This window comes from Euphorbia lathyris, chromosome 5 (assembly GCF_963576675.1).
Source record: "Euphorbia lathyris chromosome 5, ddEupLath1.1, whole genome shotgun sequence".
NCBI classification, from domain to species: Eukaryota; Viridiplantae; Streptophyta; class Magnoliopsida; order Malpighiales; family Euphorbiaceae; genus Euphorbia; species Euphorbia lathyris.
The window spans coordinates 66,707,248-66,779,336 of record NC_088914.1 but is presented as its reverse complement, the minus strand read 5'-3'; the positions used below and the strand labels follow the sequence as shown (position 1 = coordinate 66,779,336).

Sequence of the window (72,089 nt, the reverse complement as noted above, 5' to 3'; positions counted from 1 at the left end):
CAACTCTTCTCTCTCTCATGATGTGCACTGCTCATCTTTACCCCACCTCTAAAGGTTCTTGAAGAATGAGCTTCAGTATTAATTTTTTTCAAATCAACATCGGGCCTCTACTCCTCATTCCGGTCCCATTCAACGAGTTTGAGATTGTCCTTGGTTGCCTTGGAATAATTTACATAAAGGTTGCAAAATTCGTTCCACCAAAAACTCCTTAAGAAGTAGGTGAATTTCTTCATGTTTTTTCAAAAGAAGGGCTTGGTTTGCCTGAAGTGGAATTTTCTCTCATTGATAGTCTTCTCCACATCCTCCACATTGTTCTTTTTCTTATTCAGACTAGTGCCAACTTGTCTTGCCTTCTTTAGGGCATCAATCCCACTCTTCTTTGCTAAACCTTTGTGTTTACGAGCTTCAGCCAACTCAGCTTTAGTATTCTCTAGATCTTTTTGAAGAATGGCAAGGTGCTTAGTGGAGCGTAGATAATTTGATCCTCATCAGCCAAATTTTTCTTTTGATTGTGAGAGAGTCTCATTGAGAAGCTGATGGAAAGTCTCCGTCGTGGAAGCAAAATCCTATACACTAACTGAATCAGAAAAAGGACTACAAAAAACAATAAAGAGGAGTGGGAAAGAAGCATACGTTTAGATAAGTGATTCTTTGAACTATTAGTTTATTAAACTGAGCATGCTCCCTAGAAAGTAGCATGAGACGGCCCAAGTCATAAACTATCTTCGAGTTCCAAAGAGTGACGTTTAGAGCATACTGACGCTCCAAAAGCTAAATAAGAACAAGTAAGTTAGAGGCAAGACAACAATAAGAATAAAGTCAAAAAATAACACAAGGAAAATCCATACCTTCGCAGTGTCACTGCTTGAAAAAGACAACTATCAACACTAAGCCCTAGTGAGACAAATGATCCTTCGCTGGAGAATTAACTTTTTCAGTAACGCTAGTCTTCGACCTCTTAGGAGACCACGAGGTTCCTTCACATGAGGATCATTCTTAGATGGAACCTCAACTCTAGGAATCCTATGGGAAAGGGTCGGAGAACCTTCAGAAGTGGCAGTTGACTTCTCTACTTCAAGTAAAGTCGAGCGTGTTTCGGTATTCAGCCCTCCAAAGCTAGAAGGAGGAGAAGCTGATGTTCCACCCACATTGGAAGCTGCAAGAATCTCAATGTTGGACACTCCAGCAACCGCAACAACTTGCCTCTATCTCTTTGTCATACGCATATGATCACTCATATTAGAAGCCATGCATATGCCAAAAAAATCAAGTTAAATAAGGGAACACCTTCAATCACTTCATCATATTAATCCTCTTCGTACAAGAAGACTGCTCCTATTTCATCTTTCATGGCACAACGACTCTCTTTGTTGATCAAGTCCAATATATCCACCTAGTGCTAGAAGCTCGAAAAAGCCAAAATTTCCTTCAACGATTCCTCTTCTTATGGGGTCAAAGCTTCTTGTTTCTTCCAGGTTTCTTTGTCCATCTGATCAAGATTCCCATTGGTCTTAAAGGGAACTCTGGATACATGATGTCTAGGGAACCTTTCTGCGCCCCCAACTAGAACTATGTTTGCTTAAAGCCCTTTATTCTCTTTACTTTCCTAGACAAGAAAGAAGACCTCCGACTCCCAATGGTTTAATAGCAGACATCATCCCCTTTCCTCTTTGTGGGTTTGCAAAACTGGCGGAAAATTGGTCCATTTAGCAGCAAGAGCAAGTATGTACAAAGCTTGTCAAGGGCTTGCAATTCCACCCAAGTGTTGGAAGAAAGTTGATAGGGACACACAAGAAATTCGTCCAATATGTAAAAAATAGGACCTCGAAGAGGGACCCGCACACCATAGAGAAACAACTGAACATAAACCCCAATAATATCATTCACTGCTGTTAATGATATTGTTGGGGTTTATGTGTTGGGCAAGATCAAGTAAGTGCATCTCCATCTTGCTAAGTTCTTGGTATTCTCGAGCCAATTCCACCACCTAAAGCGCTGCTAAAGATGAGCCTTGCTACCAAGCCTTAGAATTTTGTTTCTTGTCAATAATCACCTTCTTGCGCTTTTCTGAGTTCTTATAGTTTTGTTATTTGGACCCATGATCTCAGAATCACTAGTTATGGTTTGATCAACAATGACTAGCGTCTTTGGGTGGCGAGAATCTTTCCTTCTTAAAACTCCCATACAACAAAGGGAGAAATCAAGGAAGAAGTGAACTTGCAGAACACTTGAAGCCTAAAAAGAAATGGAGAATCTCAAGGAAGTGCGAAACATCCAGGAAGAATAGAATGCACCAGCTTAATCCTCATATTCTATAGTTCGCTAGTCGGATGATGAAACATTGCCCTCAATGGAGATCCCTAGTAACAACGCTTCTTGAAACTTAGAGAGTTTTTCGTCCCATCAACTCCTAGCTAGGGCGCCCATAGACACATGTCACATTTTCTGTGGAAATGACACATGCAAAAGGGGACTACCACCTAATAGTGGTGACATCATTCTAGGGGAACGTGACAAGACATCCCACCTACTAAAAGGGAGGATCATATGCAATATGAGGAATAATATATTATAGTGGTAAGAGCGCTTAACTTTAGTTTTGGCAGAATATCGAACCGTTCTTAAAAGTTTTAAAAGGTCGATCAGATCTCCAATGACTGAAGCCGTAAAACACTTCTGGAAGAGAAGGGAGGAGACATATGACATCATGTAAATGTCAAATGTACACGTGTCATCATTTGGAGCAAGCAATGATGTGTAGAGCAAGGAGAACCTTCATATCAGACTATGCTAAGATGAGTAACCATTAGGCACGTGGACCAGTAACAAGCATTCAAAATTCACCTCAGAATATGATCCTTAATTCAAGTCTAGAATTTAGGGACTACAGTTTGGGCACATTACAAATGGTCTAAATTACATCCACCATCTAGGAGTCGACATTTTGCCTTAAGAGAAGATAGGGCACATGCCTTGAACCGACTATCAGAATTTCTCATGGCACCCTATAAATAGAACACCATATCACAGTCAAGGTACATAACCATATTATTTGTAATTCATACTTAATTGTTTAGTTCTCATCTTTTTTTACTCTGCCAATTTAAATATTGTTAGTGGAATCGCTCCTCCTTAATTCTTTTACTATCTTACCTAGTAAAAAGGATTCCAGTCACCATTGGAGCACTACCGCGGATTCAATAGTATGAATTATTAATTGTTTATCAAAATTCCAAAGTCCATATTTTAACACTTTGCGTCTGTCTTCTTTGTTTGAAATTCAACCAAGAAATTTGGCTCCTTCTACTATCTTAAAACCCTGTCGAGTCTTCCAAATAATCGAAAAAACCCGCATAGCTTTGAGATTCATTGGTTTTATGGACCAAAGTGTATCTCCCTCCTTTGTTATTCCTTATAGTTTCATGCACTACCTTCATATCAAGAGCTTCCCTTTTCTAGTCTATTAAGATAAAAAAAATTATGTAAGTCTTCCAACTCTTGATCTATAAGAGAGAGAAAAAAAACACTAATCCATTCCCCGGAGAATTATAAGAGACACCCCTACACAACAACCAGAATTTTCACAATTCATATCTTATTTTTAAAATTTTTATAATGATAATTTACGTGGTTGTTCGATTTGAAAATCATCAATCACTTTAATTCCCCTACAATTTTGACTTAATATTATATAACGTAAAACAAGTGAAATCTAACATGTGATTTCCTTTCCAAACATGATTTTCTTTTACATGAATTCAGCTGAATTTTCAATTCTTTCCAAATTGAGAACTTCTAGCAGTTCTACAACAATTTATCAAAGAATGTCAAATTATAGTATTAATATACATTTTTTTTGAAACAAGTACTAAAATATTATTGATAAAGTTAAGAACTAATTATCAGTTTCAATATTTCTCTTACTAATATCAATTTGTGAATTTTCTTGGTAGCAAATTATGTGTAAGAAGTGGGTCTTATTTTCGAATATTATAGATTTTAGTTGATGCTTAAAGTTTGCATGTGTGCATGAGAAAAGAAAAAATTTCACTCATTTTCTTGATAGTGGAAATATGAAATTACGTATACATAATTGATTAATATATTTTTTGTAGTGCATTTTGTACTTTGAAAAATGTCCAAAATCTTTGACTTGTAATTTATAGGCACCTGCAAAAACCTCCCTTTCAACAATCATGATAATCATTTTATCTGGGAGACATTACATGATTATACAACCTGCCTTTAGATTCTTAATATATAATCAAGGGCTAATGCTTCCCCAGCTCCATTAACTTGTCCAAATTGATCATTTTATCCCTTCAACTCATCGAATGTTCTATTTACCCCATTAACTCCATAAAAGTGGTATTTCTCACTACTCATGGAATGTCCTATTTAACCTCTTAACTCCATAAAAGTGGTATTTCTCACTCCTTACAATCTGTTATTGATACCATTTTTTAAAGATTAAACCTATATTGGTGTTATTTTGTACATGGAACCTAAATTAATACTTCTTCAAAAATCATAGGCCTATTTTGGTACCTTATTCCTACATATAATGTCTTTAACTTGTTTATATTAATATTTTGTTATTTGTATTTTTTATTCATTCATTCTCTTTTCAACTTTTTTGGCTAGTTAAATTTTGATTATCTAATTAGTATAATACAATATTATTATAATGAACACATGAAGGATCGATATAATTATCAAATTAAAAAAATAAAAAGTTGATATTAAAAAATATATTTTCAAACTCATTTAAATAAGTCCTATTAATTTTGCACTATAAAGGGGTAAGAAATACCACTTTTATGGAGTTAAGGGGATAAATAGAATCATAAGAGGTGATAAATACCATTTTTTATGAAGTTAAGGGGGTAAATAGGACATTCGATGAGTTGATAATGGGTAAAATGACCAATTTGGACAAGTTAAGGGGGTGAGAGATATCATTTTTATGGAGTTAAGAGGGTAAATAGAACATTCGATGAGTTGATGATGGGTAAAATGACCAATTTGGACAAGTTAAGGGGTTAAATAGAATATTTGATGAGTTGGAGGGATAAAATGACTAATTTGGATAAGTTAAGAAGGCTGGAGTAGCATTAGGCCTATAATCAATAGTTCTATTAGCATTATATATAGGCTTTCAATATATCTCTAATTTTAACCACAGGGTTGTGGTTGAGTGGTAAAGGCTCCTCCTCCCTTAACCAAAGGTTCATGGTTCGATCCTCGTCTTTGGGAATGGAAAGAATTTCCGTGGCCAGCAGTTGAGTGTGACCACTCAACGTCTCCATGGGTATAATTTACCCCTTCTACTTTGTGAAGATGCTCCTCCATTGAACTACAATCAATTGGTAATATATTGGCTTAATAGGTACCCAGCCCCCTAAACTTGTAACTTTTTTTCACCAGGCCCCTTCAACTTAAGTACAACCTCTCAATCCCCTCAACTCTCCAAAAACATCACATACAGCCCCTTACACCCTTATGTTCTGTCAAAATATTGACCCGTATAGAAAACGTGCTTGACTGTTGACCACTCCAATGTCACGTGTCACTTTTTTATTAAAATTTTCCATTCTGGCATAAGATTCTGATCGAAATCCATCTCTGGTAGTTGCTCGCCGAGCAGGGGTCTCGATGGAAAAATTTAATTAAAAAAATGACACATGGTATTGGTGTGGTCAACAGTCAAACGCGTTTTCTACACGGGTCAATATTTTGACCGAACATAGAGGTCTAAGGGGTTGTATGTGATGTTTTTGGAGAGTTGAGGGGGTTAAGAGGTTGTCCCCTAAGTTGGGGGGGCCAGGTAAAAAAATGTTACAAATTTAGGGGGTTGGGTACCTATTAAGCCTAATATATTCAATAACAATTTTATTTATAAAAAATTCATGATAAGGTGTATGTTTTAGTAAATATTGAAGTTTAAATGTTAAATCTCACCAAATTAAAGTTTATGAATTTAAAGTTAAGATTTAGCCAAAAAAAATATTATGCTTTTCTTAAATAATAATAATAATAAAGTATATCAATTATGAAAAGGGAGTATATAGATTATTTCAAATAAAATCATAGTGGTGGAGTGGACTTATAGATAAAAAGGTTACTTTAATGGGATATGATGTAGGAGCCCATTTTTAATTATATCATATATTTAAATTTGTCCCCCACATTATATTTATTTATAAATTCATGTTCTACTTTTTATATCAAAATCAATAGAAAAGTCCAATTTTATTAGAAAAGTTTTTCAAACCTTTATAGATATTTCTTTTTTCATTGCTCTCCACCCAATTTTCAAACTTGATGGACATTAAAGCTATTGTCATGTCTATCCTTTCACTTTTCCAATCTTACTATTACAAATGTCTGCCTTTTCTTCTGCATAATTTGCACTAATGCTGCTTTAATCACTTAACAATTAACAAAATATACTTTACTTGTTTAGTTTTAAAAATGAGAAAAAAAGCAATGAGATTATATTGCATTGCTATACTAATATGAAACTGCCAAGTGATTTTATCAAAAAAAAAAAAAAAAAAAAAAAAAAAAAAAAAAAACAATTTGACATCATACTATAGGTATAAAGTTACCAAAACACTCTTGCATTGCTTTAGAACATAATGGGTTCTACTTTGTGAATTCTAATTATGGAGATTGATAGATTGATTTTATAGCTAACATTGTGGAAAATTCTCAATGCTAAAGATCTACTTGTCTCATGGAAGAGGTTTGGATTGCAGTCTCAATGATGTAGATAGCCAGTGAATGTCCGTCAAGGCGAGGAATGTCACTTCATTAAACTTGCAAAAATGGAGCTTAATCAGGTTCCGATGGAGGACTATCTAATACTCAAATCAGTTTAGGTCTATAGACAAGTGTAAAAATAAAATAGTAGAGTTTATATATGTTGAGTTTTATAGTATGTTTATGAAGGGAGTTTTTACCTTTTATATAAGAGTGGAGATTCCTAATCATATTAGGAGAAAACTGACTATGGATCTTGATAAAGAAAGTACTTCAAGAAAGTTGAGATTCCTTACTAAGCGACGCTATCTAGACGTGCTAGAAGACTCCTGAATGAGATGGAATGCGATATCCTAATTTAGGAAGGGAGAAGCTTCTAGAAACCTAAATTAAACGTTCGGATGAAGGGAGATGAGGATTTGACATAGTGTGGGACTTAATCTCTAAATAGTCATATATGTTATTTGAAGCGCCGAATCTAGTTTTTTAAGGCTATAATAGATGTTTGAGTTTCCTAAGAGGATATGTTTGCTCTAATAAGGTCTTTTCACCAAACGTCTACATTGCATGTGTTCCAAAACCCATCATTTTGCGAAATCTATCATCATCTCTTTTTTCCAGAATATGAAATGTCGCCATTAATATCTCATAAATATCAAAGGGAACTGTCACGCCCGTGTCTAAATTTTTAGAATTTATACATTGGGATCAATATATATTATAATTATTGAGTGTGTGATTTTTATTTGGTGCTATGGAAAAAATTTGGAGTTAATTTGATGGTTTTATGTGTAAATTAAAAGTTATGATAATTTTTAAAAGATTATAAAAAAGATGGAGGATAAAAAATGATGTTTGCCAAATTTGAGATATATATCTCAAAGCTCAGGCGGTTATATACGGAGATATATATCATCATTTCTTTCCTTTTCTTTTTCTTTTTCTTTTATATTTATCATCACCATTTCTCCACCGTTTCTTTGATTTATGAAGTTTCGACCGTCTGAATCACTCGAAATTTAAAACATAGCATCCTTATGCATAGATCTAAGTCCTAACCGAAGAGTTTGTGAGTTTCGGAAGTGTTTGAAGGGGAAACGTCTTAGACAGAATTTAGAGGAGAATCGATCGGGTGTATTTTCTTCAATTAGTAGCCAAGGTAAGTAACTATCAACTATATTTTGAGTTTTATGTATATACATATATATATATAATCAAAGAAGTTTCAGAAATTGATATTTTAGGGTTATGCAGGAATTTTATAAAATTAGGGTTTTTCATGATTTTGCTTTTTATTGTGAAATTACGGTTCAAATGAAGCTATTGATTATGTTTCTATGTGAATTTCAGATTTTACTTGATTATGTTGATTTAAGGCTTAATTTGGTTGATTTACATATATACATATATGTTTTTGGTTTCAATATATATCTATATTGAACAAAATGAATTTGATGATTTCTTATGAATTGTTTTTGGATTGAGAAATCTGTTGCGGTTATTGTTGTTATTATTTTGGATTGAAGTCCAAATATGATTTTTATGATACAAAAGGGCTAATTGAAGCTAAATGATTTATGGTTATGAAATAGTTTGGAATTTGATTGTGAAAGGAAATTTGAGCACGTTATGATTTTATGATTTTATATCCATCGAGAGTTATCTGGATCGGTGGTTTTATATTTGAAGACCATGTTCAGTGAGGGACATGGCCTGTGTACACAGTCTGAAGACCTATCGGGTATGGCAGTGAAGTGTCAGGTAAGACCATATGGGATAGGCAAGGTTAAGAGACGTTTCGACTATATATGTGGTTATGGATTGATACTTAATGGGAGAAACTCGAGGATGGATACAATGTTTTAAGTTCATTTGGATTATGTTTTCGGATTGATTTTGATATAAGGTTTTATGTTTGATTGATTACGGGTTGGTTTGATAAAACATTTATTTGATTATGAAATGGTTTGATGAAACGTTTATTTGTTTTGATTCGTTTTGATAAGATACATTATATATATAAAGTTATACGAACTTAAGTTTTGAGTATATTTTATAAGGTTTTGATTAAATCCCTTTCTAAATGTATATATGTAGCTATGTGAAGTAAAGTTGGTTTTTATAGCTAATAGTTTCTTATTGAGATTTTTGTCTCACGTTTTTAAATGTTTTAATGTTTTTAGGTGAGAAAGTACAGGATATAGAGAAGGTTACCGACCGATTAGGCGAGGTTTGGAAGTTGGTTGCTTATTGTTAGATTTATGGTTAAAACTTTAGTATTTCAATTGTAATATAATGAAGTTGGTAAATATATGTTGAGGTCTTCGAATGACTAATGTAGTAGGAATATGAATTATTTTCGAATATATATTGAAGATTATGATCTTTCTATTTCACGCCCGATGCCGATTGAGGTCGTCTAGGGTCGGGTGTGACAGGAACGTCACCTAGAGAAGATAAACTTTCTTCAAAAAATGGCCACATGATCTTCTCTACATTGAAAAGGTAAATACCGTCATCAGAATTTGTATATAAAGTGAGGATCGAGGATGAATATTTTCCACCATTGCCAATTCTCATCAAGCTCTTCACCATAAACATGTTCCATATAGGGCTGTAATCGAGCCGAGCTTTGGCATGCTCAAGCTCGGCTCGTTATAAAATTAACGAGCTCGAGCCTGAGCCGAGCTTTGGTTTGCTCAAGCTCGGCTCAGCTCATTAGAAAATACATGAGCCCGAGCTTGTTTCGAGGCCAAAATCCTTTTTGAACTTAGTTCATTAAGAAAATTATCTAACCATGAATTGTTTGTGAGTAAGTCATTAATTATATTTATGAAGTTTGCTTGTAAATAGCTCTTTAATTGTGTATATAAACAAGCTCACAAGCAAATTTGTGAATAAATAAACAAGATACTTACAAATAGTTTGTCTATTACTTATTTATTATGGTTGTGAACGAACTCATCTAATAGCAAATGAAATAATATTAAGTTGACCTAAACCATACGCAGCCCACTGAACTTGTCACTTTTAGTCAGTTTGCCCCCTGAACTTATGGGACGACCCATTTGCCCCTTCAACTATTTAAAAGTGGTATTAGCAACCACCTGTTTTCTACAAAACTAAAATTTGTCCATAAATGTTCTAATCGAGCCTACTCGCGAGCTTTCGAACCGAGCTTTGGCGTTCTCAAACTCGACTCGTTTACGAACCGAACCAGTAAATCGTACTCATAAGCGGCTGGTTTACAAAATGAATCGAGCTGAGCTTTTATCGAGTCGATCACCGAGCTGTTCATGAGCGGCTCGGTTCATTTACAGCTCTAATTCCATATAAGTTTATTTTTCTATATAACTTCAGATTATATTTCCACCATGGCTTCCTTCTGTCGACGGTCTAAAATTGACCCATTGGATGAGGTTTCCAATATCAGTTCATCTGTTAGTTCCGAATAATTTGAAGAATTAATATAGTGAGTTAGAGAACTCTGACAGATGATGGAGTTCATATTTACACCCCTAAAGACTTTGGGTATAATGCTTCAGAATCATTGCAAGGACCTCAACCCAACCCCACAATTTTATATCATCCCAAAGTTGTCTATAGGTTGGGAGAGAAGACCCTAATATCAAAGATGCTATTTCGATGACACAATCCGTAGACTTGAAACATGATGCGACTCTCCATGTATCAAGGCCGACTCTCCATGTATGGCATATTCGTTGACCAAGTGAACGCTGATGGGTATGTAATAGACCTGTTCATGGGTTGGGTCGGGCCGAGTTCGGGCCGGGCCTAACCGGGTTTTACATCTAACTACTTTGTCCAAGCCCAGCCCAGCCCGCACTATATTTACATCGGGTTCGGGTCGGGCTGGGCTAGACTAGAAAAACTAAATCCCAAGCCCAGCCCAATCCGACCCATCCACCTAAAATATTTATTTTGAAAAATAAATTAAAATTAAAATTAAATTATCATTATAAATAAATAAAAATGTAACAAAAATATATATGTATAAAGTGTAACTTATGGAAAAAACAATAAATAGTTCTGATTTTTTTTAAACAATTTGGACAAAAAAATACAGAGTTGTAATCTGTTTTTTCAAAAGATAAATATAGGGTGTTGTTAAATCCAACCCCAATTTCCCACCCCTAGTCCTATGAAATGACCAAACTACCCTTATTAGTTTTGGTCTTTGGAAAAAAAAAATTCTCTGTACGAAACACGGGCGTGTGGCTATCACATGCCTCACCATGTGGTGAGGCGTGACAGCCACATGCCTCACCACGTGGTGGGGCATGTGAACATCACGCCTCACCACGTGGTGAGGCATGTGGCTATCACGCCTCACCACGTGGTGAGGCGTGATGTTCACATGCCCCACCACGTAGTATTTTTTTTTTCAATTTTAGATTTTAATTATTATTATTCTAAAAAATTATAATTATTCTAAAAAATCCTAAATATTATAATTATTAACATTATAATTAAATAATGTGAGGCGTGATGTTCACATTCCCACGTGTGATTTTTTTTTCCAATTTTAAATTTTAATTATTATTATTTTAAACAATTATAAATATTATAATTATTCTAAAAAATTTTAAATATTATAATTATTAACATTATACTTAAATAATATACATTAAGTATCAAACATGTGTTAAAAACAATAAGTTCTAAAGAATTCTAAATATTAACAAATTACAACAAGCCAATTCGTCCGGTTTCATTCCTCAATGAATCCATGTGTGATAGATTTAAGAAAGACTGTTCACATGCTCACGTGTGAATTTATTTTTCCAATTTTATATTTTAATTATTATTATTCCATGAAACCGGACGAATTGACTTGTTGTAATTTTTTAATATTTAGAATTGTTTAGAACTTATTGTTTTTAGGGTTAAGATGCAAAAATACCCTTAACGTTTTGGGTCAGGAGCAATTTTACCCCTAACGTCTAAAATGGTACAATTTTATCCCTAATGTTGGAAGCCAAGAGCAATTTTACCCCTAATATTGATAAATTAGGTCAATTTGAGAAATAATTCATCAAACTATTTTCTCGGTCATGAATCTTGTCATCTACACTTCACACATGCGTTATTTTATCAGTAACAGATCACAAACATATGTCGGGATGTGAAAAAATAAAAGAAAAAAATATTAAAAATATACTGTTTTTTGTACGAATTAAAGTAAAAAATTTAAAAAATTCACCGAATTTATAAATATTAATCTCCAAATAATATTTACAATTTGTTAGAATAATTATGGTATTTATAATTGTTTAGAATAATAATAATTAAAATGTAAAATTAGAAAAAAAAGTATTCCTAATGTTGGAAGCCAAGAGCAATTTTACCCCTAACGTTGATAAATTGGGTCAATTTGAGAAATAATTCATCAAACTATTTTCTCGGTCATGAATCTTGTCATCTACACTTCACACATGCGTTATTTTATCAGTAACAAATCACAAACATATGTTGGGATGTGAAAGAAATAAGAAAAAAATATTAAAAATATACTGTCTTTTGTACGAATTAGAGTAAAAAATTTAAAAAATTCACCGAATTTATAAATATTAATCTCAAAATAATATTTACAATTTGTTAGAATAATTATAGTATTTATAATTGTTTAGAATAATAATAATTAAAATGTAAAATTAGAAGAAAAAAAATTCTCACGTAGGCATGTGAAGAATATGCATCCACCACAGGTGGGGCGTATGTTCATATGCCTCCACCTATGGTGGGGCATATTGTTCATATGCCTCCACTTATGGTGGGGCGTGATGTTCATACGCCCCACCTGTGGTGGAGGCATATTCTTCACATGCTCGACATCGAAAATTTGATTTTTAAAAAATCATTCGATTTTACTTATAACAATCGTAAATAAAACATATTTTTGAACAAAATTATGTATCATTAGTCATTTGCCATGTTTTTTTCTTTACCAAATTAGTCCGGATTAGATTTTGAAGAGTTTTGTGTTTTTTGTGTTTTTGAAAGGATTTGAAAATTTGAGAAGATGAGTGAATTTGTTGAAAGGGTAATTTCGTTTTTTCATGGGGCTAGGGGTGGGAAATGGTGGCTAGGTTTAGTAATCCACTAAATATACTATACTTATAAAGAAGAATCCTTTAATTACAGAGAAAGAGAGGCACGAGAAAATAAAAATAATAATTAAAATTAACATTGTAAATATAAAATAAAATGCTAGATGTAATTAATTACATAGAATCGTTTAATAGTTCGGGCCGGGCCGGGCTAGACTCGAATTTTAGGACAAATCCCAAGCCCAACCCATTTTATGTTCGGGCTTTTGCGGGTTCGGGCTGGGTCGGGCTAAATACTAAATATGTATGTCCAGGCCCAATCCATTAAAAGCGGGCTTTGGCGCGCTGAGCGGGCCAATGGGCTCATGAACAGGTCTAGTGTGTAACGATCCAGTTCTAACAGTGTAGCATCAAGGTAAAAGGCATGAGCATTGAACAACCTGAAAAGATAAAAATAGAATATGAATCAACTTAATTACATATATGAAATGGAAAGGAAGTGAAAGTAAGACTTACTTTGTCAAAAACAAAGTAAGCATAGCCTAACCCAATAAAGAGTGTTGTAGTATATATGGACATGTTTTCAAGTCATGGAATCCAGGAAATTGAACTTGTACCAAAACAGACAATATTTACATAATATTGAGGTAGGCTGCTGGTATTAGAGTTGACTCTCCAAATGAGTTGTGATGATATAAATACGTACATGGTGAAATATGATGGGCATGTGATGACACGATCTCGAGGAGATGACATTAATGGATGAACTTTTATGGGAGTAAGTAGATACTTAATGATGATACTAGTTGAAATGTTTCAGAATAATTCGAATGACTGTTGATTTTGATCTGATAATGGAAAAACACCTTAGGTGTATTCGGGAAAAAAAAATTATTGTATCCATTATCTTGGTCATAATATTCAGAATGAGCTAATACTTTTGTTACCGAGTGAGGTTAAGAGAAAAATTCCTCATATTGTTAAAGATGCAAAATATTTTCTGTTATTCTTGATTGTACTCTAGATGTTAGTAATGTAGAACAAATGATTCTCATTATGATATGTGTTAATGTTTCTACGAGTAGTGGAAGAGTTTTTTTATTGGATTTTTGAAAGTTATTGAAATAACATGGATGCATATTGCCTTAAACTTAAAGATACTATTGGGTTACGAAAATGGTTATAATATGAAGGGACAATACAATGGTGTAGGTAGTCAAATTGGGTATATGATTCTAATATGAAGGGACAATACAATGGTTCTAATACTATTGGGGCTTTCCCTTCGTCACAAAGTGGAACGAAACTCCCACCCTTATATCAAGCTGAAAGCTCATATGCTGCTGGTATTGAAGCTCAACACAAAGAAAAACTTGCTCTACAGCAAGCTAGGGGTGTTTCAGACTTGGAACATATGATCCGAAATCAAGATGAGGTAATAAGAAAACAAATGAAAAATCTTCAAACTCTGTAAGCTGATTATGATTTGTTGACAAAAAAAAAACCGCAGACAATTACTTGAGGGCTATGAACAAGTTTGAAGCTAATGTTTATACTTTGAAAGAGAAAGTTTCCAGCTTAGAAATTTCTTTGACCGAATCCAAAACCGGAACTTCTCAAGAAAAAAAAAAGATCAACTTGTTGAACAAAGGATTGGTTCTTCTAACCCAAGAATCTAATGCTTCTTTGTGTGACAAAATAGAATCTTTAGAGGCAAAGAAGTCTACATCTGAAGTTGTCTTCGCCCAAATAGCCGAAGATTTAAAAGAGAAAATGAATACGACTTGGTCCGAAGTGACCGACGGAGCTAAGGCATTGGGAATTAGCCGATCTTTGAATTTAGAGTTGTCTTTCAATGCACCCTTAGGCAAGTTTATCCAGACGTGGATTTTGATTTTTGGGTGAAACTGTTGCCACCCAAAGAAATATAAGATGTACCTGAAGTACCCTTGTTTGGAGAACTCCCTAATACTTTTTAGATTTTTTTATAATCTTTTATCTATATTGCTAGCGAGTATACAAGCATTTTATCTTAATAGATAAAATTTTACTTGCTTATTCAACTTTGTGCGAATGTTAGATAAATTCAGTATATTTTTTTAGAATGTACTTAACGATTATGATTAGATACCTTGTAGCATGCATATGATTAACATTTAGTATAATAATAAAAAGAATTCTAAGTAAGATGTTGAATAAAGACAACAAGTTCTCATTGCATTTGACTGCCGAATGGAAGGATTTACAGCGAAGGAAATCTGACTATCGAAAGGTAGGTTTACAACAATTTACTAATAGAACTTCCTTAATGACATTGCATTTCAAGTTCGTGGAACAACACTGCCTGGTAATATCCAAAGTCGATATGTATGTGTTACAACACATACATCAACTTCCCAATTGCGACCAAGCTTTCCTTTGTCTTCCATAGATTGAGAAGTTTCAACATTTCTTAGAACCACAAATCTCTTTGGAAGAATTGACGGGACCGAACTCCGAGTTGCTATATAATCTGCCAGATATTGATCGCTTTGACTTATAGGATTATATTGATTATACCGCTTACGATAGCTACTGCCGAAAGAAGTTTCCTTGAGCTCAAGTTAATAAAAAAATTATCTTCGATCAACTATGTCACAAGAAAAATTGAATGGTTTGACCATATTGTTTATTGAGAAGAAAATTTTAACTGGACTGGATTATAACGATGTAATTAGTGGTTTTGTACATACAAAATAATTTCTTAGCTTTAGATTATTATTATATGATTTTGATTGTTTTTTTTTTTTTTTTTTTGAAAAAATATGATTTTGATTGTTATATCAAGACTACTATATAATTTGAATTGTAGTTAATAATATACTTATTTTACCATTTGGTATTTAATTTTTTTAAAATAATTATTAAATTTTGATATGAAAAAACAGTATAAAAATTGTTTAGGGACTCAAAATTTATTAGGTTTTGTGTTCCTATTTATGGAAGATTTGATACGAAAGTCTTTCTCATTTTCAATTATATCTATAATAGGAATACGAAATTGTGGCTCAATGAGTATAATTTTAGGGTTAATTATAAGTACATGTCTTGTTGGTTATATGGATTTGCAAATGAGTATTTGTGATATTTTTTTTAGGCAGAAAGTATCCTAAGGCCCCTGATCTTTTATTATTTGATCTTTTATTATTTGGTGCATTAAGCCATCGATCTTTCATTTAGACACATTGAATCCCTGATCTTTCATTGTTTAGTGCATTAAGCTCTCGATCTTTCATTTAGACACATTAAGCCCTTGATCTTTTACATATGGATGTATTAGGCCCTTCCGTAAATCAATTCATATATGGGTGTATTAAGGGCTTGTTTGGTTCAACGGTTAGCTAATAGATGTTGCTGTTGCTGTTAACTATTTGCGGTTGTAGTAAGCTGTTTGTTGTTGTTGTTGGCTGTTTGTTATTAGTTGTTTAATTATTAGCGTTCACTCCAAACCGCATGTAATATAGCGTTCAGTTAGTTTTATATGACCGCAGCGTTTAGTATTTTCTCTGGACAGTGCAGCATTTTGGAGCTTTTCATGAAAAACTCTTTTTTAAAGCTGTTTGTAGTTACTTGTTATTGACAAAATTATCTTTCTTATTTCCATGAAATGTGTTTCTTTTTTAACATTATTTTTAATTCTAGAACAAAATTATCGAAAAACAAGGTTTTGTTGCGTTCAATAATTTTTTTATTTTTTATATAAATTATTTTTATTACTTTGTATAATACATTTTTTATTTTACAATTAATTTAAAACATGTCCATATTAGAAATAAATACTAACAGCAACAATTCAATATAATTTTACCAAACACTAATAATTAAACAACTAATAAGAAACAACCAATAGCAACAACAAACAGCTTACTACAACCGCAAACAGCTAACAACTAACAGCAACAGAAACATCTATTAGCTAACAGACATGCCCTTAATACACACATATATGAATTGATTTACGGAAGGGTCTAATACGCCCATATATGAAAGATCAAGGGCTCAATGTGTCTAAATGAAAGATCGATGGCTTAATGTACCAAACAATGAAAGATCAGAGGCTCAATGTGTATAAATAAAAAATCGAGGGCTTAATGCACCAAACAAAAAAAGAGCAAGGGCCTCATGATGTTTTTTGCCTTTTTTTTACAAACGTAATCTTATGGTTTGTAAAATTTTGTATTTTTTTACTTTGCCAAATTTAATCGAAAACGGCCTCAAAATGAAAACTTTGAACAATTAAAGTTGTTTACTTTCATATTTACTATGTAACCATATTTTTAATTTTTAAAAATCATCATTTTTGAAGTTTTCTCTCCCTAGACATTAATTTTCTCTCTCATACAAAAACAACGCCTAAATGACCTCAAACCTAAAAAATTGAAGAATTAAAGTTGTTTAAAATATAATTTAACTCTTGAAATTATTCATTTTGAGATCGTTATTGGCTAAATTCTGACACCCATGGCCACTGAACTTTACCTATTTTCACATTATGGCCACTGAACTTCATTTATTCCTAGTATGGCCACTGAACTTTACACTTTTTAACACCGGTGGCTAATCAATTTTAACTAACTTCTCAAAATGACTGTTAACGATCGTTAATGACCTTAAAATGAAAATATTCAAGAATTAAAGTTGTTCAGAACGACATTTACCATGAAACCACATTTTTTTATTTTCTAAAATCACATTTTTTGGAGCTTTCTCTCTAAAAATTCACTTTCTCTCTCCTAATCAAACAACACCTAAATGACCTCAAAACGAAAATTTTCAAGAATTAAAATTCCTTAAAATATTATTAACGCTTTGGATTTTTTATTTTTAGCCGTGAACGGTCGTTTTGAGGCATTGAGTGGCCACCGGTGTTAAAAAGTGTAAAGTTCAGTGGCAATACCGGGAAGAAATGAAGTTCAATGGCCATAATGTGAAAATGGATAAAGTTCAGTGGCCATGGGTGTAATTTACCCTATAAATAGACAATTGAATCATAGATGAGTGACCCCACTCCTGGAAGCAGTGGAATAAATAGTAAATATTATTAGGTGCCATTTTGTGGTAGACGTATAGAATCCACATGTACATGTATTTATAACATTTGACTTATAATTTTCAAACAATAAATGAAGCAAAACTAAATACTACACTATACAATAAATCCACCAAGATTCTGGAAATTATTAGGTGCCTTTATTATTATTATTAATTATTTACACCAAATTCTCCGTCCATGTTTCCACATTGATTTTTAATATATTTTCTCTTCTATTTCAATAAAAAAAATAAACAAGTCATACACATAAAATAGCAAAATTGATATCACTAATTGATAGATATATTATTTCATGAATCATATAAATCTTTTATTATTATTATTATTATTATTTCACTAAATGTGTCTACATTTTACAGTAGATATTATAGTTTCTATATATCCATTCAGCAAACTAGAAAAGTGGTTTCTACTCTTAGATATGTTAAATGAAATGCCAAAAGTTGAGAATTATTATTGATGAAATACCAAATATATATAATATAATATAATAAAAAGAATTGTTTGGTAATGGGAATGGATTTTAATTCATTGTGTTGGTTGTGATGGACAATGAAAGGAGAGACAGACAAAGTTATGGGACCATATCATCATGCATTATAATTCAAAAGCCATGTTCCACAATATTAGACAAAAAAAAAATACAAATATATGAATAAGAAAGCTATTTAATTTTTCATGTAATATTGTGATCCAATTTCTCTTCGTAGTTGTCCATCATTTTGTATTGTGAAATGATTATAGCCTTAGAAAAAACTAAATGAATTTGAAATTAAATTCTATGCCTTTTGTAATCTGGAAACATTGAATAGTGGTACAACTTCTCTTATTATCATGCATGTATGATAATCCCGGTTTAATATGGGTTGGAAGAGGTTTTCAGGATCTAGTGATTGTTGGAAAATTTTATCAAACTTATGCATAAAGTTCTAATTTTCCAACATAAAGAAAATTTGACCCCGGCATGCCTAATAGATTGAAGGGAAAATTCTACCGGACGGCAATTAGACCAGCATTGTTATATGGTACGGAGTGTTGGGCAGTGAAACACTGCCACATCCATAAGATGTCGGTGGCGGAGATGCGTACGTTGAGATGGATGTGTGGTCATACGAGAAAGGATCGGGTGAGTAATGAAATAATTAGGACAAAAGTAGGGGTCACATCTATTGAGAATAAAATAAGAGAAAACCGACTAAGGTGGTTTGGCCATGTGAGACGTAAAGCGCTTGATGTGCCGGTTAGGAGAACCCAAGAGTGGCAAAGGGATGTAGTGGTGAGGGGTAGGGGAAGACCTAAGCAAACTTGGAGGAGGGTGATCCAGAGTGATATGAGTTTACTGGGAATTGAGAAAAATATGGTAGTGGATAGGACGGAGTGGAGGGATCGAATTTGTGTCGCTGACACGACTTGATTTCACGGTTTTATATGATGGTTCATGTTAGCCGACCCCAAATCATTTCGGGACTAAGGCTTTTTTGTTATTGTTGTTGTTGTAAAGACAATGTCGGGTCTAATAGGGCCATGAGAACACTTGATTATCCATTTACCACGGAAAAACTCCATTGCACCCCTTTATGTATGGAGTTTTAAATTTTTAAAGTAAAGATACTCTAAAAATTTAGACATTGTAGCACTTTGGAACGTAAAGACGTTGGTTTCTCATAAGATGTCAATGGAGTTCTAAAAGTATCTGTCGATATCATTTATGGTTGAGACTATGATGGTATTTGATTGTCTTCGAACCCCCAATTTCGCGTCTTTAATAAATAAAAAAATTTCACTTCTGACTATGAATGAATTCCCTCGATTGACCCTATTAATTATTACTCTGATCATGAAGGCCAACAAAATATGACTGAAATCCTATGAGGTTATCTCATGCTAATGTATCATAGTGTAATATCACGGGGTTAGAGTTTTGCATAGAGGCAATACCGATGTGGCACACCAACCCTGTCACATTTCCCGAGGTTAAGCATTTGCGTCTCTCATGCTTACTAGTTTTCTCACTTCCATGGCCTCGTCCTGGGAGAGAGAGAGAGGCTCCCAGACTAGTTTAGTTCCTAGATAGCACACTCCTCCATCATAGTCAAATCCAAGATCAGCAATAAGCTCGCCAAAACAAATTAGGTGAGCATGTCTAACTCAATAGGTGACATTTACTAGACATACTCTTCCTTATAGTCGTCCCACATCCCACATTAAAGCTCACTAGTAAACATCTCATTCTACCTTGGTCTTGAAATCAATATTCAATTTTATTTCATTGATACAACTTAGGGAAAAAAGATGAACAAGAAGCTCTACTTTATACAGAGCAAGAGCAGGGAAAAGGAAAGAAAGATAGAAGGGGAAAAGAGTAATTACACTTAACTAATCTACTTTACAGCTAGTAGTCGTTGTAACTTCCAGTTAGAAATGTTTCTGTAGGCAAGGATGTACGATAGTTATTGTAGTCTTACACATATACTTTTCAACCACCCCCGTTCAAGATGGAGCTTGAGGCAAACAAAGAAGACCCATCTTGGAAAGAGATGATGACCTTTGAGCAGAAGGTAAAGGTTTGATGAAGATTTCTGAAATTTGATGATGAGTTGGAACATGACTTAAAGTGATAAGACCTTTGTCAACATAATACTGAGCAAAACGGAAGTCTAACTCAATATTTTTAGTATTTTCATGGAAGATAGGAATCTTGGCTATAACTATTGCAGCTTCCTTATCACATGAGAGAGTGATTGGAGGTGTGAAAGGAGCACAATCTTGTAATAATTAATCCATTGAATTTCACAACAAGTAGAAGCAATACTTTTATACTCAACTTCGACAAAAGATCTGCTGATAGTGGGTTTTTTTTATCTCCAAGATATCAAGCAATTGCTAAGGAAAATATAACAACATGATAATGATTTTCTTATAGCTTTACATCCTTCGTAGTCTCTGTCACAGAATCCCTTCAAGGAGAAGATATAATTGTCAGATGTAGGACAGTGTAAGACATAGTTGATGGGTCTTTTAAGATATTTGAGGACATCAGTTGTTGCATTGATATGATGTTGTAGAGCTTTCTGCATGTACTGACTGAATTGTTATGGGCAATAGGTGATGTCAGGCCTAGAAAAACTTAAATAAAGTACTAATATTTTGCTATAATCTTCAGGTTTTTCATAGAGTTTTCCTAGTGCTGTAAGAAGAACACCGGAAGGTAAAGGGCTAAAAACTAAATTTGCATTATGTAGTCCAACATCAATCAGCATGTCAAAAATGTATTTACATTGTGATAACAATAAGCCTGTATTATATCTTGCTATTTCGATTACAAGGAAATATGTCTCAAGGTCAATGTCTTTGATAGTAATAAGCTCATATAACTAATCTTTCACAATCTTACTTGTATCATATTAGTGCTTCCAATTAGAATGTCGTCAACATATATGAGAACTGTTAAAATCTCCCCTTTTGTATGCTTAAAAAACTAACAATGATCATGCTCAAACCTATGACAACCAAAGTCAACAAGTTGGGACAAAAACTCTTTATGCCATTGTCCCCCAATTATTCACATCAATCTGGTGAATATGCCAATTCATCATGGTACGAACTGCAAAACATAATCTGATCGTTACCACTCTAGCAATTGGACTAAAGGATCCATGAAAATCCAATCACTGTATTTGATTATAGCCCTTAGCAACAAGCTTGGCTTTGAACCTATCTACTTTTTCATTGGGTTTATACTTGATTCTAAACAAAAATATATTTGTTACCAGAAATTAATAATAATGTTAAAAAATATTCTTATTAATGTTTTTATAACTTATTATACCATAATATAGAATGATAAAAACTATTCTCACTATAAATATTTATAATGATTTAAAAATCTCTTATTACGTCATCAGCTTTCCATCACAAGAAATAAATAATAATTGCAAAAACAACACAAATTAGAAATTTCCATCACAAATTGACCTATCATATATTTTCAAATTAGGAACAATTTCATGTTTGCCTTACTAAATATATAGTGCATATGTCCAAAAAGTAATAACATGTTCTTTTTCATCAAGACTAGAAGCAAAAAGTACTTACATGTTCATTTGAAAGAACTATTTGTCCAAAAAATACTAACTATATTAATTTCTAGTCTAATGTTGGCTTGAACCTTCACTTTAATATTCCCTGCAAGAAATAATAAAAACATTAATTAATAACATAGAAACCAACCTTTGAGTTATGTCCTGTCAATTCTAGCATTCTACAGTTAGACTCAATAATCTAGAAAGGTTTATGTACACCGTTTAGATAAAAGACTCAATAATAAGTCTTCTTGTGTCAATTTTTGCTCTACGCTTTTGACTCCATTAATTGACATTCAAATAGAAATTAATCTCAAAGCTTTGACTTATGTCCTATCAATTCTAGCGTTCTACAGTTAGACAAATCAAACAAACTTTCACATGGTGAGAAGAAAATATGAAACAAACTATACCAAACAACATTAACTGTAACTTGTGGGTAAAATTACTTCTGAAAATCAAATCAAGTTGAATTATACTATATTCATGTAAATATGATAATTACAACGTCTACTCTGTTCGAAAGCGACCACATGTCCAAGGATTCCTGTTTAAAGTAAGAAATTTGGATGCTTTAAGTTATCAAACGTTGAAAACACCAAGTATTCATGTTTAAAGTAAGAAATTTCTATCATGTCCAAAAATGTCAACAACTGAAGCAGTTTTGGAATATATTAAAAACATTCAACTCTTTGTCATTGTTTATTATATTAAGTTGTTATTTTCTCCTTTACTGTTATACCAACCAAACCAAACTTAATTGTTTCCCATATCCACTAGTTCCCACCAGTAACTTCTCTTTCTGTATATATTCTACAAGTCAACTTAATTATTCATATCTCAACTTTTTCGTGTCAAAAACATTCACAAAATACACCTAGTTATGTACTCTTATCTAATTATATAGGCTCAGTTGGCATGCTAATTTTGTAGGAACAACAACACTAATAGTGAACCAGAAGACACAAGGCAATGTATATTCGAGCACATTTGATGACATCAATATATGCAACATTTGCATTAAAAATCATATGTAATCTAGTAAAGGATTGAGGACTCAAAAGAAAACAGAACAACATGTGCTTAAAGATGAGCGATATGTTAAAGATCACACACCTCGTGATGGTCAATATTTATACATGGAGATGCAACCGGTGATGATTGGACACAACCATTCCCCATGTCTAACCTACTTTCAATTGCCTCCAATCTTCTCTTGAGGTTACGATTTTCTTCTTCATTCTCTTGGATTTTAGCATCCTTTGCTTGGATTTTAGCCTCAAGCTCTTTTTCATAAGTAGATTTTGGTCCACTCAATTGCTTTCACTTTATTCCACCTCCATAACCAAAGACACGGTTGTGGGACTGCGGTCCAAAGCATTTGCCAATCACCTCCATCGTAGAAAGTGATGGGTCAAATTGTGTGGTCTTCACAATTTCATCCTACAAAGGAGCCCATTGGATTACATGTGGTATCAAAAACAACATAAAATAAGATAACTTAGATGGCTAATTAGAAATGCTTACATATTTGTTTGTCGCTTCTTGGTCTTGCAATATTCCATTTTTCTACCGAGTCACGAAGAAAAGTCTTGGCAAATTAGGTGGATTTCCATCTTTGCCTCCCTAGTTTAACGTAAATGAAGGTGTAAATTTGTTTGCGTGATTAATGAAACAAATGAAAAAAGCATTGTAAACTTGTTTCTTACCATATCATAAATAATTGCTCGATGTGGCTTACTTCCACTACGATGAGGCATCACAGTCTTGGCTCTATTTTTCATATTTCGTTTGCTCATTCTCTATAAACATTTCAAAATATCAGCTTCCTTATGAGTTTTTTAGTTGTAATATAGAAGCAAAATACTATATCTGACATTCTTCAATAGAGAACTTCTTATTCACAAGCCATGTCCAATCTCCAACATTAATAAACGGTGGACAATTTTTCAAGGCTTCTCCTTTCGTTTTGCAAGGTCTCATATAAGTAATGTACAAAGTTGACCTCCATGCTGTCCACAAATATCCCATATGCTCCAAGATTTCTTCGCGATAAATGTCCATGTTCTTGTTTTCAAAACAATCCTACAACAAATAATACAACACATAAGCTCTACAACAAATAAAATAAAAATCACTACTTCAGAATGCCACTTTTGACTAAAGCTGTACAAATAATGAACAACATTAATTTCCATTTATAGAGGTTATTACATATGCAATCACCCTCACTCACAAGGTTCTTTAGCCACAAGACAAGTGCAAATATCAGATCAAGACCTTACAACATTTGAAGTATCCTATAGAGACACATGTTTCCAGTCTTCACTTCAGGACAAGCCCAAATCACAAAAAGATACTTTTGATCAATTTAAAGAGAAGCCAAAGCCAAAACCAATTAAATTAAATCATTTATCTTTCAACTACAGAGATTGGATTAAAATCCCATTGCAGAAGCCATTTTTACAAACCATCCTATACAGTTAAGGGATTCTCTTATGTAATTAATCAAAATAGATTTACCTTGACCAAGACCCATAGATGGTTCTTGACTTCTTTCGTCGCATCCTTCCAAGTTTGAAATTGTAGTGGACAAATATTGACATCACGAACAAGTCTCCCCAAGTGCATTGACCAAGATTTATGATTATCACCCACATCACGATTATTGTAGAATTCAATCTTAAGATTTTCTCCAGTCTTTAGAGATGCAACTTTCTTATTCATATTCTTCCCCCTGACTTTTCTCATCTCTTGAGGTTTAGAATCTAACAATATAAGATGTTTAAATTCAATGTTTATAATGGATTTATATCATGGAGAACACAAAATTATATATTTTAACATGAGGAAAATACATAGCACATAATTAACTTACATTTGACATACTTGTCTGATATAATATACACTGAGTTGCCAAATTTACCATCTTCAGCAATAGGAGTATATTTTACTACAAGATATTGAACAACAGCTTCTGATGGTATGAGAAACACCTTAAATACATAAAAAGAATATAAGAGTTAGCACTAAATTGCATTGAGAAAATAAATATTACCATCACTATTTCCACTTGGAATAAGGTAAATTACTTGTCTTTTCAGTCTGAGATAAGCAAATAGATTGAAAATCATTCTCTACTCCAAAGTTCTTTGAAGTGGTGATAAACATCTGAATAGTGCTAGCTTGTTCACTCCCTCCAACAACATCACCAGACATTGTTACCTTCCTGTTTACCTTAAGATCGCCTATAATCTTAACATTTGTAACTTTCGGATTTGATGAAATTAAGATAATTGGATCTGTAAAAAGACATTTTTAACCAGTGAAATTGTAATGAATAACAACATAGCCATTAAAATAGATTTTCAATGTTACCTAATGATGGATTGCACTCCCGCATATTTGTAACTATTGCATTCGATGAGATTGCAACAGTTGAAGCTGCAAAGAGATTTTAAAAATGAAATTATAATGAATGACTACAAAACCAATGAAACAGTTTTATAACCATACCTAATGATGGATTGTTCTCTGGAAGTTTAAAGGATAAAAGCGGGGCTTTTGGATCTTCTTTGAAGTTAACATGTATGTCTGGACCTGCATAATCCTTAATCATGAAGATGATATCAGTATCATCATCTAATGGAAATCCCACATCGTCAGTGATTTTGAACCGAACAGAATATATATCGCAATTTTTTTGCATAACCTCAAAACATCCAAGTAACAACTCTCTTCATTGAGATCCTTATCTATGGATTCTTTTTCGCCATAGTGCATAACAAGAACATGACAGCTGCTACCTTATATATATATATATATATATATATATATATATATATATATATATATATAATAACATCAGAAAAATCAGTAAAAATTAAAACAAATATATTTGAACAACTGAAGACATAACATACCATAACTGGAAACCAGTTCTGTTACCCACTTTTGGAAGAACTCCTTACTTAATTCAACAACTTGGTTGGAATTGGTAAGCTATAATCAACAACTTTTTTCAAGTTAATTATTAAATTTTCCAATAATTAAGTTAATTATTAAATCAAGTTTTTTCAAATCCAAAGAAAACCCATGTTCATAACATGCTCAAATCAACTTGCTTATGGTTAAAAAATATAGACAAGATGCAGTAACATGCTTATGGTTAAAAAATTTAAGCAAAGGAATAGTTAAGAAACGATTATGATTAAGAGGCTCAAAGATATAATTCACTTGTAACAGTACTGAGTATAAAAATGAGAAAAGTTTATGATACATCATCGTCTCAAGTACTGGGTGTAGTGGGAGTGGCTGGGTTGGGGGCCTAAAGAAGTGGGACCAATCAATAAGGTGCATAATCATATTGGATTATAAAACCAGTTCTATTTACAGAACTGGTAACCCAGTTTTGTAAATAAAATATCAGTTCAAACAAGTACACGATTCTTGTAGAGTCTACACCCGAAATTACTAGTCAAGAAGGTATATCAGATTCCAAGAAAATGCACCCTTTAAAGATAAGAGTCTAAGACAATTATGTACCTATTTAAATGTCGATACATTTTTAGTTTAAACCACAACACAGCCACAATTAAAAATGAAATTTGTTTATATTCATTCCATTGGGGTGACATGATTCTCCATCATAACAAATACGGACAAATATTAAACAAAACACTCCCAACTTTTCAATAGTCTAAACTCATATACATAACTAGAAGCAAAACCTAACACCACTTAATCAATATGATCCATCATCCACTCTAATACAAGGAAAGTATTCTACAAAATCCGTTCTGATTGTAGCTAAATATTTATCAACATTGCAATGAATGTTTGTAGCACAGTATTATAGTTATAAAGGATGCAGTTTGATGCTAAAATGGAAAGGAAATTGATAAGAATACATCGAACATGACAATAATTCCAATGAAAAAAGATATTAGCACCAAAACATCGAACATTCTTTTGTGCAAGATTAATACTTGTTAGGATTGCAAATACACACAAGGTGACTCAATTTCCAGCCAAAAGATCCTATCTATAAAACCAATTTTTGTAACTGAGGTTTACTTATGTATTCATTATGAAGAATATAAAAGAATTTAGGACTGGTAACCCAATTTTGTAAATAGAATACCAGTTTTGTAAATAGAATTGGTTTACCAGTTCTGTTACAGAATTAGGTTACCAGTTGTAACATAACTGGTAAACCAGTTAACTAGGTTACCAGTTCTATTACATAACTGGAAACCAGTTCTGTAAACTAAAGAACTGGTATCCCAGTGCTATAAAGAACTAAACAAAACTGGTTTAACAGTTCTGTTTTTTGTAAACAGAATTGATTACCGGTTGTGTAAATAGAAGAACTATAAATAGGTAATTCTATTCTTTTACAGCCAAGATTGATAGATTATATATGCTAACTTCTAATAATTTTCAGAAAACACATAAAAATTTAGCCCCATATACTTCAATACAATTTGTCAATTTATGACTTATACTTCAATTTTCACAATTGAACTAGAAGGACTCACATGCTTAATATATAATATATGATCCCAAATTAAAGTACATGACCAATTTGATAAATCTGAACAAGTGAAGTGACCAAATATTACTTTTTTTCCCTCTAAACAGAACTGGTAACCCATGCCATTTCTGTAAATGGAACTGGTTAACCAGTTCTATTATAGAACTAGTAAACCCAGTATTGGAGAACTACCTTTTGTTGTTTTTCATAAATCAACATACAATACCTTACTAACATACAAAATTGCTACTATATCAGTAGACATAGAAAGAAAATGATAAACAGAATAAGAAAGACGAAAACTATACTTACTTGTATGATTTGCAACCAATGTTTTAGGAGTTTCTTTTACACTTTTACGTGTTTTCAGTTCACTTCCTCGCGTCTTAGCTAACATCCCAGGTGGTATAAAATTTCCAACCTTTGAGGCCCTTAACTTGCTATTTTGTCCTTTATCATTTCAACTATACATGGCAAAAAGATGATCATTAGTTCAACATATTAAAGATTTTAGAGAAAGTATCATTCATATCCCAACAACTCAAATAGGATAGAAAGGAAAAAAGAAAGATGACATCAATATGGAAAAACATGTAAAATAAATTGGAACTTTAAAAGTTGGTGGCTATTCTAAAAATAAATTTGAACTGCAACAGAAATCTCAAAATTACAAAAAGAAATAAAAACTTCACTTAAGCAATCTAAAACATTAAAATTAAAAAGCACAATAATTTTACTTGAAAATTACAAACATTTTAATGTTTCCATTTCCTATTAATAAATGAAAACCAATAGTAAAGATAGAGAACCCATTGGACTGAGCAACCCAGCCAAATTCTGGTGAATGAGCTGGTCATTGCTTGGTTTCCCCATCCTCAGAGTAAAGCTTACCAAGTATAAACCAAATTCAAACAAGGCTAATAAGAACTACACATGCTTCCTCTATTTCCTATAACAAATGCTAATTCATCATAAATAGAATCCTGGGTAGTAGTGAACTCTCAAATCTGTTTAATATCACAGCTTTAGTTCTGGGACTAAAAGACCCCACGAATTTTCATGAATTAAAAGCCCAATCATGAGAATCAATGGATGGATACATAAAGTTATATATACATATATAACTCTCAAAATTAATAAAGCAAAGCAGGACAAATAGTCGGTTACCTAACTGGTAACCCACCCAATTCCACAAACAAAACTAGTTCCAGCTGTAAACAGCATTTTTTGGGTTATCAGTTCTGTTTACAGAACTGGTTCCTTTCATTGGATTTCTCACATTAATTCATATCAAATTCAGGATTTCTCATATTAATTCATATCAAATCCAGCACTACCTTTTATGTTCACATACATGTAGGCCCATGTTAAACCCAAAATATACCTAAAATATCATTAATATTTACATCAGTTTTACTATGAAATCGTGCTATTTGTATCTATTTAGAGTACTTTTACATCCGAATATGTTTCTTTCATGCAAGGTACCTAAATATTTGGTAAAATCCAAATAGGAGCGAAAACGGATCAAAAACGAAGGAAAAACCCTAAGTTACGAGCTAAAAAGACGAGGAAATTCAGCGCACCGATATGAGGAATACGGAAGCGGTGGACTCGGGAAGAAGATCCTGTGTCGTGATCGAGATTCCCTAATCTCGGTCGTAACACGCTAAAATCTGGAACCTTTCCCTTGCGTTTCGAAGACTAAAAATTGCCCCCCTCATCTCGGCTGAGTTTCCATGATCTCGGTAGCATCAGAGATTTTTCCAGCATCAATTTCACATGTTTTAATTTAGAGAAACACGTCTGTTCGGGTGGATAGAAACGTCTCTTCACAACGGACACGACCCTTAAACACGACTCTTCAACATCTATAAATAAAGAGTTGATTTCAGAGTTCAAAGTTAGAAAAAATTGAGTTAGATTATTAAGATTAGAGTGCAGAATTTATGCAGAAGTTCTGAATCAGAAACGATTCAGAGTTAGATTTCATTCCTGTAAAAGCAATATGATGTACACAAATTGTTCTTAGATTTCTTACAAACACAGTAGCAATTAAGTTTAGATTAAGATCTGTTCGAATACTAGTTTACATTTCGGTAGAAGAAACATCATCTCTATTCCGAAGATTCAGCGAGAAGATCAAGCAACGGATGTAACCCCGGAGCCTGAAAAACTCTAACGAGGTTTGAGGAAATGATTGACGACCCGGAACTCGAATGTCGTTTCGAATGCTTTCATATTTCATGTTCTCTGTAAACTTGTATCAATTTACAAATCATTTAATAAAAGTTCATACATTTCAATATATTCTTATGTAGTTACTTTGGCAATTAATCCGAAGTAAGATTCTGGTGTTTTCATTAAAACGAATTTAATTCACATCTTTATAAGGAAACTTCGTTGAACACTTGAGCAAGTTCTTATTTATGGATGATATGATCGTTGGGTCGGCTTATCAGAAATAAGTATAAATTTGGTTAAGGTAGAAATCTACTCAACATCATGGGGATTTCTACGGTTCAAAGCCTTTTAATTGAAAGAATTTATATTTTATTACACACTTATAATTTTTACAAAGTTTAAAGTTGATATCTTTACTTAATGCAAACGAGTTCAACACTTCTCTTATTTTAAATGCTAAATGTTTCTGTCTTGTAATTTAATCTCAAGATAGAATTGATTTCTAAATTTCTGACATATAATCCTAATCTGATTCTTATTAACTTAATTCAATCCCAGTCCAATTCAATTAATGATTATCTATTAAATAAACCTATAGACGTATTTAAACTATATCAAAATAAGTTTTTATGAAAAAAACGTTCCCTGTGGGATCGATATCTTTTTATTACTATAAGCGAAACCGTGCACTTGCGGAAATCGCTCAACAGCCCATCAACTTAAGTATGGGTTTGAGGAGAAAATAAAAAAGAATAAAAAAACAAAAAGATTAGTACAGCACATTGAAACAAGTAATGCATATCTAATTGGTCTATATCCAGACATGTGGGTATTGCTATGTTGAGTGGCAAAGCACATAGAAACAAGTAATGCATATGTAATTGGTATATACCTTTCGATTCATTACATTTTGATTACTTTATTTATCATAATCGACAAAACATAAGTCAAAGATCACACAATAATTAAAAGAATTGATGAGAATCTTAGACTTTAATTACTCATGCAAGTTCCAGATAATGTAAATAATAATCAATCGAGGACGTTATAGAAGAAAGTGAAGCAAATTAGGGATTAGGAGGAATTAATAAAACCTGGAGAGAGATATATTCTCCACCAGTGTCTTGCCTTGACAAGTTAAGGTATCTGGTAGATTGTCTTCCGGTCCTGCAAAATAGAACTGGGTATCAGTAACCCCTGCTTAAGTATAAATCTCTGCTCAAGTATAAATCCCATGAAGAAAGTATCAATAATCGACTCAACAATCACTACTCAAGCATAAATCCCTCATTATCATTGGGACTATAGTAAAAGTTCCAATCTGAACCAGGAATTGTGCATTCAGAACAACATTGTTGAGCAATTTTTGCAAGTGCACGGTTTCGCTTGTAGTAATAAAACAGATATCGATCCCACAGGGAATGTTTTGATAATAAAAACTTATAATTCTGATTAAATTCGTTTTCTCGAGGTTAATAGAAAAATCGTTAAATGGTTTAAATAGTATGGACTCTGTTTCAAATTTTGGTTATAGTTAAGATTACAATTTATAGAAATTATGTCTAGATTAAATTTAATTCCAAAACTTATTTATACTAAGCGAAAACATAACTTATAACTTTGATTTGTTTAGAAAAATGTAACAAATTATCAATTAATTCAATTTACAGGAATTGAACTGTAATCAATCTTTCCTTCCGGCCTAAGACTGAAAACCTTAATCAAATTCAGAATCTAAATTCGATTATTTGGGGTAACGCAATGACCAAATATAAATCCGAATTTGCTCAAGTGTTCAACAAAGTTTGCATGGTAAATACCAAATTTGTGTATAAATGTTTTGCATGAAAACACCAATTAGATTATTTAAAGAATATCGCTAGATCCAACTTTAAATAAACAACAGTAAAAATGGAATTGTATTGAAAAGATATTTATCAGTTTGAATTGAAACGTCACAAGTTAACAGAGAAGAAGAAGCTTGGATAGCATTTTAACTAATTGAGTTCCGGGTTGTCAATCCTTTCCTCAACTTCGTAGGCTTATCAGACCCTGGGATGCCTCCTACACTGGTTCCTCTCACTGAATCCTCGAAATAGCACTTGTTAGGTCACTACATAGCATAAACTCGTCTTTGAAGAAAACTCTAACGTAAACTATAAAATATGTATCTTGTATCTAACTATTTATACAACTTGTATAACAAGTATGTTTCTAACAAAATTATAAAACTAGAATATCCAATAATAAATTCTGAAAATCTCCTCTATTTATAATTGTTCAAGAGGTGAGTTGAAGGGACGTATCAGTTAGTGAAGAGTCGCCTCTATCCGGATGAAAGGATGCGTCACTTGGAATTTAAAACATATAAAATATGATGAATTAAGTTGCTGTTTTTGTAGAGATTCTTGAGATCTCTATCGCGGCTTAGGGAGCAAGGAGGAGTGGACGATTCACGCATTTCTAGTGCTACCAGACGAGTGTCGCGATCGCGATTTACAGAATCTCGACCGCGACAGAGAGTTGATATTGCTTCCTTTGTTTTGTTTGCTGAATCTCTGGCGCGGCCTCTGAATCTCGTACGCGTCTTTCATTGAAAACTTGATTTCTCACTCATTTTTACTCCATTTTAACTCCTATTTGGATTTTTCCAAATAATTAACACCTTGCATACAAGTAGCAAATACCAACGTAAAATCTTTCCAAAATAATATAATTAACATATTTTTCCTATGATATTGACATATTTATGCATGTTATTTTAGGTATATTTTTAGCTTATCAAACATCTAAAGTTTAATTAAGATTTTACCTTTGGGTTATCTATTCAATTTCAATCAGTCCAAGAGCAATGAGAAAGAAAGAGCATAAGCATTTGAAACAATGAACACCTGTAAATATAAGAAACAATGAACACCTATAAAACTAGCATTCTAATACACTCCTAGTACGTGAACAACCAAGATATAAAATGGATGGTTATAGGTCGAAGAAAAGAACTTATAGTGAAGATCGCAGAATGTATAGAGAAGTAGTTGCAATTAGAGAGGAGTCGAGATGTCAAAGGAGATGGCGGAGACGAGTAGCAACTTAGATCGATATGAATTTCATCTGATGTGAGATTTGATTTTTGCTTTGTGAAATGGATTGTCTGCGCATTTGATTTGGGGCAAGTAGGGTTTTGTCTAAGCTTTTTATTTGGGGCAAATTTTTTTGGAGGGATTATTTGGAGAGTGGTGGTAACTCAATATTTGGGGGGAGGGAAATATTTTTTTTTTTTTGTATTTGTTTTTAGAGCAAATAGTGAGAATCAGATGTCTTATTAATATCATAGTTAAATACAATAATAAGAATAATGAAAAATGAAATATAATAAATTGGTGAAAAATTGATATTAATAAGAATAAAATAAAATAAAATTTAATAAATGAATTAGTTTATCATTAATAATAAAACATATAATTTATTCTCATTAAACTTATTAAAATTATGATTTTAATGAGAATATTTTTTTTATTCTCATTAACTTTTTCTCACGGATACCTACTTTTCTTGTAGTGATGGTCATTAAATCCCATAAGAAATTTAATTAACCTATCATCTTCATTACTATCAGCACATCTTTAAAAGGTATTGCAAACATATTGCCTTACAGCAGTACAATGAGAAGTGTGAATGAGCCTTAATAGTGAAAGCTCATCCCTAAAGCGTTTAAACTTATGAAAATAGATCACAAGAGAATGATTACCTTGACTAAAGAGGCTTATCTCTCTATTGATCTTATATAACATCGGTCCATTATTGTTGTCAAATCTCCTTTTTAATTCCTTCCATCAATCTCTAGAAGAAGAGATATATAAGAAGAGAATATGCAATCATTTTTCTTCCATTTATTATATCCAAGCGATCCAGTAAGAGGCATCTCATCATCTTCTTGAATGTAGCTAAGTTTTCCTTTAGCTATGAGTATACGGACCATAGCATTGCTCCATGTGAGGTAGTTGTTACTTGTTAGTGCAATGTTGATAAGCACTAAATCTGGTTTTCAGAAGAAGTTTGATTAGATTGACTATGAAAATGATTATGAAAATCCTCATTTTTCAGGTGAAGATCTTCATCGAATTTTTTTCTCCTGATGGCATCTTTATCTAATGCTCTAATACCATGAAATCAATAATCAAATTTATCTCATTGATACAACTTAGGGGGAAATATGAATAAGAAGCTTTATTTTATATAGAGCAACAATAAGGAAATAGAAAGAAAATAGAGAAGGTCATAAGAGTAATTACACTTAACTAATTTACTTTGTAGCTAATAGCCATTGTAACTGCCAGTGAGAAATGTTTCTGTAGGAAAGGATATATGATAGTGATTCTAGTCTTGCACATATACTTCAACGGGTGCCACAGTAAAACGGTCTACGACACCCTCCTCACTCAATTCATGCAATGTCTTTGTGGATGAGTGGAGCTTCTTTCCCGTCATTTTTTTTCCTGGATTAATGGACGATTCCTTACTTATTCGTGCTCGTCTCAATCCCTTGTAGAGCACCTACTCGCAAACTCCATCCTCGGAAACGCCAGCGTGGTTAAAAAGCATGTGGCAATTTTTCACTATGACTTCCTACATACTCGTCCCTATTTCTTCGAGAGGACCCACGTGGGCAATCCCTCTTCGAACACGCCATCAAAGTAAAGGAGATTGGTAAGCAACACAACTAGCATATTGCCGGCTCTAATACCATTTGTCACAGAGTCAAAGTTTCCGCGAAGAGGCAACACCCTTACGGCACCCCAATACTTTCACATTGCCCAAGGTTACTTAAGCATTTTCAGTCTCCGATGCTTATTGGATTTCGTCCTCTCATGGACTCATCAGATGAGTGAAAACAACTCCCAAACCAGTTTAGTACCTACACAGCATGCCCATATGTCATAATTAAATCCAAGATTAGCTACATGTTTCCTAAACTGAAATGGGTCGGTATACCTATCTCAAATAGACGACATCTACTAGAACTTACTCTTTCTTATAACTGTCCCGCATCCCATATTAAAGCTCACCAACAAGCATTTTGTTCCGCCTCGGTGCCACAAAAAAGGTACGTGTTAATAGGTTTGCTTTAAGAACTCTAATTTGAATTTTGGATTGGTCATTGAGTCACCTACAAAATTTCAACTAAGTAACCACAGACTTTTTGAACACTACTTAGAGCTCATACGCTTATCAAATCTATTTTTCACAAAAAATAAAAGGGACAATATTGGAGAAGACAACCATGTAGATTGCAATAAAAGAAAAAGGAGAAAAAACAAAGTTTGAATTTGAAGATATATATATGTAATGGTTGTAACAAAAAGGAGAGGTTGATTTGCCATAACAAAGTCTCAATCACTCTTTTCTCATATATATATATACATTTTCTTTCTAAAAGTTGTGTGTCATTTTTCATACTTTCTTATTCCACCTACTCTCACTAGTATCTTCATTTTACATTTTATGCTCATTTTAAAATAATAATAATAATAATATAGTTTTGGTATGTTTTGATTTTGAAAGCAAGGATTCGTTTGTTTTACCTGTTGTTTGTTATTGATGTTTGCTATTTATTGTTACGGTTTGTTGTTTATTGTTTGAAAAAACTGCTATTCCAAAAAATAGGGATTCCCTGTTTTTATAAAAAAACTATTTTTCAGCTACAAAGGCAAAGATGATGTGTCTAACCAAACACTTCATAACAATTTGAATGTTTGATTAGCCTAATTCAAATTGTGAGGACTAAGAATTAGGAATCATTTTTATCCATTTTTAATTAGTCTAATTTAGATCAAGAGAGTAACTTGAAAATTTAAGAAACTTAGCTTCTAATTATTTAATTTAGGAAGGAAAATACATCAAATCATTAAAAAAAATTATCTTCTGCTCTATCTGCTTCATTTGTTAATTTTTATAGTTTGATTCATTATATTAGATAGATTAGATTAGAAAATTTAGTAGTCAAAGGTGATTTTTTTTTATTTCTATAAACAATATAAATAGATTAGGTAAATAGTAAGCAATAATGGATGTTCTATATGGGATCAATATCTTATTATTATACGGGAAATCGTACATTTGCGGAAAATTTCTTAACATGCATGATATATTTCTAGATGTCACATACATATAATGTGTATATGAATTAATTAATTGATACAAAACTAATATGTTAATTTTATTCAATTCTAATTTAATAAAACATTTTAATTCACATATAATATTTTTTTTATAGAAATTGGGACGAGACAGAACTTGGGCGGGTGAACACCCATGGCCCAAGAACTGACAAACCCACAATATATAAATAAAAGAAAAGTGAGTGTTTGAACAAGAGAAGAGTAAGGAGAACAAACAAAAGAAGGGGGGAGGAGAAAAGATAGGAAAAGTCAAGAAAAACGCAATTGTGAAATATTATAAATGTCATCATTGATAAACATGTGGCAAAAAGCAAGAGCTGAAGGCCACCAATTGATCATGGAGGAAGAGACTCCAAACTTTCACAGTGCATCAGCAACTCTATTTCCTTCCCTAAAGATGTGTGAAAAGATAATGTTCATCCTAGAGCAAATGCTGAGACAAAGCAACATATAATGTTAGTTGATATAAGTTAAAGGAATTAATAAATTAGTTAGATATATAAATTTTTAATAATAATGATGATTATAATTATTATAATTTTCATTCTAATCATATGAAAAGAAATATTTAAACAAAATAATTAATTGGATATCCAGATTTTAATTATAATGATAATTTTAATTTATCAAAATTATATACTTATTTGAAATAGAATTCATATAGTAAGGAGAAGGGACAGACCGATACAATGGTTAGGGGTCTTGGTACCCTAGCTAATTAAAAAGTACATTTTAATATGGTGGGTGAATGATTTTGTTCTACTATGTTAAAATCCTCATCTAGCCCTCAAATCCGAGAAGTTCCATATATTGGTATAGAAAAAAGAATAACTAATTCCACCAAATTAATTAATCTTAATGTGATTATGATTATAATAGGGACAGTTACATGATAATCACAAATAGATTCAATATTTACGAGTCTTTTATGCTGGTAAGAAAAATTCTAACAATGTCAAATAAACAATTTTTATATAAATAGACACATCCCGGTAGAAAATTGATAAAATAATTCTTTGACAAAACAATAATTAAAACATAAATTTCTAATATTTTAAATTAAAAATATCATATACGATAATTAATTGTAACAAAAATCTAAATATGATTTTCTTTGTAATTTTCTCATTATAATATGACTTGGAAAGCCCATATAAGTAACAGTTAAAACATTATGAATTTTGTCCGATGCTAACTAATTTGAGAGGGTTTTGTTTATTTTTACGTGATAAAAAAAATTAAAAGACCTAGTACCTTTTAAAATTCCAGACAAATTTCTAAATCAGTTTTTTCTTTTTTTTTTAATAAAATTTTTGTGGATCATTTCATTTGGAGATTTGATTGATTATTCAATAAAGATTATTCAATAAAAAAAAGTTTCATTAAGAAGATAAATATTAAAAACTATAATTTTCATTTATTACTGTCTTAGGCTATCTCCAAGGGCTCTCTAAATATAAAGAAAGTCCTTGAAATATAAAGAAATCCAGCTCCAACGGAGCTGGATTTGCTTGCGGCAAAGATGCCGCAAGCGAGTTCGCTCTTCATATTTGAAGAGCCAACTTGCTTGCTGCATCTTTGTCGCAAGCATAGTTGGATTATTTTAATATTTTTTTTTTTAAATCCTTTTATATATCATTCATATTATCAATGTTATTATTTTTTTTTTAAATCCTTTTATTGAATATCAATACAAGTTATAACATTTATTTCCTATATGACATTTATTTCCTAAATAATGTATTTATGTTATATAACATTTATTTCCTATATTTTTTTATAATGTATTAATTTCATTTTTTTATTTTTTTTACATTTATATTTATTATTTAGATATTATTTTTTAGACATATTCATGTTATTTAATTTCTAATTGTAGTGTTATTTAATGTATTTCTTTGTTCGTGTTAACTCTTATATTTTTTCAAATTTTATAAAATTATATTTTAAATTAATAATAATAATAATTAATTGAATTATTAATTATTGATTTTAATAATTATCATTTAATTATTTAGTTTAAAATAAAAATAGTAAATTATAAAACATGATAATAATTAATAAATAGATATATTTTGATTAATAATATAAAGAATATAAATGTTATGTGAAAAATGAATATAATAATAATAAAAGTTTTAAAGAGTGGGTAAAATAGAGTATATGGTTGGAGAACTTTTACTGTAGCAACTCTATATTTAAAGATAGAGTAGAGAAAAATGAAGATAGAGTAGGCTAAATAGAGAACACCGTTGGAGATGGCCTTATGAGTTGCTTATTTTTTAAAACTATATATATTGAAAAGTATTGATTTTTATGTCCTAAGAATTACATAATTGATTCCCACATTTACTTCCATACTACTATTGTTGTCCTCCCTATGCTACAATATTTATCTAAGTAAGAGAGATGGCTATGGCTATGGGTAGGGGATAGGCCAATAATTTAACAATAATCGAGTGTACAATATTCCATGTTTGAATGACAATTTCTTGCCTTTAGAAATTAATTTGATATAGGACACAATTTTCATAAATTCTAACAATGAAGAATAGGTCATGTTATTTTCATTAATTTCTTTAATGTTTTCAAGTTTGTTGTGTATGTGTTAGGTAAGATTAAGATTTTTCAAGAAAATCTGTCCCCTCCCACTAACATCTCTAATTAAAGCTATATTTGTTATAAAGAATATTAAACTTAAATAATAATTGGATTCCAACAAATACAGATTTTCCACTAGGGAAACTAGGAAAGTTTCTCCAATAATGTGCCTTTTTATTTATTTATTTTTTAATTTTGGATTGATTTCCAATTGTAAGAAAACTAAGAATTATGTTGATTGAATTATAAATACTTTTAAGTAAGAATGCATCAAAAAAAATTGCTATCATTCTTTGGGACTATTTATCATGAATTACAACATGTCTAATTTTGAAATTTTGATTATTGTAACATGTGACTAGAATAGTAACTGAAATAATTAAATAAAAACTAATTATAGGTAAACAAAATAAATATATAAATGCGCAATACAACAAGCTAGAAGCTCTTGAACTTGGTCTTAAAAGCTAATTAGCCTTTTGAATTTATAGAGTATCTCATCAGCCTCTAAACTTGGTTAAACTGATCTATCAACCATCTGGAATTTCTTTTTTTCGAGCTCTAGAATATAACTCTTCTATGATATTTGTGACTTCCTCGGTGTTTGTCACCGTCGGTCAAGCCCCCATGGCTGAAGGGGAGCCTTTTCTTTTTTAGATAAGGTAGCTTTTTTCCTAAAATCACAATCTCTCTTCATCGCATAACAATTATTTTTCTGTAAATATTGATAGTGCAATAAACTCAATGGATATTGCACCCTCTATCACTGCAGTTAGCCCTCATAATAAGACATGAACATGACTTGCGTAGAAATATTTTGTCACTATTCTTGGTCATAGCACCTTGCAAGATGACTATTCTTCAATGGTTAAAAATGCTGGAGGCTATAATTTTCTCAAGATTACTCATGAAACTTACAATCAACGATTGAACAATGTGAAAATATACTTATTGAAGGTCAAGCTAAGTAGGGGTGAACAATCATGGTTTATTGGCTATAGGCTCTCTTTATTGGACCTCAACTCTAAATTGTTTTCTCGCATCTTATTAATAGAGACATTTGTGGGTTGAGTCAGTGTAAGTTTAGTTAGCTCCTTTTTGTTTTCTTCTTTTATTTATTTGCCCATTCTTTGGTTGTTCGCTTCTAAAACTTATTGATATCCAGTAAATTTGACTCTGCCACATGCCACATAAGAAACATGAACCTACACATGGAGAAAGAAAATATGTGTATTAGGAACATTGATTCGGAAAGTCTTACTAAACCCAATCAAGGATCTAGTCGTTACCATGATCATGCCCGATCCTGATAATCATGAGCCTAGTGGGGTTGAGGAGTATCAAGCCTTGATATCTAGACACACATCAACCTCTCAACATTAGACATGTGGCCTACCTTGCTCCTCAATTCATAATCGACTTCTACAGTTCGACAATAGTATATATAAAGTGAGTTCAGCTTAGGTATGCTACTTCATTTATTCTATCAAGCTTAAATTATAACTTTTGTTTACGGATTATGATTATCCTCTAGACCTTTCATAAACTAATTTAGGCATCAGAGCGGGTTAGCCGAACAACGGCCCCCGTTTTGACCTTGTTTTTGTGCAATCGTAGCTTAACAAGTGGACTTTCAGGATTCAATCATATCAAATTGGTACAACGGGCATGGAACAAACAGCAACAATGTTTCCCTTAAGTAGTTCCATCCACTTCCTTCCTTTAGTACACTCCCTGCCTCTGGAGTTTAGATCACGATAAGAATAAACAGAATGTCAGTTTTAGGCTGATCACGGTCTAGCTCTAGAGATGGCGGAGGACACTAAGGCCCTATACACCCAATAAGAGAAGGCTCTTAGGTGTCATCTCCCAAAAATTTGTCGAAAATGTGGGATCTATCCACGATGTCATCAATGTCATGCGACTAGAACACATCGTCCAAATGGTCAAAGTTAAAGAAAAGTTGAAGATAACATAAAAGACTCTCAGATACTAGGAATATCAACTGTTCGATCAGGAATCATACTACCCGAAGCTGTCATTATCAACTTGGTTTATTCCCGAGGGATCGTGTAAGGGATTCAAGAGCCCATTCAAAAAGAAAAGAAGACTTCCCACTGAGATGTTTTATATCTTGAACTCTCCCTTTAAGGAAAGCAAATAATGGCGATGAACAGTCCCCTCAAAGGCCAATCTAGGTGCGAGAAGAGAATCAACCCTCCCAAATAGAAGGACATCGGACACAAGTCAGAAAAGAACTTGACACAGATTTTTTGAGATCAGATCTGTCAGCCAGGAAAGGATGGTTAAGCCCTAGACCTGGGATCGATGGGAGCCCAAGGAAAGGAACCTTATGATAAAGGGTGAGGGTTCTGAAGAAACGTTTGAGACAATCCAACAAGAATTCGATAAGCTCAAGAGCACAATCATGGAAGCATAGATCGAATCGAAACATCCTGATATAACAGAGGTAGAATTACCACTGTGTAGGAAAATTATGACTGAGCCCATTCCTCAAGGGTTCAAATACCCGCTACTAAAAAAATATGATGGGACAACAGACCCCACTAATCACCACAAGAACATTATATGGACCATGAATACTACCACAACAACTGACATTATGATGTGTCATCTATTCCCCATTGCCATAAAGGGTGTTGGTCATCTGATTTTGTTTAAAGTGACATATTGGCTCCTTGAATTTGCTTCTGATGATATATAGGCGCTGAACTTGCATAAAAGTGATATACATTTCAGTTTGTCCAAATCCTCCCTTATTTTGTCACGTAGACTTAGGAGGCTCATGATATCACTTTAAATAAGTTCAAGGGACTAACGAGATAGTTTATAAGTTAAGAGAAAAAATCAGTTTGTTGGACTAAATTAAGAGGGCTCTTGATATATCAAGTCATATATAAATGTTAAAAAATAAAAAAAAATAGCTTTTTCTAAAAATAAAAAGAGATAAAGTGTAAAAATATCTCTAACGTTGGCACGCGAGAGCAATTTTACCCCTAATATCTAAAATGGCACCTTTAACTTTGACAAGATCAATTTCAGACATTATTATAAATAGAAATATTTAATTTTAATTTTTTCACGTTTATTTATATGTTTATGATTTGTCACTAATGAAATATAGATGACAAGATTCATGACTGAAAAGACGGTTTAATGAATTATTTTTTAATTTGGTCAAACTTATAAACGTTAAAAGTAAACTTGGACTTTACTACCAACATTAAAATAAAATTGTACTGGTTTCAAGGATATAGTATACTAGTATTAGTTTTTCATTTACAAATTGGGAAATTGGGAATTAGGAGGCCGTCAAATCGCTAAGCACAAGCATATGGAAAGATTGGGTGTATTCCTAGACGTCTGCTAAATCAACCAGTTTTTTATTTTTATTTATTTTTGATAGAATCAAACTATGAAATGCATTTCAAATCAGTAAATTACTAATCATAAATCCATGACATATAGTAATAAACTATATTATCTTTAGTTTTATTATATTCATTTAATTTCAGTTCAGGACAAAAAATAAAAAAGAGAAGTTGAAGTTCTTTTTGTCTAATTAGTAATATAGCCTAAATAGCTATAATGTTTCGAAGACATGGACCGTAGAAAGTAATTTATAATTTTATGGGTGAAAACTGAAAATAATCCAACTTGGAAGAATAGTAGAAATGTAAAATCACTGTCCATCAATTTTGATTAGAGAATAATAAGTGATATCACATCAACAAAATTAAATAAATAATAATGTAATGTTGGGAGCCGTAACTACAAAAACACATCAATCAACTATACCAAAGTAAAAGAAAGAAAATGCCACCTGAGCTGAAAATCTCTTTACGTACAACTGGCCCATATATGCCACGTCATTCATCCCTAAATTAAAAAAAGAATAATTTCTAATCTAAGTAGCTTGTTTTGGTTTTGTGTTGTCAAATCAATATTGCCCGCACAATATTTCCTTAATGCTAACATAGAATATAAACATAACACCAAATACATCCCTCTCTTCTTACATAAACAAAATTATTAATAAAATAAAGGATAAACTTCAACTATTGAAATGAGATTTTTTTAAAGATGATGTAAGAAATTTTAAAATGCTAGTATCTTTTAACGTTTGAGTAGTTCTAGTAATGTTTTATTTAAAAAAAACTGTGTTAAAAATCGAACTGGATTAACAATTTGGACCAAAAATCAATGAATTTAATTGATTAATTAAACCGAATAATGTTATAATATATATAATTCCTGTTAATTTATGTATATTTAAATTTTAAATATTAAAAAAAATAGTGTATATTGTAAAGATAAATTAATTTTTTTTGACGAAAGAATCAACTTTTATTCATAACTTAGCAAATCATCTCGAACGAGGGTGCTTTCAATGAATACAGAATAAGAATAATGAATGAAAGAATAAGTATAGGAACGAGTGTTTCATGCCATAAGATGGGCCACTTCGTTCACTAACCTTGGAATAAAAAAACACTCTAAAACTAGTGTGATCTCGTAGTAGGGATCTCACATCGGCAATTGTGTTACCGAATTCCGTAATGTCCCTACCCGTTGAATGAATGCTATCAATAACTACCTTAGCGTCAGTTTCAAAGGTGACGTTCTGGTAGCCAAGATTTTGAATCCATTCCATGCTTCTTTTAAGTGCTATGGCCTTAACCATCCTGACTGTGACTAATCCGTTCATGTGAGCACTAAATCCAGCAATAAATGATCCTACATTGTCTCGTAGTACTGCTCCCATGCCAAACGCCAGATCTTCCTTGAATAATGCCGCGTCTACATTGCATTTAATCCATCCAGTTTCCGGGCGAGTCTATTTAATTGGTCGTGGTAGAGCTTGAGGAATGGTGCTGGTATCACACAAGTGCCGCCTGGTTCTGGGCCTTGTCTGATGACCTGTTTCGTTTCCTGCAAGATTATGAATCATAGCTGCATCTGGTTGAGTCAGTATCCGCGTCAAGCTAAGTCGGCTGTGCTGTTCAGTGCTGGTGTGCAGCAACGATCGCCTTCGTATCTGATCGGCATTTCCATCAGGTGGTTCTGTGCTGAGGGGTCAGACATCATTGTTGTTCATCGGCAGAAGGTTAGGGGCAGTAATGCTGCTCCTTTGCGTCGAGTGGAGAGGCTCCTCCCCGCCACCTTGTGAGCTGCTGGAAGTATTATTCGCCGGTTCTGTTTGTTGTCTCCCCCAATTAATTTTTTTAATAATATTTATCTAAATATATAAAAAAAAATGCTAAATCATATTTAAATTTTTAATGTTTAAGTATTAATAAAATATATAAATTTATATTATTGTCAATAGTCATAATATAGCTTATTGGTAACGCATGTGTAGTTGTTACTTAGTGATCCAAGTTTGATTCCTATCACCTACATATTGAGCAAAATAATTGAAAGATGGAAATTCAAACTTTTTTTTATGTACTTCTAGATTGTAATTGTTTAATTACTTATTTCGAGATATACTAATTTTCTATTATTAAAACAATTATCTTTTTTCTTAAAAAAAAATAATATTATGCTACTCAGTTTTAAAACCTTACATAAAAGCGAGTCAACTTTATTCTTTGCTGACATTAATGACCCCATATAAAAATAAATACTCTTAAAATAATCAATCTAAAAATGAAAAAGTCCTAAAATTAGAGTTATTTATAGTCACATTTGTTATGGGACCACGTTTTCATTTTTCTAAATCACCACTTTTTGGTTTTCTCTTTCTAAATATTCATTTTCTCTCTACTAACTAAAAACGCTAAAGAATTTAAGATACAAAGTTGTTTGAAATATTATTGTCAGGACCTCTGAAACGAATAGTTATATGTTATTATAGTAGTCAATGTCGAGTTACTTTAATGTTAGTAAATGGTAAAATTGAATGAGTATTAATGCACATTTGTTTGCTAGAAATATTGTAGAGGAAAATATTTTCCTGATTTTTCGATATTTGTTTGCGCAAAAAACCTAAGTCAAGGGAATGAATTTTTTTTGTAAAGAAAATGAAGAAAATGTTTTACCATCTTAAAAATGTAAAACATTTTCTTAAACTTTTGGAATTTTATTTCATTCTTTCTTCCTTTTTAAAATAATAGTCACACACCACTTCTTTATCAAAAAATATTTTATTTTCAACACAATTCTCTTAATTTTTTCTAAAATACAATATTTTCAGTCAAACAAACGGGCATTAGGCCCTTGTTTGTTTGTCGAAAAATATTTAGTAAAGAGAAATTTCTTTATTGAATAAAAACAATTAAGTATTTGGTTACAACGTGAAAATAGGAAAAATAATGTGTTGTTTTTTAAAATGTAAGAAAAATAGGATAGAATTCAAAAGGTTTAGAAAAATGTTCTATTGAAAATAAAAAAATTTGCCTTACTTTCTCCGTTTTTCCATTAAACTAACCTAGATTTTTTATTTAATTTATTTTTTAAAGAAACAAACATAAAAAATCATAAAAATATTTTTCGATACAATATTTTTCAGGCAAGTGATATATACAATCCAAAGGGTTGTTTATAAGCATTAATTCTCCATATGTTTTCAATAAAATAAAAAAAATTCTTAATTCTAAAACATTTATTTATATTGAAAATATAATTATTTTACTAGTTTTTATGAGTATTTAATAGTTTAATTTTTAAGTATCAATAAATTTTATTATAAGATTATCTTGAAAAACTAAATTAATACTAATAATAGTAATTTGTGAGTTTTTATTTACAACCCTTAGCATCTCCAAGAGACTCTTAGTGAACTCTCTAAAAATAATATAAATAATTGACTCTTAGTGATTTAAGGGCTCGTTTGGTTCGCGGAATAGAAGGGGAATAGAATAGCCTATTCCTAAAGAATAGTTATTCCCACCTTTGGTTGATTTTTTTTATGGAATAGCTATTCCATGGAATCCTTATTCCTTGATTTCATGGAATAGCTATTCTTCAATTTAGGTTAGGAATAGCCTATTCCTAATATTATATTTTTGTAATTTACAAAATTATCCTCCATTAAATCCTCAATCTTCTCTCTAATCACTTTCCCAAATCTTATAAATTTTGGTCAATCCATAATTTATATCATATAAAACGTGAAAAATGGAAAAATGACGAAAACGTTAAAAAATGTAAAAATACGAAAAATATGAAACACGAAAAATGTGAAAATGTTACAAACACGAGAATATGCAAAAAATAAAAAAACGCGAAAAACATGAAAACGTGAACAAATGCGAAAAACACGAAGACACAAAAAAAAAAGCAAACACACGAAAAACACAAAATAGGAATAGCGCGAAAAAGTGACAAAACACGAAATATTAAAAAACGTGAAAAATAAAAACACGAAAATGCGAAAAACGCAAACAAAACACGAAAACGTTAAAAACACAAAAATATGAAAAAATACGAAAAACATGGAAAAACGTGAATAACACGAAAAAGTAACAAAATACGAAAAATACAAAAACGCGAAAAAAAAACAAAAAGGGGAAAACCCGAAAAACTAAAACGTGAAAAATCGAAAAAATGCAAAATAAAACACAATAATATGACAAAACGTGAAAAATACGAAAACGTGAACAAACGGAAAAAACAAGAAAACTTGGGAAACACGAAAAAACATAAAAAAACGTTATAAAAGCATTTTTCGTGTTTTTAACACTTTTTCATGTTTTCGTGTTTTTCGAATTTTTCACGTTTTTCATTTTTTTTATATTTTTTAAAATAATATATATTAAATATTTGAACAATTTATAGTAAAAAATTAAAATTTTAAAAGAAATAAGAAATTACATTTGAGGATAATAGTGTCTTTTTAATAAAAAAATTATTTATTCCATTCTACCTTATTCCACCAACCAAACATAGGAATAGTAATTCCTAAGAATTTCTATTTCATTCTTTGCTATTTTATTCATTTGGAATAACCATTCTATTCCATTTCATTCTATTCCGCGAACCAAACGGCACCTAAGAGTGGCTAAGATGATCTCCAACAATGCTCTTTATATTCACTCCTTATTTATTATTTTATTATTAAGATTATTCTTTATTGTTACATTACCAATAGTGTGAGGAGAGAGACACATCAATAATAAATTATTAATAAAAAATGAAGTTAGGAGGCACTAAGAGGTGGAGAGATGCTCTCTATTAATAGAGAGGATGAAGATGCTCTTAGTGATTTGAGGAGCCACTAAGAGGCTGTTGGAGATGAATTTTCATTCTTCCTCCTCAAATTTTAATTTAAGAGTCTGTTGGAGAGGGAATGGGTGTAATATCAAAACCCTATTTTTCAACCAACAAATAAAAATAACGTCAAATGTTAGATAATTTAGTAAGAAAAAATTGAGAGGGAATGGGTGTAATAGTAATAAAGTGTGTTTTCCTTATCCATATTCATTATATAAATGGAACAAAGTAGATAAAATGACCAAAAGCCCCATTACGTTCACACTTGAGATAGTGTCATATTAGTAGAATCTCCAATTAAAGTGATGCAAACTTCAACAACCTAAAAGGACAGTCTTACTAACTCTGTAACAACTCATATTCTACTATCCACATTGCATGTGACTCACGTGCATGGCATATGGCTAAGAGAACCCTGGACCGGACCAGACCGGACCCATTCAATTTTTATTTTTATTTTTCTAAAGACCGGACTCATTGAAGATAAGATTTTCAAGACTTCAAAATAAATAAATATAGTATATATTAAAGTACTGGTTTGCTTCTTTTAAAGGGAAAGCAGCACTCATTTCATCATGGTGGAAGTTGAATTTAAATGCAGAAAAAGCCCCCCTTATGATGAGCACAACCCAAGGTCCTTTCACCCTCGAGCCAGCAGCACCAACAGAGAAACCCTTCAATCTAGGCAATTTCAATTCAATAAATGCTCATCTTGACTGTCCGTTTGAATATAATGTCCGCTCTATAAACCATGGTGTAATCGAATAAAAATAATCCAATTTTAAAATGCAAGGAAGTCCGACAATCTTTATCCGACTTGTAAAATCGGATGAAAATCGTCCGACTTTACCCTGATTAGCAGAGCACTACGCGCGTAATCATATCTGACCGGGCAGCTGCATCAGATCATTTATTCATTGCAATTGATGTCACTATCAGAGACTACTATTTATAATACTCAACTACATTTCTGTGCACCTATATCGCCATTTATTTCATATACTCCTTAAAAACTAGACTACTACTGGACTGATTTTTAGGACTCAGACACCAATTATGAGGTTTTAATAACAATTAAGAGAGGCAGAGAGAGTCAAAAGTTTGCAGCAGTCACTAATACTAGTACTAGTACATGATCAAGACATGTTATGTAACAATAAAATTAAAATACCCCCCTTCCCTTACTGTACATTAACCAAAAACCAAAATAATAAAAATTTAAATTTAAAACTTGCAAACCTTAATACCCAGTTAGACAAAACCTTCCCAAAAATACCATAACATAAAGAAAAACTAGCACAATTCATGGAACTTTAGAACAAGCAGTCAAACACTTCAAATGCTGAGAAGATCAGGTGGGGGTGATTGCGGCGGTGGCTGTAAATTGTCTTTCGGATCTTTGGTTGTTGAATTTGGGGGGGAGTCGATTGAACCGGCTGACTGTGGTGATGATTCTGTGGTGGTTGCACAGTCTGCTTGTTTCGAGCCTGGTGCCTGTGGAACCTCGGTTAGAATCTGCACAACTTCTCGCATGGTTGGGCGCTCGATGGCTTGTTCTTCGACACAAAGCATTGCGACGTAGAACACGTGCATCACTTCATGGAGTGGAACTGATGGGAGTCTTGGGTCAAGAACTTTTAAGGCTCCTTCCTTGTTTGAGTCTGTCATTTTTCTAACCCACTGAACTATGTCCACCCCGTCACCGAATTCCCCTACTGGTTTCCGCCCGGTAACTAGTTCTAAAAGAACCACGCCGAAGCTGTATACATCGCTCTTCTCGTCCACCTTCAGTGTGTAGGCATACTCTGCAACAACAACACCTTAATTAGTCAAAACTCATCTAGATTATCAAGTCTAATCATATCTAACAAGCTACATTATGCATATCAAGTTCAAGAAATTATATCTTGGTACAGAGAATAAAAGAATCATTTGATTTGTGTACTTTCAAAGCTGAGTAATAATTAATTTTAAAACCAGTAAAAAGTAATTATAAGATTAATTGCACATGGCAGAGAACAGTAAAGTTTGGGATACAAATTAATGCAATATCTGTACCCAAAATCATCACTGAGTCAAATATTGTTATGCTGAAAGACTTTGGAAAAGAAATTATAATCAAGTACATACATCTATATCTCTAGGCAAGCATAAAATATGATGTACAAACATAAACATAAATGAAACAAAAAGATTATATGATTCAATTCAATTCAATCATACCAGGAGCAATATATCCATAAGAACCAGCAATTGCAGACATGCATTCTGAGGTACCAGAGTCTTGCAAGAACTTAGCAAGCCCGAAATCAGCAACATGAGCTTCGAATCCGGTATCAAGAAGGATGTTATTCGATTTAACATCGCGATGAACAATCAACGGTGAACAATCATGATGAAGATAGCAAAGGCCTTTAGCAGCCTCAATTGCTATCTTATACCTTGTATCCCAATGCAAATGACCGCCTTTTTTCCCATGAAGAACCTCGCCTAAGCTTCCATTAGGCATATACTCATAAACAAGAAGATTAGTCTCATGATTAGAACAGAAACCCAGTAATCTAACAATGTGACGGTGTCGAATCCTTCCTAATGTCTGAATCTCAGCATTGAATCCGTGATCATGAGACGAGCCTCGGCTCATTGCAGGTAGTCTTTTAACAGCAACATGATGACCATTTGGCATAACACCCTTATAAACAATCCCAGCTCCTCCTTTTCCTATTATGTTATCCTCTTTCAAGCAGTCTAAAACATCATCAACAGTGAAATCTAACCGCTGGAATGCCGTTAATTTCCAAGCGCGAGAATCGCTTGCCTTTTTCAAGGACCGGGCTTTGATTATAGCTGCTACTGCAAAAGCAATTGAGCAAACAAGCAAGCCAATAACAAGTAATAGCTTCAATGAAGCAGAGAGTGGACCTTTGACATGGGGTTGATGAGTTCCATTAGCATATCCATCTTTGCAAGGACCCAAATAAGGACCACAAAGACCAGGATTACCCAAAAATGAAGTGTAATTAAAGTAGCTAAATTGACCAGTGCCAGGAACTAAACCAGAAAGATTGTTGTATGAAAAATCAACAGAGGTTAAACTCTGCATAGTGGATATAGATGATGGAATGGTTCCAACAAGGTGATTTCTTGATAGATTGAGGTAGTTCAATATCCTCATACCGGTAATCTCAGTTGGAATGTCGCCTGAAAGATCATTTCTACTGAGATCAACAAATGTTAATAGTTTACACTGGCTAATCTCCGGCGCCACGGAGCCTGAAAACTTGTTGTGGCTAAAATCCATCTTTGAAAGTTGCTGTAACTTCCCAATCTGAGGTGGGATTAGACCGGTGAACTTGTTGCCGTCAAGCAGCAGTTTTTGAACACCGGAGAAGTTGCCGATAGTTGGGGGAAGAGACCCAGATAGCTGATTGTTAGAAAGACTAATCTGGCCGAGATTCAATGCGATTTTATTAGTCGCCGGAAAGTCTCCGGTGAGAAGATTATCTTGAAGCTCAACTTGGGTTAACTTTGGTAGGCCAAAAAGTCCTTCTGGAATTGAACCATTGAGGAAATTCTCTCCCATTCGAATCCGATTTAGGGATTCGCATTTCCCAAGTGATTCTGGAATCGGCCCAAATAAAAAGTTGCTGAGAGTAATCAGAGTTTGCAATCGATTACCCAAACACAAATTCGGCGGGAGATTTCCGGTGAGTTTGTTGGAAGAAAGATCTAAAACCACAAGATTGCCATTATTACCAAGCCCTTGAGGAATAATTCCAGTGAAATTATTCTCCCATAGCTGCAACACCTCAAGCTTCGGTAAATCTCCGATGAACTCCGGGATAGCTCCGTGAAGCTTGTTTCGGAAAAGATTCAACAGAGTCAAGTTTTTGAGCTCAGCGAACGACGTCGGAATCTCTCCGGTAAGCATATTATTAGACAAATCCATGGATTTCAAGCTATTCAACGTCCCCAGCTCCTCCGTCAATGGCCCATAAAGCCCATTCACTTGAAGGAACAGAGTATCCAGCTTCTGCAACTTCCCTATTTCCTTGGGTATCTCGCCGGATAACATGCAATTAGCAGCATCAAACCGGACTAACTCCGACAAGTTCCCGATCTCCGGCGGCAAACCACCTTCATAGCTATTGTAATACCCAATGTAGAGTTCCCGCAACTGAGTTAAGTTACCGATCTCCGGCGGAATACGACCCTCCAACTCGTTACCAGAAATCGCCAGATACTGCAGAGACGCCCATTTCCCAAACTCCGGCGGGATAGCTCCACCAAAAAAATTCCCCCCGAGATGTAAATGAATGAGATTAGGCAAGTCAGCGACGGCCAAAGGCAAGTCACCGGTCATATTGTTGTTATACAAGTCAAGAACCTGGAGATTTTTAAGCTGAGCAAGCTGGGAAGGGAAAGTCCCGTTGAAGACATTGTTAGAAAGGTTAAGTAAACGGAGGCCCGAAATGGCGGAAAGCTGGATAGGGATATTGCCGGAAAACTGATTAGCAGCGAGAGTGAGATTTTGAAGGTAACGGAGGTGGGCTATGTCAGGGGAAAGAGGGCCGGAGAGGTTAAGACTAGAGAGGTCGAGAGAGGTGACGTGGCGGCCAGTTGAGTCACAGGTGACACCAGTCCATGAACATAGCCCATTTGTAGAGTTCCAGGAAGCTAAGGCAGATTGAGGGTCGTCAATGGCGGATTTGATTGAGAGAAGAGCTTGGTATTCAGATATGACTTTGGCCAAAGAAAAACAGATTTGGAGATGCAGAAGAAGGAAGAGGAGAAGAAGAACCCTCATTTTGGGGATTTTTCTTTGATTTCTTCGAAATCTGCAGAAGAAGAAGAGTAAAGCAGAGGCAGTGAAGGAGAAGGTGAAGGTGAAGGTGAAGGTGTGGTTAAGAATTTAAATATTTGTTTGCTAGCGGAAGATTAATCAAGTTTCATAATTGCCAAAAAAGGTTCATTTATTTGAGTTTTTGGACTCTTATTGTTCGTTTAATACGGAAAATATTTTATCATAATTTCATCTCTCCTTTTTTATTTCTATATAAACCAACACTATATTATACATTTGTTTTATGTAAAATCAAATTCAATTTTCTTCTCATTTTTTCTATTGTGGAATTTTGGCTTCTTGAGTATTATTTTTTTTTTTAAAATCTTTAATTTGGAATTTTAAAGAAGTGTAACGGAAAAATCTAAAATACTTGCAGAACATGTGTTCCTTAATAAAAAATGAAGCGTAAAGGAATTGAAATTTAAAAGAATTATAAAGGATAAAATTCAAAATACTAGCAGAATATGTGTTCCTTAATAAAATGGAACGTTTCCTTAAAAAAATGAAGCGTAAAGAGGTTTTTAAATTTCAGATTTTTAGAGTATAATAAAAAAATTACATGTCATTTCTATACCTGGAGAGCATATAATCTACAAAAATTATAGAAAATTTCTTACAAAGCGTACAAACCTTTTACTATTCACATGGAGTAAGTAATAGAGTTAGTCAATTAGAAGACAAATATATCATTTCATTAGAAGCTTGAAGGAATTTATACATCATTTCATGTTTAACAATTTCAACATTGTGTCTTGGCGGCAGATGGATCTAGAGAACCAAATTGCATATAAGCTGAATTTAAAAAAAGATAATCATGTTACATCTTATAGCGCAGATTACCAGTAAGTTGATGTAGTGGAAGAAACAGACTGTGATCTTGTATTGTTAATCATACAACACGTACGTCAAAGTTGTTTTGGAAGAGAAGCGATAAGTTTGTGAACTAAGAGCAATTCTATTGAGAAAATGGAAGAACGGCTAGCTTATAATTAATATAAACTCTAATTACACATCTAATTAGGATGTAGTTCATTTAAATTTTGGATAAATAATATTCAACCCGATTATATTTTTAAAAAATATGTTTGATGTTAAAAATAAAAGTATACGAATTTCAATAATTAAGTGGATGAAAATATTTAAATTTTGTAAAAATATAATTATTTATATACATATTTAAAAAAAATAAGTGGGGTGAAAATGTTATAAATTTTAGAAATATGAGCAAAAATCCTGTAAAATCACATTACTTTGTCTTTTTGATAATGTTACACAATCAAGCTATTCTAAAAAAAATGTTTTCTTATGTGAAAAAAATTACTTGATCAAGGCATGCAATTTCCTTTTAGGTTATGAAATTCTCTAACCACTTCTATTTAAAAATTAAAATCTTAAAAGTGTGATAATTTTTTATGAAGGTATTGGCTACCAATTACCAACTATAGTGCGTATGTTTGCATTTTATTATTAATATACAGTAATTATCCTACACCTAATAATATAGATCCATCGAAAAGCAAATAGAGTAAATTACACCAATGGTACCTGAACTTTACTCTAATTCACACTTTGGTACCTAGATTACATTTTGTCTCAAAAATATACCCGAAGTAACGATGATCGGACAATTAAGTATATTTTACCGGTTAATGATTGGTCAATGCGATTTTGACGAGTAAATTACACTGATGGTACCTGAACTTTATCTGAATTCACATTTTGGTACCTAGATTTCATTTTGTCCAAAAAACACACTTCAAGTAAAGATGACTCAATATTTTAGTATATTTGACCGATCAGTGATTGATCAACCCGAGTTTGACCATTTTAAATTAAAAATTGAGACCAATCATACACTCAATTAACATAAAATTATAATACTGTCATTTAGCTCATAAATGATAATATTATAATTTTATGTTCATTGAGTGTATGGTGAGTCCCAATGTTTAGTTCATGTTACCTGATCACTAACCGATCAAATGAACTAAACCTTTCAGTCACATTTACTTGTGTTATGTTTTTAGGATAAAATAAAATCCAGGTACCGAAGTGTGAATTATAGTAAAGTTCGGGTACTATTAATGTAATTAACTCATAAAACTCGCGTTGACCGGTCATAACCGGTAAAAATATACTAAATTGTTCGATCATCGTTACTTCAGGTATATTTTTGGGACAAAATGTAATCTAGGTACCAAAGTGTAAACTATGTAAAGTTCAGGTACCATTGGTGTAGTTTACCCAAAGCAAATATGATAAAGTACATCTTACAACCTTAATTCACAATTAACCAAACCAAATCAAACCAAATATATATACTCTTCCACTACCATTGTTAGTCAATTTGATGGCCCAAAAACTCAAATAAACGCTCTATTATTAAGCTTACGGTGGATATTTGACGCCGCTTTGACAAACACAGTGTCGCATCATACTATCTCCACCCAGATACTTCTCCCTCTCTACATCACGAAACTCCTTTCCCTCCTTTATGTTTCTCTTTCAACCTTGAATTTAGTTTATTCTTCTCTTCCAAAACCTTTCAAATACCGCCGCCGTAAGTGATTCTCTCAAAGAAGGCACATTGCCCACATTGGGTGTAAGTTAATCTTCTACTCGCACAAATAATGCGACCCAAACCTTCCGCCACATCTGTTATACCTAATATATTGGTCAGGTTGGCATTTTACAACCCAATAGTGTCAATATGGCGTACATCGGTCGCGATTAGATAACTTTCCAATTGCAAATGCTTGTTTTTTCCTTATGTTTCGTGCACTCGTGTTTGATGGTTGCAGAACCTTTGTTTTTTGTTAAATGAATTCAAGGTATGTGAGGTCTAGTAACTAGCCCCGCCATTCTGGATTTTTACAACCATACCAATATGACGTACAATTGGCGCGCATATGATGTACAATTGGCACGCATAGAAATCTTTCCACTCATAAATGGTATGTATGTGGCGTACAATTGGCGCGCATGGAAATATTTCCACTCATAGAAGGTCGTTTCCTTCTTACATTCATGCATATCAGTTTAGAGGTCTCAGTCTTCCATGAAATGATGCGAGGGTCCACTAGGTCCGATAAATATAACTAGTTTCCTAGGAATTACACCAAAAAGAGTGTAGAAGTTTTTGGCAGAGTGAGTGAAAAGCTGGTCTTGCTGATAGACAACAACCTTATAGTGAAAAACTACTTTTGCCCCACCTATAACGTACTCGATGAGGGTGTTACCGGTGATGATAAAGGCCAAAAAATCACCTAGATAGGAAAAATGAGGTAGAAGGAGGAAGGAGAAGAAAAAGAAAAGGAAGGAGAGAGAGAGAGAGAAATAAAAAAAATAAATTATGAGTTTCGAAAATGTAATTTTTTTTTGACAAAATTGCCCTCGGCATATCAAGAAAACTGGCGGCATTAGAAGTTTTGCCTTGATTTTGCTAACGTAGAAAAACACAAGGTAATTTTGGGGTGAAAACCCCACAGATATCGATCTAGAAATTTATGAAACCACATATTTTTTAAATTAACGCTACTTTCAATAAACATAAAAGTGTTTAATTATATTAAATAGGTATCATCATCGATTTCATTGTGAAGATGTCAGAGATTTTAGTTTTACAATACTAAATAATGTTTAACTATTTAATTTATAATATAAAATGTGAATCGAAAGGCTGATAACATTATCAAAATGTATGAAGCTAGTCTTGTCGTTAAAGGCTATACGCAACAGGAAGGGATATGCTTTGAGGAAACCTTCTTAGATGCTGTAAGATTTACATCTATTAGGCTAATCTTAACCATTGTAGCAAGTTTAGATTTAGAGCTACGCCAAATGGATGTGCAGATTGCTTTTCTCAATGGAAAATTGGATAAAAAAAATCTACATAGAACTACCTATAGATTGATGTTCCCTTGTGAGGTAATATTAGTTCCAAATGGGGGGTGAATTGAACTATTAGGTAATTTTAACCTTTTATAAAAACACTCACTTGGCATACAAAATTTTGTGAGGCACAGAGGCAAGTAATTAATATCAGAGGCACGTTCAAATAAACAGAGAATGTTGTCTATGGAGTATGGTTCTGGTTTTAAATATTATCCTTAAGTTTGCCTTTTAATTTAACAGAGTTTCTATTGAAACTATGTGATGCTTAATGGAAGATAATACAACAGAGACAATATGAAAATATAGAAGATCAGATATAGAGCATAAGTAATCAGAAGCAATAGGTCAGAGTTGGGAAATTGTTACTCAGTAGATTTATACAAGTTCGGTCTCTAGCCTACGTCTAGTCCCTAGAATACCTTCTTTTGGGCTTTGATCCACTAAAGCATTCTTTCATGGGTAGAGCACGAACCTTTATACAAATAGACAGAGCCTCTCTAAAGTATATTCCTTTACAAACTCTCAACTATCTATACTTCTATTGCTTGCTTATGACCGAAGCAAACAAAACAGAGCTTCTTGAATAGTATTATGAACAAAAGAAGTTCTTTTAAAGAACACAATGAAAATCTAAATAATATTTTGAGACGAACATAAATATAAACAATGACTTGTGTATTTGAATGTTGCTCCAACTCTTTTGAAGATTTTGATCTCTCTTGATAGCTTATGGAAATCGTCAACTTCAAATGGAGCTAATGGCATGGTATTTATAGGAGAGGCTAGCAAGAGATCCATTTAAATTTGAAATAGCCGTTTTGAGAGGATGGAGCCTGTCACATCAGCTTCTGACGTCCTTTATCCTTTAGGCGAAAAGTTATATCGCATGTATAGAGGCTCTTCTGTCTTGAGCCATGGTTTTCTGCAACCTTTTCGTCTACGGTTGTGATAGAGGTACGTTGAGGGGACATGGTTTCTATAGCATTGTACTTCTTGTCAGTCTTGGGAACATGCATAGTCCTTTGTTAATTGTCATCTTTTTGTTTTGCTTCTGGGCTTCTGAAATCACAAGAGCCTCTGGATAAGGCTTTTAAGATAAGTCTTTGGGGGTCTTTCCTTGTTTTATAAGCCCATTTCTTTTTCTTCTTTACTTGCATTTATTTTTGTCTCAAATCAGACAACAAGAATATTAGTGGTAACAAATCATATTTAAATTTAGAATTCTTGATTAACTAATTTTGGTGTTCTGATTAAATTATTTTTGTCAGAATAAAAAAACTCTTCGAAAAATTGTGTTTCAACATAGATTTCATCGTACCTAGTTATGAACAAAAGGTTTGCAAATTGAACAAATCAATTTATGACCTCAAACAATCTTCTAGACAATGTACATTCGATTTTATAATTAGATGATCTCGAATGACTTTAATCTACTTGAAGAAGACCATTATGTCTACACCAAATGCTCAGTAGAAATTTTGTCATTATGTCATTATATGTTGATGACATCGTGATAGCAAGAAGTGACATTGAATTTGTAAACCAGATCAAAGCTTGGCTCAATTCAAGTTTTAAGATGAAATATATAGGTGAAGCCACATACATTCTTGGAGTTAAGATTCGAAGAAATTATTGGCTTTGTCTCGATAGACCTATGACAATAAGGTTCTCGATGGATTCAATATGTGCGGTAGCAAACCCATAGATAGCATGATGATAGAGGACACCACCCTTAGTAAAATTATGTGTCCCCAAACACAAGAAGAGATGGAACATATAAAACATATTTCCTATGCTAGTGTCGTTGGTAGTTTGATGTATGTTATGTTGTGTACAATACCAGATATTTGTCACGATGTTTGGATGGTGAGTAGATATTAGTCCAACCTAGGACTAACACCTAGGGCAGCTGTTAGAATAATTTTAAGGTATCTTAAAGCAACTCTGAATTATTCTCTGTGTTATCAAGGAAAATATCTCAATCTCGGAGGATATACAAATGTTAATTGGGCATGAGACTTAGATGAAAGTGTTGAAACACCTTTCCACATGATTTTGATTTGACAAAATTATTTAAAGTTAATCCATGATTAAGGGGCAATTAAATTTAAGTGCTTTGATTTAATTGTACTAATGTGTTTGTTCAATGTTGAGTATAATTATAAGTGAACAGAAATAAAAAGTATGACAGAATGAAGTCAGCATAAGGCACAGAAGCTGAGTAGAAAAGAACTGAGTACAATAGAAGAAAAGTCATCTTCAGAACTAACAAGAAAGATGAAGCTGAGTGGAACACAACTCAGCATCAAAGAAGAGAAGTCTTCTTCTAAACTAAAGCTTGAAGACGAAGCTGACTGAAAAAGCTGAGTGGAATATGACTCAGCCTCGCCAGAGACAAAGAACAAAGGCAACGTCAATAAAATTAAGCTGAGTGCTCGTCAGGACAGCGCGAATGATTCGTTTGCAAAAAGACAAGATCTGACAACTGTCTGCACCAATACAGAAACTTTGGAATTATGCACGGAGACAGTTTCGAGACGCATGGGTCAACTGGCCGTTAGCTAAAAGACGAAACTGGCGCTAAAAGACGAACCCAGCAGAAGAAGACAAGTCCGACGCCTGCTAATTTCAGAAGACAGGATTGGCCTGCTACACCTGTATGCTGACCAGTGAATGACGCAAGGAGCCGTTTGAATTCAACGGATACTTCCAGATTCAAATGATTGCCACATCAGGAATTCACTATAAAAGGATAAGTGCTTCACTTGGATCCTTTGCCGAAGTACAAAAAGAAAAAGAGCATACATACAAAGCACATTCAAACAAGAAAAGAAAATCTTACACCAAATTTCTATCTTTGTGTAAAAGCTAGATCGAATTTGTATTCATCTAAAGTGTTCTTCATCTAGAAAGAACAGATTTGTATCAATTGTAAAAGTTGAGAGAGTTGTGATGAGTACTCGGTTTTAAGTACTCAGCGGTAGAGAAAATTTGAGTGTTTGGTTATAGCGCTCAGTAGGAGTTGAGTAGACGAATAGAGGAAGGTACTCTTGCATATTCAACTGCCTTGTAAACGGTTTGTGCTCTACCTTTAAAGAGCTCAGTATTGGATTGAAAAAGCCCGGAAGGATTCTGGGGATTGGACGTAGGCGGTGAGGCCGAACCAGGATAAGTCTGCTGAGTAATTTCTAACTCTCTCTCAATATATATATGTATGTGTTGGTTGCTTAAATTACTCAGGATATAAATTGTATAAGCTGACACTGAGTAATCAGAGTACTGAGTTGGAAGCTGGCCTAAGTGTTAGTTCCCAACTCGCAAGTAAAACGGTTCTAGTCATCCTCTGACTAAAACTGTCTTACATCTCTCTCGGCCGTGCTGACTAAAACTGAGTTAAGTAATTTACAGAATTGATTAAGTCAGCATTGTTAAATGAAAAAGTTACATTAGTTCCTAACCCCCCCTTGGAACTAATCACACGGGACCAACAGAAAGAAAGTTCATGTTAGGCTACATATTCTTGCTATGGAATGGTTCTATATATCATGGAGTATCAAAAAGCATATGTGTGTAGCATTGCCCACAATGGAAGTCGAGTATGTATCGTACTCATCAGTAGTTCAAGAGGCAGTATGGTTAAACAAATTTTGAAATCATCTGAATGTTACTACCTCTAATACTCTAGTTGAACTTAATAGTGATAGTCAATATAATATCAGAGATACCATAGCAAGACAAAGCATATAGAAATTAATTACCACTTTGTTAGGGACCTAATTACACGCAAAAAAAGTTAGCTCACTCAAATGAGTGTTTACCCTTATTTTTTCACATGGTGAAAAAGATAAGGATGAGGCTGTTTTTAAACAATTCGAGAGTGTGTTAAATAACATAAGATGCCTTGTAAGAAGTTTCATTACAGGTTTAAGATGGTAACATACACTACATGTATATGCAAATGATTAAGTGTAATTTGAATGTCAAGTCAAAGAGAACTTAAAGTTGTTTGCCTTTATAGTCGGAAGTAGTCTCTAAGTGTAGTAGACTAAATTATAAGTTTTGGCATATCTGAACATATGCTTCCATATGGTGTTACAAAGAGTGACATGTTCTTCTTTTGAAGAAAGGATTAAACATCATTACACAAACTTTCATACCATGTGTGCTTCGTGAGCACAAGATGGAAAAGAGACAATCTCGCCATTTCTTGGTGTGAGGCTTAGACTATGAAACTATGTCTTATCAACATCACTTATTTTTAGGACCTTTAACTTATTTTGGAAGTATAATTTGATGTGGCTACCTTGGAAGGATAATCTCTAGGTTGATATGATAGACCGAAAAGAACCCGACCAGATAAGCAAATTAGATTATGATAAAAAAAACTATATATTAGGTGGGAAAATATCTACGAGCTCAGATCTTCAGAGTTTCTGTGTTTCACTATCTGAACACTTATCCATGTGTGGATATTTTTGAAAAATAGAAAACTATAAACATCAAAGTTATTACAATGGATGTGACATGGAATTTGGGATAAGACATACACTAGGGACATCCATGTTCAAATCAATGGCTATATATCTCCAACAAGTGTATAGTTTTAGGTTTGATATATGCACATCGAGCAACTATATATACCCAACGAGTGTATATCACTAAAGGTATCAATAGTATGTCGATCGAATAAACTATTTGCAAAGTATGGATGAGATTGAGGTGAGACTTGGAATTTTTTCCATTACGTGCGAGTGAATTATTCAGGCCATTGGACAAATAAAGTTTGAGTTCCTCTCCTTGAAGTTTTTGTAATTTCATATCCTCCTTCCCCCTCTAAGTGTAATGTGTAATGAGCACGCCCTTAATAGTCATGAGCCAGATCCATCTAAAGAGATGAAGAATTAGGGTTAGGGGTTTTCCTAATCTTTAAACTATAAATAGATAGCTTAAACCAGCTAAAATGCTACTCTCACAAGCTAGATATCCAGTCTAAGAAAGACAAACCAACTACCTCCTTTTGACTCCCTATATACGCCACCCTTTCTCTTTATCTCAGCCAACCGCTCTTAGTTTGTGGACTTATCATTTTCATCTACTGATTAACCTCGATGAGAGTGATTTGTGGCCAGTAATACAAGATTATGGTGATCTATTCTTCCGCTGCAGTCTTCTCCAAAGGTTCCTTCTCTACAAGATGTAAGCTTTAAACTCATATTCGTTTTTGGATTATTATGGGATAATCCCTTTAAGTTCAATTGGTTTATGACATAGTATCAGGATCTCATAAACCAACTGATTGAGAGTTCGAATCTTGATAATCATATTAATTCGTGAAATTTCAATATGTGGTAAGATTGTATTTATTGTACACACTTCAAGCCTAAAACGCATTCATGTATGAATGTGTGTCACATATAACAATAAAAGGGTTAATAACAAGTAGATGTCCTATGGTTACACGAATTTACAGATAAGTACATGAGGTATTTTTTTTTATTACAAACGCAACCTTATGGTTTGCAAATTTTTGTATTTTTTACTTTACCAAAATTGGTCGATAACGACCTCAAAATCAAAATTTTCAAGAATTAAAGTTGTTTAGTATCATATTTACTATGGACTCGTATTTTTTATTTTTCATAATTATCATTTTTAGAGTTTTCTCTCTCTAAACATTAATTTTCTCTCTCATAAAATACAACATATGAATGACCTCAAACCTAAAAAATTGAAGAATTAAGGTTGTTCAAAATATCATTTAACTCTTGAAATTTTTCATTTTGAGGTCGTTATCGGCTAAATTTGGTAAAGTAACAAAATATAAAATTTTACAAACCACATTGTTGCATTTGTAACAAAAAAAATATCACAGGTACCCATCTACAAATATGAAGCATCTACTTGTAATTAACCCTACTAAAAACTAGGAGCTTAACTCGCTTAACTACCAGTTAGGTTTTTTATTCACTTGATTTCTTGATAATTTTAACTACACTAAATTTACACATAAAAAAACGTGCTTAATAAAATTTAATTATTTAAATATTAAATAAAATTATTTAAATATTGCTTCCTCTTATGCTTATATTGCTGAGCTGAAGGCGGTAATTTTTGTAGTTAACCTAGCTTGGGAGAAGAACTGGCACAAGTTTTGGATTGAATCAGACTCTTTGTTAGTGGTCAATAAATTAATGTCACATTCTACCAACGTTCCTTTGTCCGTCCATCAAGACTGGTTGAAATATCTACAACAGTGCTCGCAGATGTCCGTCATGATTACCCATATATACAGAGAAGGTAATCGGGTTGCTGATGCTTTAGCCCGCTTCGGCGTCTCCTCCTCCTCCGGCATTACGTGGTGGCATTCGGCTCCGCAGTTTTGTCACTCACTGCTTTTTGATGATATCCGTAATGTTGGTCACTTTAGATTTCGCTGATTTATTTGTTTTTTGCTTTTTTTGGTTATTTTATTTTGTTACTTTGTTTTTCCGTTTCTTCCATGTGTTACATTATTTTATTTTATTTTTAATAATATCAGGTTTTCAGTGCGTGCTCTCGGGGTGCCAACCTAGTTAGAATTCCAGAATCATTGCTACTGTATCGTCTCAGTTTTTATAAAAAAAAAAGTACAAAATTAATAAATTAATAAAAATTTCCAAGCATACGCAAAAATTGCTTTGTTTTCCTAATTGAAATTCTAATGATAATAACTCATTTACTTTTATTTTTAAAATATAAAGAGTATAACATTCTATTTGTTTCAGTTGTTAGTTGTTAGTCGATAGTTATTGTTGTTTTTATTTATATTAGCTATTTACCTTGTTGTTAGTTATTTATTGTTAGCTAATTAATTATTAGTGTTTGGTAAAATTATGATGAATTGTTGATGTTAATATGTAAAATGTCTAATATGGATATGTTTTAAATTAATCAATAAATAAATTATAAAAATAAAAAATATAATGCACAAATTAATAAAAAATAACCTAAATAACTAAAAAAATTAAAAGCAATAATTTATTTAACAGATCAAAACCTTGTCGTTTCAACAATAATATTGTTGAGATGAGAATAATATTAGAAAAAACATGTCGTGTAAAAATAAAAAAGATAATTTTATTAAAATTAAATAAATATAGTGAAAAATTCAAAAAATCAGTTTTTCATAAAAAGTTCCAAAACACTATTGTTTCTATTAGAAAAATTAAAACTTGTTAACTAAACTCAATATGTCTTGCGATTTGGAGTGAAACACTAAAAACTATTCGGAAAAATCGAAACAACCAGTATAGATAGCTAAAATAAGGAAAACAATCTAAGAGTGTGAATAATGATATAGTTTGCTCCCAACTATATGAAAAATGATATAAAATTGATATTATCATTAAATTCTTTTGCATATGTTATTATTTTGTTCTTTACTTGCATAAATTACAAATTCAAATTTATTGCTATCCTATGTCTTTTTACCCACATTTTTTTTTCATTTTGATACTTACTTTTCACTAAAGAACACAAAAGTTAAGAAAAAACATGGTGAGTATAAGCTCTTATAAATTACACTTCTCCTGAATTAATGGGAGATACTATAAACTTTATTTTTGTGACAACTACAATCTTCTTTCATAATTAATGACACTAAATATCACAATAACAAAAACGGCTGCTCTTTTTTTCAATTACGAAATTATATATATAGAACAAGTTTAAGTAATGTACAAGTGTTTTTATTTTTTAACCACGTTTTGGCATTACCTTGTGGTTCATAAATTGGCTTTTGTATATATATATGGGTATCTGAATTTGTAGCTATATATATCTGAATTTCCTGCCGAACTTTTCAGTGATATACCTGCAAGATAGAACAAGAGGTCAGAGAGAGATCGAAGTCTGGCGAATCCGTTCCGATGCTTAAGTCAGTAAGTGTTGGAAGGATTGGAAAAAGTGAACTGTTTGTGAGATAGTAATATTAAAGTACCAATAATAAGGTCATACCTGCGAATTTACAAGGTTTCTGGCGAACTCTTCTCTTCGAGGAGTCCTATCTATATTGTGAATCTTTCTTTTGTTGTAAGTCTTCTTTTAGGAGAAGTCTTCTCTTGTGGGCATTTATTGAGCCTATCTCTACTGTTTCTTCTTCTTCTTCACCGTTTACACTTCTCTCCTCCAATAAAAGTGTTTTTGAGTTTGTTACGAACTTTTTCTATCACTTTCAAGCTCCGACCTATTTATTTTCTTCAATAAGTCCATTTATATTCTTCCTTTCTACTGATGAGGGCATCCGTCCTCCGGAGGTGGACCCGGAACCTAAAGACGAGACCCGGAGAGAATTAACCGACGAAGACGAAATCAAGTATGAGAAGCCCGAGTACGCGGGGTGCACGTAAGGGGGCGCGGAGCGTGAAGAATCCACTATTGGGGAAACAGCCCAGCGGATCGTATACGCGGGGTGTACCCTCTGAGGCGCGGAGCGTGGAACAGGATTTCGAGGAGAGTTCCGTCCAGGAGGTAAAGAACGCGGGGCATACTGCCGGGGACGCCACGCGTATGAATGCCCAACGAGAGCCACTAAGCCCAGAGACTCAACCACGTGGGGTGTAAAAAGGGTCACGCGGGGCGTACCTGGGTTGAGGAATACTTCCTCCCCAAGTTCTTCTTGTTAGGAACAATATTTGCCACATTCTATTTACTATTTTGCCACTCAACTATTTACCACTTTGCCATTTAACTTAATTACACTATTATCTATCTTTATGTAATTCCTACCTTACCCCTATGGTTCCTTAGTTGTTGGTAACCCTAGGGGGGCCTTTTAGTCTTTGTCTTTTATTTGGGAGGAGTATATATTCTCCTTATTTTGTAATGTTTCCTAACTTTGATGAATATTGAATTTGAAGCCTCCATTGGAGCAAGGATATCATCCTTTTGGGTTTATTCAACCTTCTAGTTTAGCTAGAGAAGTTTGTAATCTTTGTGAGTTTACGATTAAAACTCTCAGATCGATTTAATCTACATTAGTTGGTATCAGAGCCGAGTCATTTTCCTTCTCGAAGAATTCTTCTCGGAAATGGTTCAACCACGTATCACAAACGAAGCCACCGGATCCATGGAGCAACGAGTAGATGCGTTAGATGTCAAGGTGGAGCATCTAACGGAATCTCTAAGGGCGTTGGATGAGAAATATGCCACGAGTACCCGAGATATCCTTCTCGCCATTGAAGGGCTAAAGCTTGAGGGTCGAAACAATCAAGCTCTCCTCACCGGAGAACCTCACCAGCGACATGAGGAGAAAATCCGCCACCAACAAGAACGACCACCAACACCACCCCCTAGAAGAAATCATGCACCACAACCAATGGGCCATCGGGTTCAAGAGGTAAGACGAACTAATCCCGTGAACATTCGAAATGTTGATAGTGATAGCGATGGAGATCTATTTGATGATTTTGAGATGCCTAGGATTGCTAAAAATATGGGGATTAGAATGGATGATGATGCTTTGAATGATAGGCATAGGAATGAGATGCATGTGAATGATGTTGTTAGACCCGTGTATGTGCGTGCCGGAAATATGGATGTTGTGCATAATGATGTTGTAGGTGGTTATGAGAGGGAACATTTCGATTTGAATGATCCGTATGGGGGTCGGGGTAATGAAAGAGGCGGGTATAGAGGCAAGCCGAATGTAAGAATGACGAATGGAGGGAATTTTGAGAGGGACGATGCCTTCAAGTTGAAAGTGGACTTACCCTCGTTTGGAGGAGAACTCGACATTGATGGGTTCCTTGATTGGTTGCTTGAGGTGGAGAGGTTCTTCGACTATGTGGGCATACCGGAAGATAGGAGAGTTCGGTTAGTCGCCTATAGAATGAAAGGGGGAGCCTCGGTATGGTGGGACAATGTGAAGGAAGAGAGGAGAAGGGGAGGAAGGGAACCGATTAGGTCTTGGTGGAGGATGAAATCGATGATGAGAGAACGGTTTTTGCCACCCGACTATGAGCATTATATCTAGAGCTCCTACCGGAATTGCTCACAAGGGGCTAGGAGCGTGCACGACTATACTTCGGAGTTCTTAAGGCTTTCGGCAAGGGCTAACTTGTCGAAAACCGAAAGCCAAAAGACTTCAAGGTATCTAGAGGGGCTACGGTATAACAGTCAAGACAGAATTGGGACACAAATGGTAATCCTGATTCAAGACGCAAGGAATCTAGCTTTGAAGGTCGAGTCTCAATTGAATGTTAGAGCATGTGACGGGTACCAGAGGCCGAGGATTGAGGAAGCATGTGAGGAGGGAGAAGAGTCCAAATGGGTGGACAAGGAAAAAGGTGGCGCTAGTTCAAGTGGAACTAAAGTCTTGAGTGGGGGAAAATCACCTAGCGGAGATGTGAGACCCTTTAGGACAGTCGCCCCTCCTAAGGGCAACAATCCGTACACCAAACCAGCTCTGTTTAAGTGCTTCCGATGCAACGAACCGGGCCACCACTCGAATGATTGTCCAAAGAGGAGGAGCGCTAATATGGTTGAGAGGTACGAGGATGATGAGTATGAAGGAAACGATGGGGTGTATTGTGAGCCCGTGGATAGCGGATCATCCGGAGATGACCGGGGAGTCCATGTAGTGAAGAGAGTTCTTATGACGGTAGAACAAGAACATAACCCGAGGCACCAATTGTTTAGGACTAGAGGTCTAATCCACAGATTGAAATGTGAGTTGATTGTTGATGGTGGAAGTCAAGAGAACATCCTTAGCAAAGCCGCTTTGAGAAAATTTGGCTTAGTGCCTGAGCCACATCCGAATCCGTATTGAGTGGGTTGGATTAAAGAGGGGGAGAAGCTTAATGTCACTCACCGGTGCAAGGTTCCAATCTCTATTGGGGCCTACCACGATGAGGTTATGTGTGATGTGGTTGAGATGGATGCGTATCACTTGCTCCTTGGGAGACCTTGGCAATTCGATCGTGATGCCTCACATACGGGAAGGGACAACACGTACACCATATTCAAAGATGGGGCCAAGTACATTCTCACACCGTTGACGGGTTCTACCAAGGGAGAAAAGAGAGCCGCCTTGATTGTGTGCCCTAGCCGAGAACCAACGCCGCTAGAAGATGCAAGCGTTGGGCAGCCCGTCGGATTGCTAGTAACGGGTAACCCGAGCCAAGAGAAGAGTATTGCTAATGGGGTGAGCGGAACATCAACCTTGGGAATGAGTCATCCTTGTTCTATCATTGAGTTGGGGTCCAACTCTTTTAAAGAAGGAAAGTATGATGAGGGCATCCGTCCTCCGGATGTGGACCCAGAACCTAAAAACGAGACCCGGAGAGAATTAACCGAGGAAGACGAAATCAAGCACGAGAAGCCGAGTACGCGGGGCGCACGTAAGGGGGCACGGAGCGTGAAGAATCCACTATCGGGGAAACAGCCCAGCGGATCATATACGCGGGGCGTACCTTATGAGGCGCGGAGCGTGGAAGAGGATTTCGAGGAGAGTTGCGTCCAGGAGGTAAAGAACGCGGGGCGTACTGCCGGGGACGCCACGCGTATGAATGCCCAACGAGAGCCATTAAGCCCAGAGACTCAACTACGCGGGGCGTAAAAAGGATCACACGGGACGTACCTAGGTAGAGGAATACTTCCTCCCCAAGTTCTTCTTGTTAGGAACAATATCTGCCACCTTCTATTTACTGTTTTGCCGCTCAACTATTTACCACTTTGCCATTTAACTTAATTACCCTATTATCTATCTTTATGTAATTCCTACCTTACCCATATGGTTCCTTAGTTGTTGGTAACCCTGGGGGGGGCCTTTTAGTCTTTGTCTTTTATTTGGGAGGAGTATATATTCTCTTTATTTTGTAATGCTTCCTAACTTTGATGAATATTGAATTTGAAGCTTCCATTGGAGCAAGGATATCATCCTTTTGGGTTTATTCAACCTTCTAGTTTAGCTAGAGAAGTTTATAATCTTTGTGAGTTTACGATTAAAACTCTCAGATCGATTTAATCTACATCATCTACATAGTCTTTTGTTTGCTTGCTATGGATCATAAGAAGTCACAAGTTGAGGAGGTTTCTGATTATAAGACTACTAAAAAGAACATTGTTCATAAGACAAAGAGCTTCGAGCCGTCTTTCATATTAAAAAAAGAGTGTCTATTTATTTATTTTTCTACTCATGTTTACATTAATATGAGAATTTTAGGTATTTGGTTAGGAACATCCTGTTTTGATTTTATACATGTAAAGTAGTTTTCTACAAAAGTAGAGAATCCATGCTTTTAGACCTGTCCACGGGTCCGGATACCCGCCCGGCCGCCCAGGCCCGTGTCCCTTGGGCCAAGCTTGGATAATGCTAATTGATGTTAGGCCCAGCCCGGCCTAGGCCCGCTAAAGCCCGCCTATTTTTTGGGCGGGCTTGGGGATTAATACAAATAGTGCGGGCCGACCCAGCCCGGTCTGCTTATTAATATTTACATATTTATAGATTTATATATTAAATATTTGTTCTTAAGTATTAAATTTTATTTTTTATAATTAAAAAAATTATATATATATGTTTTGGTGGATTTATATGGGATGTGCTTGGGATTTGATTTTTAAGCCTGAGCCCAGCCCGACCTGAGCCCACTTAAATTACTAGTGGGCTGGACTGGGCTTGGACTGAGGACATTTATAGAAAAGCCCGCCTGGCTCGGCCCAGTCCGACCCATAGCCAGGTCTAATAACAATAAACATCAAACAACAACATCAAATAATAGATAAATCAAACGGGTCCTGAAAAAACAATTACAAAGAGTTATTGTTTTTCCTTATCCCTATAAAATAACTTAATGCAAAATCATAGTAATTAAATTTAGAAAATAAAAATGTAGACGCATTACTTAATGAAACATGTGTATATAATTATGATGAAACAAATAATGTATTAGAGTGAACCAACTAATCATTTTTTAAGTGCATTGATCCATAAAAAAATGCTGCTTTGGATCCTTTAAAAGTACAAAACCTTTCTTTTCTTTTCTTTTGTGTAATTAAAAAGAAAAGAAGATAAAAGTTAAACAGAATGATGAGGAAAATTAGAGTTGGTATGGTCAAATACAATGTGTGTTGTTTTTACTATTAATCAGCTCAGGCTCACGTATATACTTTGATACTTGAATTAGTAAAGTCTGTTGAAACACAATTTCCACATTTTGATTATGATAAAAATATTAATATAATATCTCCATAAGTAATAAACACATAAAAAGATAAAAATGATTTATTTATACTAATGTATTTATTTAAGTGTTTGGTTAATTTTAAGAAATAGTTCAAAGATATTTGACTTGGACTGTAAGGCTTAAACAAAGCCCATCACCAAGAAGGCTTACGAATCAATAAGCTAAGCCTTAATCATAGAAGGATCCAGAAGATCTCTAACCAACTATGAGTCAAAAGTGTTCCGAAAGATAAGAATCAAGCCACGCTTGACAAGATCAACAGACGATCAACAGAGACAGAGTTGACCTACTCACATCGGCCAACTACTCATACCTGGTAAAGAAAGCTTCAGAACCACAGACGGCCTGTCCCCTAGTCAACCTGAAAACTTTACTTGATTTGGTTAGAGAAAGAAGACAGACTCCGGCCAACTCTGATCAACAGCGCAACAGACAAATCAACGAACACAAGAAACAAGATGATTGGCTAAAGGCTCTGGCCTCTGGAAAATAAGAACGACAACTACACACTTTCCCTCTCAACGGTTATTTTGAAATTCGAAATAACCTCTCCTCAAGTGTCAACTATAAATAGCTTCTCACTTGCAACCTTGAAGACATACACATACAAGAGAAAAAGAACGATCTTCAAGTAAAAAGCTTTAGGCAACTATCTCTCAAAGTTTCAAAGTGCAAAGTAAGAACTGCTTTACACAAACACTTCCACATTTCTTGTGCAATCTTTTCTTTTAGTTCATTCAATGTGTTCTTAGAATTAGAACAAAATCATCAATTCTCTAGAATAGTTCGGAAGCTCTGTTTGTTCGGTATTTAGCAAACAGATGTAAATAGTTAGTCGGAGTGTAGAATTATAGAGGAAGGTACTCTGTAATTGGCTCAACAACTATTGTAAGGGTTTATGCTCTAACAGAAAGAGCTCAGTAGTGGATTAAAGCTCGGAAGACGAATTTTGGGGACTAGATGTAGGCAGGAGGCCGAACCAGGATAAATCTGCTGAGTGTCATTTTCTAACTCATACTCCGTATATTTGCCTGCTCATTATTTTGAAATTGCTAATCCAACCAGAGTATTATTTCTAACGTGTAACATTCAGAAGTCCTCTAAGTGTTGCTCTCTGAATCAAGGACAGAAGCAATCTTAGTTACACGTTAACTAAGACTGTCTCTGGACTCTAAACATCTGCACTCTGATCTGTGCAGTGTGATGTGAGAAACGTTTAAGAACCTAAAGAATTTTTTAAATCCTTAATAGTTCCATTAACCTCCCTCCCCTCTGGAACTAGTTCTCACGAAACTAAGGGACCAACAAAGTCTTCATAATGTAACAATGTAGCACGAGAATGTACATGAGAATGTTGCATAATTAGAGTTTACATAGATACATCATATATAACTATAAAGTCACCATCATCTATGTTACATCATCTCCACTGCAAGCAATTTTAAAAATTATCAAAACTTAATATATTATTTATAAATATAATATTTTATTTTCTCTCTCATCTACATTACTTTTATCAAATTATTTTAAAAAATGCTTCAATGTTAAGCAACTCCAAAAGTTGCCACTATAATTCCACAAATCATTATTTTAATTTTTAAAGTTGTATTTTTTTTTTCTTGAAAAAGAGAGATGACAATATTGCTAAAAAGTGGCAAAATTGCCATAAAAAAACAAGACAACATTGTCTCTAAAATCTATGACACTATTCCAAACACCCTTCACCTCGCTAAGCATTATCCATTGGAGATGCTTTTATTGTATGACTAGTCTTCCTATACCAGTAGTTATCTCCTCCGGTTCTTAAAATAAGAAGAAACTCAAATTGTAACGAGCGATGTGCACTCTAGATAATGTGGACCCTTTATGAACGGATGACCCTTGCCAGGAAGATCATTAGATAAGGCTATTTCTGGCTAACTATGCAATTTGACTGCATTAAGTTAGTAAAGAAGTTTCACAAATGTTAGATTTATGTAGATTTGTCTCACTTTCCACCTTGGTCTAGCATCTCCTTTGCCTTTTGGAGCTTGAGAGATTGATATTATTGGAGAGACACGACCTTGAACATCAATTTGGGGATTGATTTATAGCTATCGTGGTGGGTGGAAGTCGATTCATACCAATAACAGCTAGTATAAACCAATTGTAAACTAGTTGGTACTGGTTTATACTAGTAACTTAAACATATATCATAGATAGAAAAAAAACAATAGAATATAATAGATAGATAAGTTTTTTTAATTAAAGCACTGAGTTTTTTAATAATTTAAACTAAATTAAATTGTTGTAGATGTAGATAATAATATTAGTTAACTTATCACAATATTACTGATTATTTTTTTAATCATAATTAAATACTAATTATCTTATATATATATATATATATATATATTATATTATTTTATTGTTTGGGGATTTTGCAGAGATTTTACGGTCGGTTTCTTGGGGGCGGTTTGCGAATCCCCGCGGTTCGAAGTAACACCCACCCAATTTTAATGTTCGAGGCTAAAATTTCCCCCGCGCCCATCCCCACACCCAAAAATTTTGGGGTTTTTCCGGTTCCGTCGGTTTGGATCCCCACGGTTTTCGGTTTTCTCCCGCCCCATTGCCACCGCTAATCCCCATTTAGGTTTTGGGGAAAAATTGTCCCCCGTCTCCATCCTCATCCTCACCTTTTACGGTTATTCCCTATTCCTGTAACCATCGGTTCGGATACCGGCGGTTTTCAGATAATCCTCTTCACGTTACCACCCCTACCGAAAATCGTAGTTATTTGCAAGTCACGACACTTACAGACCATAGTTTCTGAATCAATTAGAATTAGTATCGCCTTTAAAAAGGAATCACGGGCTAAAGAACTTAACGAAGTTGACCGGCTTATTCATAACCATTTTTGGAGGAGTAATATATTATTTATGTATAATTTGAAATATTGTTTATTACGTATTATAACTTAACACTACCTGCATCACCTCATAAGGGTTTTTGCGCCAAACTTTGTCTCACTTTGATAACAATGGAATATTATCCAAAGGATCAAAGGAGATATTCGCCTAGAACGGCCACGTATTGATCACCTAATACCGAGATGTGATGGCGTATCAAGAAAGGAGATCTGACAGGCGGATCACCAAGACTTCGCCACAAGAGATCCGCAGTCATGTCTATGTGGCGATCCACCATAGCCTCTCAATCCGCCAGCGGAACAGCTGAGCCGATCTCACAATAAAGACCATTAATGAGCTATTAATAAGCTAACGGGCATACTTAAAGGAAACCAGTAACCGCCATTAATGAAGCCTTAATGGAGACTTTCTAGTTACTAAAGGTTACAACTTCATGACTATATATAGCTTGCACCTCAAGCTATCAAGG

At 33.6% G+C, this 72,089-nt stretch overlaps 1 protein-coding gene across 1 annotated transcript; it reads right to left on the bottom strand.

Annotated features, from left to right (window-relative positions):
- Nucleotides 1-47,830: 47,830 nt before the first annotated feature.
- Nucleotides 47,831-51,684, bottom strand: LOC136228987 (leucine-rich repeat receptor-like serine/threonine-protein kinase BAM1). The gene is made up of 2 exons (XM_066017502.1): nt 48,972-51,684; nt 47,831-48,553 (listed from the first exon to the last, which is right to left on the bottom strand). The coding sequence occupies exons 1-2, from the start codon at nt 51,553-51,555 to the stop codon at nt 48,084-48,086; spliced, it is 3,054 nt and encodes a 1,017-aa protein (XP_065873574.1). The 5' UTR covers nt 51,556-51,684; the 3' UTR covers nt 47,831-48,083.
- Between the last annotated feature and the right edge of the window lie 20,405 nt (nt 51,685-72,089).

Coding starts and splice junctions, on each gene's coding strand:
- LOC136228987 (XM_066017502.1), bottom strand. CDS start 51,555: ATGAGGGTTCTTCTTCTCCTCTTCCTTCTTCTGCATCTCCAAATCTGT. Junction 48,554..48,971: donor TTATGGATATATTGCTCCTG/GTATGATTGAAT, acceptor TTGTTGTTGCAG/AGTATGCCTACACACTGAAG.